Source organism: Mytilus edulis, chromosome 8 (assembly GCF_963676685.1).
Source record: "Mytilus edulis chromosome 8, xbMytEdul2.2, whole genome shotgun sequence".
In the NCBI taxonomy this organism is placed as follows: domain Eukaryota; kingdom Metazoa; phylum Mollusca; class Bivalvia; order Mytilida; family Mytilidae; genus Mytilus; species Mytilus edulis.
Window position 1 is genome coordinate 10,899,119 of NC_092351.1, and position 58,490 is coordinate 10,957,608.

At 33.0% G+C, this 58,490-nt stretch overlaps 3 protein-coding genes across 7 annotated transcripts; 2 read left to right on the forward strand and 1 right to left on the reverse strand.

The window, feature by feature from the left end:
• Positions 1-24,712: 24,712 nt before the first annotated feature.
• Positions 24,713-33,724, forward strand: LOC139484778 (5-hydroxytryptamine receptor 1B-like). 5 transcript variants are annotated; one of them, XM_071268736.1, is made up of 3 exons: positions 27,344-27,472; positions 29,344-29,650; positions 32,036-33,724. In XM_071268736.1, exon 3 carries the CDS (start codon positions 32,222-32,224, stop codon positions 33,497-33,499), a length of 1,278 nt encoding a protein of 425 aa, XP_071124837.1. In that variant the 5' UTR covers positions 27,344-27,472; positions 29,344-29,650; positions 32,036-32,221; the 3' UTR covers positions 33,500-33,724. The 5 variants fall into 5 exon arrangements, with proteins under 5 accessions (XP_071124836.1, XP_071124833.1, XP_071124837.1 ...); XM_071268734.1 differs by having other exon boundaries at positions 29,344-29,478; positions 32,198-33,724; XM_071268733.1 differs by having other exon boundaries at positions 29,344-29,470; positions 32,198-33,724.
• A 2,887-nt stretch (positions 33,725-36,611) lies between these two features.
• On the reverse strand, positions 36,612-37,718 carry LOC139483942 (neuronal acetylcholine receptor subunit alpha-7-like). Its single transcript, XM_071267665.1, has one exon. It carries the CDS (start codon positions 37,716-37,718, stop codon positions 36,612-36,614), a length of 1,107 nt encoding a protein of 368 aa, XP_071123766.1.
• A 12,822-nt stretch (positions 37,719-50,540) lies between these two features.
• Positions 50,541-51,593, forward strand: LOC139486892 (neuronal acetylcholine receptor subunit beta-4-like; the record flags this gene model as incomplete). The annotated part of the gene is given in 1 exon segment (XM_071271950.1): positions 50,541-51,593. A coding segment is annotated over 1 exon segment (1,013 nt), but the record flags the coding sequence as incomplete, so codon positions are not given.
• Between the last annotated feature and the right edge of the window lie 6,897 nt (positions 51,594-58,490).

Sequence of the window (58,490 nt, forward strand, 5' to 3'; positions counted from 1 at the left end):
ACAATCGTAGAAATGGAAGCCATTTTAGGGATGACGCGCTACCAATTTTGCTCTCGGAAACCGATAAATTTATCCACATTGCACCAGTACGATCCTTATATGTCAGTTGTATTTTAAAAGACAAATGTATCAACTATCTAATGAGAATCAGTTAATGATCTTGTCTGCATTGATTCAACTTAAAACTATTGTCTGATTCGGTTGTCAGGTGGAATTTTCGAAAATTCATTAAACATTAATAAAAAATCTAATTAAATATTTCGTGGAAGGGCAGACTAGATTTTTTTAGTGGTTGAAGACTATAAACCCTAGTTTTCACACACAAAAAATTATAATTTTTCGAAGATATGCATTTTCATCATCCAACTTGAAAGACTGTCGTCAGGTACTTTCAGTAAAAAAAATAGCTGTTCGAACACACCTACTCTGTTTTTGTGATTCATTAGGATAGGTATTTCACTTGACCCATATATTTCATCTTTTAGTACTGTGATTTTTTTATGTTATAAAGTCAACCTGTAGCTTTGATATATAATCAAAGCGCTGTAAGCACTGTAGGCAGTTAACCAAAAACCAAGGCAAACATAATTATGAAAACTGTGGCAATGTTGCTTCAACTTTTTTTTTAAAGATTTAAAAGAACAAACATTAAACATTCATATATAATTGTACATTTATGTTCATTTAATGAATTAATCATTAAAGGCAAATAATTCCATATTTCATCAAGGTTTTCAATAGCAATGCACATGACCACGAATGGTCATGAGTCTTTCATGAGTCAGCAGTGGTACAAATTTGCAATGATTGCAGTTCTTCTACTCTAGTTGATCGTAATTGTTCGTATTAGTTGACTGTTAGTAGTTCAAGTTGACTTTAGTACGAGCTTGTAAAAGTATGAATGGACTTGCTTCCTGGAAAGAAAACTGAGTTTGTGTTCTACAGTACAAAAATCAGACAAATGTTTACTACTACAGGGATCTGACCTGACCTGTCCATAGTAAATGTAAATGACTCCCACCTTCACCCCAAGTCCCATGATGTCTAAGTTTGGAATAAAATGACAGGTGTTAGGGTCTAGCAAAGTGATATGCATATGTGTCGCCTATGAGATTGACCTTGTATGTCATTCAATCTTTTTTGAAATGACAAACAGGAATGAATATGGTTTAGGCGTTGGTAACTCAATCTTTTACAAGTTCTCAAAACACACACAAGAGGGTGTGGGGTGACCCTAGGGACTACCCCTATTTTTCATTTGATTTTTTATATTGTCCCATACATGAATATATATGGTTTATGAGTGGGGATCTCGACCGTTATCAAGTTTTCAAACAGGAGGGGGTGGGGGACCCCAGTGACTTCCGTTATATTTCATTTGATATGTTATATTGTCCAATACATGAATATATATGGTTGAGGGGTGGGGATCTCATCTGTTTCTAATTTATCAAACAGGAGTGGGTAGGGTGACCCTAAGGACTCTCCCTATATTTCATTTGATTAGTTCTCATACATGAATATATATGGTTTAATTTAAAGGTGGGGATCTGGACTGTTTCCAATTTCTCAATCAGGAGGGGTGGGGTGACTGCAGGGACCCCCCCCTATATTTCATTTAATTTAGAGTTGGGGATCCCAACTGTTTCCAAGTTCTTAAACATGAGGGGTAGGGTGACCACAGGGACTTCCCCTATATTTCATTTGATTTGTTATATAGTCTTATACATGAGTATATATGGTTAAGGGGTGATGATCTCGACTTTTTCCAAGTTCTTAAACAGGAGGGTGTACAGTGACCATTGGGACCCCCTTATAAGATATGTAATATTGTCCCATACATAAATATATATTATTTAAGATCATTGTGGATCTCGACCGTTATAAATTCTCAAACAGAAAGGGGTAGAGTGGCCCCACGAACTCCACCTATATTTCATATAATTTGTTATATTGTCCCATCCATGAATATATATGGTTTAGGGGTGGGGATCTTGACCGTTACCAAGTTCTCAAACAGGAGGGGTGGAGTGACCCCCAGGGAATCCCCCTATATTTCATTTGATTAGTTATATTGTCCCATACATGAATAAATATGGTTTAGGGTTGAGGATCTCGAATGTTTCCAAGTTCTCAAACAGGAGGGTTTACAGTGACCATAGGGACCCCCTTATTATTCCTTTGATTTGTAATATTGTCCCATACATCATTGTACATGAATATATATGGTTTAAGATGGGGATCTCAACCGTTTTCAAATTCTCAAACCGGAAGGGGAAGAGTGGCCCCACGAACTCCACCTATATTTCATATGATTTGGTTATATTGTCCCATACATGAATATATATGGTTTAGGGGTGGGGATCTCGACCGTTTCCAAGTTCTCAAATATGAGGGGTGTGGTGATCCCCGGGGACTCCCCTACATATTTCATTTGATTTGTTATATTGTCCCCTACATGAAGATATATGGTTAAGGGGTGGGGATCTCGACCGTTACCAAGTTCTCAAACAGGAGGGGTGGGGTGACCCCCAGGGACTCCCCCTATATTTCATTTGATTATATATATATTGTCCTATACATGAATAAATATGGTTTAGGGGTGGGGATCTCAACTGTTTCCAAGTTCTAAAATATGAGGGGGTGGGGTGACCCTAGGGTCTTCCTCTATTTTTCATTTGATTAGTTATTTAGTCTCATACATGAATGTATATGGTTGAGGGGTGGGGATCTCATCTGTTTCAAAGTTATCAAACAGGAGGAGGTAGAGTGGCCCAATGGACTCCACCTATATATTAAATGATTTGGTTACATTCAGGTATCATATAATATAGTTGCACTATTTGTGCCTGTCCCATGTCCGGAGCCTGTTAGTGGTTGTCGTTTGTTTTTGTGTTACATATTTGTTTTTTGTTAATTTTTTTATGTAAATAGGGCAGTTAGTTTTCTCGTTTGACTTGTTTTACATTGTCTTATCGGGGCCTTTTATAGCTGACTATGCGGTATGGGCTTTGCTCATTGTTGAAGGGTGTACGATGACCTATTGTTGTTAATGTCTGTGTCATTTTGGTCTCTTATAGATAGTTGTCTCATTGGCAATCATACCAGATTTTTTTTTTTTTATATGAGACGCTTCCAGCTATTTAACTGACCTATCAAAATTGAGGAAAAAAAAATACCCCTTGAAATTGCAGTAATATGTTTAACTTGAAAAGCATCTAATATGCATGACCAACATTTATCACTGATAAAGAAAACTTATACTGTTACCAGGAACATATATATTGTTAGATAAACTGTTCCCAGATGTCACGTTGTAATGGATTTTGACATTAAAATTGGTGTACAAAATATTTTCTGCTTTTTCTTTCTTTTACATATATCTGTTGGTTTTCAATTCTAGTGTTTATATTTATTTACCATGCATAGATGTATTTTGTCACCTGTCTGGATTTTTTCAGTTGATATCCAAAACCCGGGATTACCCTTATCCGCTTCCGGAATCGGATCCGATATTGTAATTGTCTTCTCGTGGCAGCCATTTTTTTCGATGTTGTTTTTGACAGACAGTGAGATACGATTTTACTCGGATTTACACATTATTTGTTGGCGATTTTCTGTATAAAGCTAGCGATTGAACAAATTGAACATCACTGCCATGAATAGTAATGATGAAAATAAGTTTGAGATCGTTTATTAGGAAACTTTGGTAAAAATGTTTGCAAAGTTATTTTTTATTTTCTTTCAAGGTCCGTCGGGCATGTCGGGCGTAGCTAGTAACCAAGTAGTAAGTCCGACTGCAAAAGTGGAAGGTCGCAGACCTCGGACCACCGCTAATTTGAATCCCTGCGTCCAAATTTAAAAGATACGAAAATATCAACTTCTAATTCAAAATTGCCGCCAACAGCGTGATCAGTTGAAATATATTAATAGACTACTGACGTAGATGACTACGTATTGATGACAAACAATATTCATACGACTTTTGCAATTTGGGAAATCTTAACTACTTGTCTTTAGAGATTTTCGGCGATTAAATATTTCATACATTTGTTCTTTGACATCTTAGCCAAAAGCTCAGGGGAGAATAAACTACATAAGGATTCCTAATGTGCTCTACTTCCTATGTGCAACTTCAAAACTTTTGGGAAAATCGACGATCATTTAAGGTTTTTCTGGTCATATTTTTTGTAATCCAGAATGAAAAGTATGAAAAAACTGTCCAATAAGTTATAAATAATATAGTAGCCAGCTAAATGATAACAATGGCACGTATTTCTGAATTTATTGGGTAGAACACAAATCCAGGGTGCTCGCATAAGGCAGGTTAACTGCCTAAAAATGATAGAATCTGAAGCGAGACGATTGATGAAATATAATTCTTGCTTTGTACGATATCAAGACAAAATATTCAACTCAAACACGCCCGAACACAAAAAGGTACACTCGATTTTCTCTTTTTGATACAATTGTTACCCATTTTGGGGAATTTTTTCTTGAGTCACATAATGGAATCATAATGGAAGGGCAGACACGAAAATAACTGAACTAATAGATTGATATGTTTTCCGTCCGTGGTAAAAAAAAAAATAAAAATCGGAGGTTATGCATTTTCTACATCCAACTTGAAAGATACACATGTCGTCGACTTGATATCTAATTGCTCTGCTTAACTATGTACTAAATGAATTGAAAACTTATGCAAATGGTGTTTTTTAAAATAAAACACTTCGTAATTGAGAAGAAAATTGTAATTTTGTTTGTTTCTATTAACTTTTAAAATTTGTGTCACTATAGTAAACATTACAGTAAGCATTTATCGCCTTCTCTAACAAAGAGCTTCGATTCTTTTGTTCTATTTCAACCGGGTTTCCGATTGTATTGAAGAATCTTAAACTTTAAAACAGACTAAAAAGTTAAAACCCCAATTACAAAAAGGTTCTATTAACCATTATTATCAAACTCTTATTGATGTTAAAATAAATGACTTGGATGAAAATAATAAAATACATCTATATAAATTTCTTAAATCTAATTTAAATGACCAAATGGAATACTATCTATCACAGCCAAATAAAGAAACAGGAAAAATGTTAACCAAATTTAGAATAAGTGATAATATTGCCTTTTAATAAAAACCTGAAAGATATAAAACCTCAATCAACTCTTTGGAAAAAAAGTTTACTGTGTTATAATGTCCACTACGGAACAGTTTTACTGTGTTATAATGTCCACTATAGAACAGTTTTCACGGATACAATAAAGAGGAACACTTTGTCGCATGATTTTCACCGAGTATTCTTTTTTAAAGGCTTTGAATCGTGCTTTTTATTAGCGTTTTGCTACAAAATAGAGAAAATTGTTTTTCTATAGAACATTAAAAAATAAAAAAATAAAGTGACATTCTAAAAACGTAAACGGGTTTTCAATTGTGAATAATTTTGACGAAATGGATAATGTATATTGTCAAGATGATCAAACACCTTGAATTAAAAGGAACTTCATCAACAGCTCATTAGAAAAAAACTTGCATTTTGAGTCATTCAGTGGTAATTTTATACTATGTATATATTGATAATTTTCTTCATGATCATAAATCATAAAATTGGGAAAGGAAACGGGGAATGTGTCAAAGCGACAACAACCCGATCATAGAGCAGACAACAGCCGATGGCCACCTATGGGTCTTCAATGTATAGCGAGAAACTCCCACACCCGGAGGCGTCCTTCAGCTGGCCCCTTAAAAATATGTATACTAGTTCAGTGATAATGGACGTCATACTAAACTCCGAATTATACACAAGAAACTAAAATTACAAATCATACAACAAAGGCCAGAGGCTCATGACTTGGGACTTGTTTTCATTTAATAGAAAAGTACTAAGTATATGGCAAGTATGCAAGTACAAAAATGTTCCTTGTTTAGTACCTTCAATATTTTTATCTACAATAACTTCCATGCATATGTATGTAGCATACTTTTCATATCTGTACCAAGTATTTCTAGTTCTTGGAGTGTTCTGTATTTAAACATAGTTCGTGATTTTCCCATTTCCAAAAGCTTGACCATCCTTCCAATTTTATGATATACTAGCTGTTTTCATTAGAACTATTAATAATATGTGCACAAAAATAAATGTCATAAGATGTTGGAACGTTTTCGTGATTAATTCATCATCCTAATTTCATCATATGCTATCAGATATACGTTTTTAGTGTCAATATCAATAAAACACTATCCAGTTACGATTATCTTCTCATTTTTTAATACCATAATTACGATTATCTTTTTTCCGAGTTACGATTATCATCCCGAATATTTCAACGGCAATTTTCAAAGCGCTTAGACAATTCCAGTGCACCGTTACGATTCAAATATGATGTATTGGTATAGAAAAACTTTACAGCTGAGTAACTATTGACAAACACATGCTACATTTGAGAAAAATGACTGTAAAGATTTTACCTATATCTGCCGTCGCCATATTGGGATAGTCGTAATTCCAGTTACGATTATCTCTTAAATACCAGTGAAAACTATTCGTAAAAGTATTCTAATAAAAACACAATATATCTAGAAAAGAGGTTCATATGGTTAAGACATGATTATGCAGAAAATGAAAATAATCCTTTATTAATCCGGTGTTAGCGTTTTCTAGATTTACTTGACCTTCAGGAATGTTCAAAGCCAAACATTTGTAATTATACATTTACTCAATACAAATTCAAAGCCTAATGAACGTTTCTAACTTTAATTTATGTTGTTTGTATGTTTTGTTCTCATAGTGTTGTCAACATAATGGAATTTTATGCGACTGTCATACAAGTGAGAGGTTTAGCAACCTATATAACCAGGTTTAATCCATCATTTTCTATATAAAAAGAATGCCTGTACGGAGTCAGAAATATGTCAGTTTGATGTGTTATGGCTTTTTGGTTTTGCCGTTTGATAAAGGACTCTCCACTTTGAATTTTTCTTGGAGCTCGTTATTGATGTTATTTGACTTTTTGTACCTGTTTAAATATCAGTTTTGACACATTCATGGTTGCTGTGGCCTAGTAGTATATCAAGGGTAGGTTCAAAGGATTGAGATATTTGTAGTTGATACTTCTTTTTTTCAAAATTTTATTCAGTTTAGATTAAGGCAACAGTAGTTTACCGATGTTCATATCTCAAATCGAACAAAGGAAATAAATTAAGACAACTAACAAAAATGAGGGAATGAAATGAACTCTACAAAACTCTAAAAAGAACGAGTGACCGGGTGCGTCAACAGCTCAATCGTTTCCTGCATTGTATGCTTCACCCGCCATACAAATCGACACTCATTCAAAACGTTACAACCAAGAATAGGACACGATCGGTAAAATTACATATTACTCATTCTACAACTCATCTGGTATCTAAAGATCTGAAACTGTTAACATATGTCGCTAGTAAATATTATATTGATGAAGGCAAAACTTATGTAATGTCAAATTTAGTAGTTCCTAGGAGCACATCCGCAAATAAAGTCCGTATAGTTTGGACAAGTACGTGCTTGCTAATATGCTTAGTCTATATGCCATTTTGTGCTTCTTTGTTACATATTTGTTTTTTTTTAGTGATAAAGATTATATAAACACAATGTTGACTGCTGATTTTGAACATTTTTACCTATTTTTGTTTGTTTTGTAGACGGATCGTTGTCAATATAATGATATTTGGTGCGACTGTCATACAAGTGGGAGATTTAGCTAGCTTTTAAACCAGGTTCAATCCACCATTTTCTACATAAGAAAATGCCAGTTCCAAGTCAGGAATATGAAAGTTGTTATCCATTCGTTTGATGTGTTTAAGCTTTTGATTTTGGAGGGCCCTCATGGGGTTTTTGATTATGTGATTACTTGGCCGTTTTTTTAATGATTATTTGATTATTAAGCCAAATATTTCATGATTATTTGATTACCTAGGACTGTATTTTTAGTTTATGATTATTTGATTACTAAAGATAAGCAAATATTTAATGATTATGTGATTATATTGGCAAAAAAATGGTGATTATGTGATTACTAGGACCCCCCATGAGGGGCCTCATTTTGCCGTTTGACTAGGAACTTTCCGTTTTGATTTTTCCTCGGAGTTCAGTTTTTTTTGTGATTTTACTTTTTAATGTTTTGATAATAACGTGTTCAATAGATTAAACAATTTTGTATATTCATGGATTGCAGCTTTTAGCTTCTCAATCGTGAACTTTTCATTTTTTTACTGAAACGTTTCAGCAGCGCCTGCATATTGAATATAAAAATATCTCAGTTGGAACGATATTCCAAAGCTTGCATGTTTGATCATAATTTCTGTGAAAGAGGATTGCTGCATACAATGAAGCTGTTAAATCAAAGGTTGTAGTGATGTAGTTGAAGTAATCCCTTCAACAGTTTTACAAACGTCATCCTGAGTTGGATAACCGTTATGAAATATCTGTGTAATAATGACCACGAATGTTCTAATTGTTGTAACTCTCTACCGTAATTGTGACATTAACGAATGTGACTTAATACCCTATGTGTACTTGCATGTTTAACGCGACGGGTGCCACATGTGGAAGAGGAATTGCTTATCCTTCCGGAGCACCTGAGTTCTCCCGAGGTTTTTGGTGGGATTCGGGTTGCTCAGTCTTTAGTTTTCTATATATAAATCCGTCTTTTCGTCGTTTTTCATTATTAATTAAGCGTTGTTAGTTTTACTTTAAGTTTTAAATTCCCCTTTGATATCTTCCGCCTCTGTTTCATTGGTCAAACGTTAGTTTGTATTTTCGTGAACTTCTCCTACAGAAGGAAAGCGATAGACTTGCCACATCAGATAAAAAAAACAACTTATCCGGTGTCTAAGTATAAATATATATTGGGTAAATAAAACAATATCTTATAATACTGTTGTTATGATTTGAATAAAGGATAAGTTTTAGGTTAGTAATTTTATCTCTTTTATACAACAACAAATAAGTCTGTAAAACATGTAGATCGGAAAATAGATAATGTCATCCAAACAGCCTTAGACTTAATTGAATATTTACCTCATCCAAAGCTCTGATGCCTTGCCAACTATACTTTTGTCTTATTTGTTTATTTTAATGTGTTTTGTATTTTCAAATATTTAAGACTCGAGCATTACTGAAGAAACATTTATTGTTGATTGTCAAAATGCGCATATGGTACAGAGCAAATATTACTGCTAACTTTTTATTCAAGAGATATGTATGTCGAACAATAACGTAAGACAATCTCGCAGAAAACGCGGCATATGAAAAAGAACAAAACTCTTTACAAATAATATAAATGTTACAGATTGTACTTAGTTTTCGGTAAATCGTTGCAGATGAACATGAACAGTACAAGTGAAATGATGAATTCGTATAGAATGACTTTAAATTTCACGAATAAATCTGAAGAACACTCGAAACAAGGCATGGCTTCACAGTTACTGGGTGACGTTGTGGTTCTTTCTGTATATTTTATAATTGGTGTCATAGGAAATAGCATTGTTCTAGCTGTGTACAGATATCAAATAAAAAGGTAAATCAGAAGAGGGATATTTCATTCCATTTAGAGGTGACGCAACATGGAACAACCATGTTGAAAATATATTAAATAGTGTTAAAAAGCATCGAAGTGAACTGCGAAAACTCAAACATTAACTTTGCCGACCAAATTTCGAAGAATTATATCTAGAAGTTATTAGACCAATTTTTTAATATGCAACTGCAGTATATGGAATAATTGCGGAAAAGGTTATTCAATTAAATTAGAACAGCTACAACTTGAAGCTGCGCGAATTGTAACAGGTTTTAATTACCAGTTTTCACACATAATGAGACTATATTTAAAGAGGTTGGTTGGGAAACTTTAGAGGAACGAAGAAAATAATGAAAACTGCAAATGTTCAGAATAGTTATGTCCCTGAATATTTATGTAGCCTTGTGCCCCCCAAAATTTAAAATACAATACAGTATCCCTTGTGAAATGGACAAGATATTATTTTACCATTTAGCAGGCTGATACTGACTTCCCAATCGTTTATCTTCTCGACAATTAAACTTTAGAATAATCTGAACATGTCAGTTCGAAATGTAAAAGTAGAATTAAAAAATCACGACATTCGAAATGAGAATCAATCAAACATTATATGGTCCTAGAAAATTGAATATAATCGTTAATCCAATTTAGATGTTCGGCATCCTTCTTGAATTGTGACTTGTTTATATCACACAAATGTCAGTATTTACCTCAGAAGCTAACACAACCTTTTAACGGACTTATTAAGAAGGGATATAGTCACGATACTATTGTCAGGTCATTAAAGATTGCATATTTTCGCGTTAATATTGATTCACTTATAGGGTCTTTCCATCGGAATTAAACACAATTATTTAAAAACCAGTTATTTGCATGACACGGGTTATGTTCTTCTCATATATTTTATGATGCTATGCTACTTAACCCCTAACGGGAGGGATTGTGCCTGATATTCATATGATGGAAACATAATCTTTCATTCAGTTTAATTGAGGTCTGGAGCTGGCATGTCAGTAACTGCTAGTAGTCTGTTGTTATTTATGTATTATTGTCATTTTGTTTATTTTCTTTTGTTACCTCTTCTGACATCGGACTCGGACTTCTCTTGAACTGAATATTACTGTGCGTATTTTTATGCGTTTACTTTTCTACATTTGCTAGAGGTATAGGGGAAGAACTGAGCTCTCAAAACATGTTTAACCCCGCCGCAGTTTTGCACGTGTCCCAAGTCAAACTAATTTTAGTTTCTTGTGTATAATTTGGAGTTAAGTATGATGTCCATTATCACTGAACTAGTATATATATTTGTTTAGGGGCCAGCTGAAGGACGCCTCCGGGTGCGGGAGTTTCTCGCTGCATTGAAGATCTATTGGTGACCTTCTGCTGTTGTCTGTTCTATGGTCGGGTTGTTGTCTCTTTAACATATTCCCCATTTCCATTCTCAATTGTATTTGGATATTGAGGAAATGCACCATTTTTTTTATTGTCCTTTCTATCTAAATGAAAGGGATATTATGTTTAATAGTATCAACTGGCTTCCGAAGGCTGCGATTTGGACATAAAGCCATTGGTTTTTGGAAAAGACACTCTTTCCTATGATCAAAATATGCAATATATACATAGGTAAACGCACATCATCATCATTATCATCATCCCCCTAATCTCTGTCGTTCTTTCTTTATTCCCTTTCCTTTTTCAGTATAGTTTAGTAATATTTATGTTGTTTATATAATATAATACATGTAAACAGCAATAATGTTAAGCAAAGTAAGATCTACAAATAATTCAACATGACCAAAATGGTCAGTTGACCCCTTAAGGACATACGATACAGATACAGGGGAGATTGCTAACGTAAATTGTTATTTTCGCGATGTCAAACCATGACTTATCGTGAAAAGATTCAGTTTTCGACTGATTTTTATCATTCAAACTTATTTAACTTGAAAGGAGATCATGGACCCATGTTTTAAAAATGCCGTTTGGTTTGATTACGTTAGTAGATTATGTGTGCCAATTTTAATAAAAATGTCAATAGTGCAATTTTATTAAATTTGATAAATATACAGCAAAAATGATGTTTTTTTCTAAATTTGTGAACATTTGATAAATATGAGTTATTTGAAAAAAACAAATTGCACAAATTTAAAGGACGTTGATATAAAACAGAATTTACAAATAATTATCTTTTAAAACAATAAAGTTATGTACTTCCGTCGAAAGGAAAAATACGTCAACAAATCCAAATTTTGAGTAAATAAATAAAATTTCGACCTCATTTTACTTAAAAAAAAGTAGGATGTAGGTATATTTTTTATTTCGTATTTGATTTAATCAGGGGGGGAAAATTAGCCTATATCCGAATTTTCAGTAAAATTTCAATATGGGATCAAAACTGTATCGTATGCCCTTAAGAAGTAATTGCCCTTTATAGTCAATTTTTAACAATTTTTCGTAAATTTTTGTTATCTTTAACACAATTTTTTTTCTCTGAAACTACTAAGACAAATCTAACCAAACTTGTCCACAATTATTATAAAGGAATCATAAATAGTTTTAAAATTGTGTCCGATGACCCTGCTCGCGAACCAACTGAAGGTGGCCAACATGGCTAAAAATAGTTCATAGGGTAAAATGCAGTCTTTTGCTTATATCTCTGAGACCAAAGCGTTTAGAGCAAATATGACAGGATAACATTGTTCATTAGGTCAAGATCTATCTTTCCTAAAATTTCAGATCATTTAGGCAACCCGTTGTTGGGTTGCTGCCCTTGAATTGGTAATTTTAAGAACATTTTGCAGCTTTTGGATATTATCTTGAATATTATTATAGATAGAGATAGTAAACTGTAAACATCAATAATGTACAGCAAAGTAAGACCTAAAAATAAGTCAACATGACCAAAATGATCAATTGACCCCTTAAGGAGTTATTGCCCTTGATAGTCAATTTTAAACAATTTTCATAAATTTTGTAAATTTTTACAAAATATTTTCCACTGTTTCTACTTGGCAAAGTTCATTATAGATAGAGATAATTGTAAGCAGCAAGAATGTTCAGTAAAGTAAAAATCTACAATCACATCATCATCACCAAAACACAATTTTGTCATGAATCCATCTGTGTCCTTTCTTTAAAAGAGAGACGAAAGACAATAGAGGGACAGTCAAACTCATCAAACGAAAATAAACTGACAACGCCATGGCTACAAATGAAAAGGCCAAACAGACAAACAATAGTGCACACGACACAACCAAGAAAATTAAAGAATAAACAACACGAACCCCACCAAAACTAGGGGTGATCTCAGGTGCTCCGGAAGGGTAATTAGCTCCTGCTCCAAATATGGCACCCGTCATGTTGCTTATGAGATAGAAAATCCGGTAAATAGTCTAATTCGGTAGGTCACATTTATGAAAGGGAAGGAGATTGTAGTTACGACGTAAAGAACATATCCGATATCATTTGCGAAACGGTTATAACATAACGGTCAACCAACTCGTGATGGCGTCCGTAAAATTTATTATATTTAATAGCTTCCTTGTGAGCAACAACCCTCTATCAAGAAAATCATGATAGGAAATGCAAGCACGGGAATATCGTATCAATTGGGAGATATATACACCGTATGCAGGTGCTGCTGGAATGTTGCTACTTTGAAAGGGAAAGTTCACAATTGGAAAGCTGAAAGCATCTCTTTTGTGGTAAAGTTTTGTTTTCAAACGACCCTCATTGTCAGTTTCTAGATGTAAGTCAAGATATTAGGCCGACTTAACTGTATCTGTTGTATCCTTTATCTCTAGTTCAATGGGATAGATACGTTCGACATAGTCACCAAATTTTGAACTATTTAGTGAAAGAACATCCTCTATGTAGCGGAAAGTAGAATTAAAGGATATTGCTAACTTCTTATCTTTCTTCCCAAGAAGTTCCTGTATGAAGTCAGCCTCATAATAATAAAGAAACAAGTCGGCAAGAAGAGGGGCAAAATTCGTTCCCATTGGAATGCCGATAGTCTGTTGAAAGACACGTCCTCCGAACGTAATAAATATGTTGTCAATCAAGAAATCAAGCATCAGTTTCAGAGAATTTTTTGTTTGAATCAGAGTGGTCCTTTAAAAAGTAGGATTTATCCCTTCCTAAGACAAGATACTTGTATCTTCGTTAGCCATTGTTTTTTTTATGAAACAAAGCAATACCAACTCTTTCAATTTGTCTTTTAGTTTGGAATGTGGAATTCTTGTATAAAGTGTAGAAATGTCAAATTTTTAAATACTATTACAAGATGAAAGATTGTATGTACTCTAAAAGATCTTTGGAATTTTTAAGTATCTACATCTGATTCACGCCACCTCTAAACTAGACAGTTTCACAATAACTTTGAATCCCGACTTTGATTGCTGATAAAATAGATGTTAATAATTTAGAAAGAGGTTTCGTGGAGCACTTGGAAGACCCAGCAATATACCGTTGTTTGTAAGGACACTTATGCAGTTTAGGTATCCAATACAGTGATGGAAGATCCAGTTCATCATCTTTGGTTGAAATTCCAGAGGAACATAGAACAGACCTATGATTATCCAGGATTTCCTCTTTGGTAAGTGTCGTGAGGATATATGTTGGGTTTCCAAGTGAATTTTCAATAACTTATTCGTTTATCAATAACTCATCCGGTTTCTTAGTATATCGAATACAATAACTCATCCGGTTTCTTAGTATATATATATATATATATATATATATATATATATATATATAAGTACGTCTGAGTCAGTATATATATATATATATATATATATATATACTACGAAACCGGATGAGTTATTGTATTCGATGTGACAAGTATTTCTCTCCTTGTTTGGGAAAAGTTCGTGGAAATAACGTTCGACCAATGAAAAAGACTCAAAGCAAAATTATCAACGCCATGACAATAATCGAACAACGACGAGAAGACGAACAAATATATATATATATATATATATATATATTCGGTGAATAATTTCAATTTGAATAAAGAATAAGTTTAGGTAAGTAATTTTTTCTTTTTGTGTACAACAACAAAAATAGTCCGTAACAGATGTAGACAGGAAAACTAGACAATTTCAACATAATATATTTTATCTGAACGCAGTAAACAATAATAATTGTATTGAACAAAAATATGGGAGAGAAAAAGTGCACTTCATTGGTATTGGCACTTGTTGTATGTTATTTCTGGTGTTCTGCAAGTAAACATTTGAGGCTGAAATCACATAAATAGCATATACTAGTACTTTATATTTTCTGGAAATTAGTTTAAATCAAGGATTATATCTCCCTCCTTAATTGCACCGGCTTTGGTTATACCTTTTTTCCTTTTTGGTTTATCAGCTTCATTGTTTTTAATAAGTTTTGGATTTTCAAATATTTTAGACTCGAGTAAGTAAGTAAATTTAATTTATAGTCGGCATATATATACATAATAACAGACAAAACATGAGCTCTGATGAGCTCTTTAGCCGAGCATCACCGAGGAAATATTTGTAGTCAAAATGCGCACCTGGAGCAGAAAAGTTGGTACCGTTAATGTTTTTACAGAGAAATGAAAATCAAACAATAACGAAAGACAATCACGCAGAAAAACGCATATGAAAGAGAACGAAACTCTTTAATGTACAATGATATACATTTTCATGACTGTAACAAAACATGAGGTTCTAATTTCATATATTTATTTTCCAGATCGTAATCTTTTTCGGTAAGTGAATGCAGATGAACACGACAAGTACAAGTGAAATGATGAATTCGTATAGAATGGCAATAAATTTCACGAACACATCTGAAGAATACTTGGAACAAGGCATGGCTAAACACTTAATGGCTGACGTTGTGGTTCTTTCTGTTTATTTGATTATTGGTATCATAGGAAATAGTATTGTTCTAGCTGTGTACAGATTTCAGATGAAAGGTAAATCAGAAGAGAGATATTTCATTCCTTTTTTGGCAGTGGCAGATACGTTGACATGTTCTGTGTGCACCATTAATAATATAATTCTGGATGTGATAAAAACAACTTTTACTAACAGTACTATATGTAAAATAATGTTTTACTCCTTTGCTTTAACATCAGGCATTTCTATCTTTCTTTTACTTTCAATTGCGATACAACGGTATCTTATAATATGTAGACGTCAGAAGCTTAGTTTGAACACTCGTAAAATAATGGTTGCCGTAACGGTGTGTTTGTCAGTTGCCTGCTCCGTACCGTATGCAGTGAACTATGGCGTAAATGAACACTTCAGTGAGGGTCAATTTGTTGGATACCGATGTGGTAGACTTAAACATGGTTTCTACATCTCTGGATTAGTGTATGCCATTTTTTTCATAACTCTAATGGTGTGTACTGTTCTTACACTTGTTTTTCTTTATGGCAGAATCGAATGGGTTATTTTCAAACATTTTAATGCTCAGAAACGTAAGCAAACAAATGTATCAAAAGAGTCTAGTGCATCAGACAAATTACAAAAGGATTTGGTTGCAGAAAACATTCATAGCAAAACACAAGAACTGAAACATATCGGCGGTTTAGACACCAAATCAGCAGTTCATTCAGAATCGAAGAATGATTCAAGTATTGAGATTACTCAATCCTCTGACGTCTACACAGAAAGCACTGCACCCGAATGCTCATCTTCTGTCGCTCAAAAAGAACATTCTACAAAACCGAAAGACTTGCCAAAAGCAAATCGACTTACGAAAAGAAAAAGGCGTTTAAAAAACAAGTTTACTTTAATGTTTATTATAATAACTGCTGTAGCAGTCGTGTGTTACATTCCAGTGGGAATGGTTGTTTTGTTAGAAGGTATATTTCCAGATTTTTGGGAAAGACTGTCTGAAACAGAAGCTGTCATTGTCTTACTGCTTTACCACACATACATCATTAACAGTATTCTCAATCCTATACTATATACTTTTATGGATGCAGAATTTTCAAAAGCACTGAAACAGTTTTTTGAAAAATGTAAATGTTCTGGTAAAAAATCCAAATAAAATCTTACTGATAATGATATTGCTAATTGTTTTTTTTTTTTTAAATTGAACCTCTTCTAGCCAATCTTGTCTGTCGCGTGAGTTATTGGTTTGTTTATTGAGAAGAATATGTATAGGCAAAACAAAATAAGGCAAGTCGATCGAAAAAGAGTGGTGGAATCGAGGCAAGTGTTGAAACAAAGAGTTTTTAAATTTCGTGGGCAGTTCGCGACTGAGCATGCGCGAAAGGCGCATAAAACACGGATCGATAACGGTCTCTGAATTAGGTTATTTTCTAAAAAAAAATGGCGTTTTCTGTGGAAAAAAGATTGTTTCCAAAGACACATTTAGGAAGTACAAAACACTACATTTATACGTCATTTCACAAATTCTTCCGACTTTGTATGGATTCAGAGGAGATGCGGGTAATGAAATTGGTTTCTTCCTTCAGTAGTATAGATAATATATGCCACATGCCATGAAAGTACTTTTATTCATCGTTATCAATTTTCGTGGTTTTAGAAAGAGTTACATGTGCATGGGTTCTTAAATTGGACTTTAACTTTTCTGAAGAAACGAATATTTGTGATATTATGTTGTTTTATAATGATTTGTGAGACAATATAAAATTAGGTGTTCATTTTCTCTAACTTGTTCGTCTTAACAATAACATAACTGAAAATGTTTCTACTAAAATAATTGATTTTGGAAACAAGCCGATTCATTTATGCTTACAAATTGTCTCGATTGAAGAAAAACGCAGAGTAAACATCTAAGTACTTACACACACAAGTAATTAGAAGTTCTGAAATTATAAACTCGAGGTCGAATGATTACTGACAGATTATATTTCTGGGCCATACGCATGTCACTTTAAAAAAAAAAAGTGCTACAAATGTACTTTGAATTGTAGATACAACTATTATGAAATAAATAAAAGAAAGCCCAAAATGAAAGCACTCTTTTTTTCGTATGAGAATTATGAAAAAATTGAACACTCCATTATCATCACTGGAAATCTGACTTTCATCGATCAAAACTTATTTCGCATGAGAATTAAAAGGCTAACAGTCGTACATTTTAGACGGACTGAAGTTGTACAAACAATGTATATTTAGTCCATAGTGCGTTGGCTTAAATGATCATTCCCATGTAGTCAAAACCTACATGGGCTCTTTCAATGTCTGGAGTTGTTATATTTGTTTGCCTTGGTCACTTACATTCGTGGATAAAGCCATCCACAAAAAGCACGAATAATTGGTTTCCCAACGATTAAAAGTACTTTCACAATATTATATGATCAACATTAGGAGTTGGTACAAGTGCCACATAATATAATTATTTCATATTAACACTTTGACTTTCCTTCTACGTTCAAAACTAAAAATCAAAATGATCCTGCTTTATTTCATAAAAAGAATGGCCAAGGTAGATACAATCATCTTGTCTTAGTCTTTATACTTAGAAATTTTACGGACGTCATTACGAGTTGGTTGACTGTTATGGAATATAAGTTTCACAGATGATAGCGAATATGTTTTAATTGTTGTACCCCTAATCCCTTCATCTTTACCTTGATCGTGACCTACTGAATAAGATTTAGAACCGGGTTTGTACTTACATGAACAACACGACAGGTATCAAATGTAAAGCAGAATCTTGTTTCCCTTCCAAAGCACATGAGATCAACCCTAGATTTTGGTGGGTTTCGTGTTGCTCAGTCTTTAGTTTTCTATGTCATGTTATGTATACTGTTGTTTGTCTTTTGGTCTTTTTGTGTTTTGCAATGGCGTTGTCAGTTTGTTTTTCGACTCATTAGTTTGAATGTCCATTTGGTATACTTCGCCTTTCTTTTCAACTTTGACGCTCTCTCTCGGAACCCGTTTCGCTTGATGAAGATATCATGGGGCAATTTTATGTATTTTAAATTCAAGTAAAAAGAAGTAACAAATGAATTTTAGGAGCCATAAAAAGCTTTTGAAGTTTTGCGGCCGTCCATCAAAGGTTTTACTATCGCAAATTGTCGCGAAGCGGAAATAGGTACGCGGATAATTGCAACATTTAAACTATAAATGGTCGTCTACAAAGCTTCAAATACAATACATTTATCCGTATGCTATGCCAAAATAAACAAAATCATTCAATATAAGTAATAAGTTCGCATGATGCAAGATTTTCATATAAGGAACATTCCGCGAAATGATATCATCTTATTTGGCACCTACACTAGGTGCCACCGTTGTGAAAACGTGAATACTGGGCGTTTTCTGCGTTCTTGTCCACCCCAAGTTATATAACAAGAAGTTTCTTGGTGTAAACTGTGAGTGTTTTGCTAATTATTGGAGAAACTACATGTCAATCATTCCGGAATTCAAAATGTCAAAACCATACAAAATAGAGAAAATAATTGCATTAAAATAATATTTGGTATGCACATGTTTTCATAAATAACTTTTGCCTACTATATTTGGTTAAACCTTTCAAAATTTTTTGAAATAGGAATTCGGAGTCCTCAATGCTCTTCAACTTTGTTCTTCATTTTTGGCCTTTTAAACTGTTTTGATTCGAGCGTCACTGATTAGACTTTTGTAGACGAAACGCGACTTGCGTGTCACATTTTAATCTATGATGAGTTTGTTTAGCTTAGATATCAAAATTTTATGATAAGGTAAGTCTTTATTTACTGGTAACATTCCCAAGTTCTGTCTCTGCGATATGGAACACAGAGAGCATAACTGGGAACCAGTATGTAAACAAAATTAATTTTCTATGAATATTCAATTACTCCCCAAAAGAGGAGTGTTTTGAGAAACAGCTGTATTTGCAAAGTGCAACCTATAGGATCACTCCCATTTAGTCAAAACCTACACGAGGATCTTTCACAACAGTATATGATGAACATGTGGTGTTGGTATAAGTGCCTTTTAATATCTGATCAACATTTGAACACTGAAGATTCTTTTATATTAACATATTCGACTCTTTTTTTTTTTTTAATTGTAACAAAGTTATATAGCAAGAAGATTTCATTTGGCCTTTTATAATGTTTTGATCCGAGAGTCACTGATGAGTCTTTTGTAAATGAAACGTGCGTCTTGCGTACAAAGCATTTCAATCGTGGTGGTATCTATAATGAGTTTATTTAAAGGTTAACATTTTGTAATTTATGTCAGTCTTAGTAGAACCATTAATTAATTAAACTATCAAAATTACACACGTAGACGAGATATCTCTCATTGTCAACAGTTTATTGTGTTTAATATCATGCTTTCATACTTATTCATGGAAAACATTTATTTCAATTCGATGGCTGGTGCATTGTATTCCAATTAATCAAAGTTGAAATTGCTTAAATATTAAAATGGTTTAAACGGAAATTACTTGATTACTTTTGTGTTCAAAATTTCATCATGGTTAATAAGGCATAGATTACCTTAGCCGCATTTTGCACAACTTTTTTGAAATTTTGGGTCCTCAATGCTCTTCAACTTTGTACTTGTTTGGCTTTATAAATATTTTGATATGAGCGTCACTGAAGAGTCTTATGTAGACAAAACGCGCGTCTGGCGTATTAAATTATAATCCTGGTACCTTTGATAACAATTTACACCACTGGGTCGATGCCACTGCTGGTGGACGTTTCGTCCCCGAGGGTTTCACCAGCCCAGTAGTCAACATTTCGGTGTTGACATGAATATCAACAATGTGGTCATTTTTATAAATTTCCTGTTTACAAAAATTTGAATTTTCGAAAAACTAAGGATTTTCTTATCCCAGGCATAGTTTTGCATAAATATTTTGATATGAGCGTCACTGAAGAGTCGTATGTAGACGAAACGCGCGTCTGGCGTAATAAATTATAATCCTGGTACCTTTGATAACTATTATAAGGTAATAGTGGTGGGAATAGATGATTTTGGGTAAAAATCGTCGTTTTTATTATAAAAGAAATGAAAATTTGAAAATTTGAATATTTATGATATTAATGAAGTTGCATCTTTTATTACAATTAAACCTTTTTGAAACATCATAAACATAATAGAATGAGAAATGTGACAAAATTGCATGACCAGGAATTAATATTTAGAGGCAAACACTTCAGATTTTGTTAAAAATCTCACAATAATCATAAAATTATCATAAAATCTCAGAAATATGAAACTGAAAAATTTGTCAAATGTAACTCCTTTTATAGAGTTCAGAAATTATTGTGTACGGAAACTGAGAACATATCTTCCTCAGCATCTATCGTTTCGAGTTAAAAATTAAGATTTTTATGATGAAATTTTTGAAAGCGGGAAACTGGAAAATTACCAACATTCAAAACTTATTTCATGTATGACAATCTTTGTCAAAAGCTTCCTTTCTTAACATGAATCATTCAAAAATTTGAAAAGTAAACACAATTTGTATAATGATTTGTCGAAATCTCTGTTAAAATTACTAAAACCTTTATCAAATACTTCCATAAGTATAAAGATTTGGATTGAAGTGAAGTTTGGTTGTACCTGTAGAAAAATATTTCAAACGGGATAGCACATCCTCATGGGGAGCTGATTATACCCTCGTGGACTAATATTCCACCATCAGAGGTGTCAACCCAGTGCTATAAAGGCATTTTTTTCTGACTGTCAATGACGTCTTTACAGTCAATCCATTGGATGTTGGATGTGTACTGATTGGTATTTTAGTGCAAGATGCTTGTTTATTTTAAAAATTGTTATTAATTTTGAACTAGCCGTTAGGAACTGCGAGTACGGTGACCAATAGTCATTATTTTCTGCGTCATTTGGTCTCTTGTGAAGAGTTATCTCATTGGCATATACTAGTATACAACATATTCTTATTTTTATACAACTATGATCTCGGACATTTCTAGACACATACTCAACAGTCCGCTTTGCATTGGAAAATATGGGAAAGTGAAAAGATTCTTTCTTCAACTTTTCTTTGCAAACAAAGGTCTCCATGCAATCCATTTTCTTTCACAGCTATCATCGCGGATATAATTACCAGTCATTGACTTTTCAAACCGGTTTGCATTGGAAATATGAGAAAGAAAAGCGATTTTTTCTACAACTTTTCTTTGCAAACAAAATTAACTTTTCCTCAATCGTTCATCAGAAATCAGTATACCTAAAAAGAGCTCCCTACTTTTAAGATAAATCTGTACCTCTTATACATATACCAAACCTATCATAACTAAAATATATACAAGTACAAACACGTTTTGCAGGATCTCAATATTGACAAATTCCAGTCTAAACCTCCGATATTTTCTAGCTCTAAATTCATATATAAACGGACTGGCCACGTTATTAATAGTGACCTAGAAGTTATGAATCGCACTTCTCTGTGAACTTTGTTATCAAAAGGCCCGAAATAATGCGCCATACTAAACTCCAAATTGTACACAAGAAACTAAAATTAAAATAATACAAGACTAACAAAGGCCAGAGGCTCCTGACTTGGGACAGGTGCAAAAATGCGGCGGGGTTAACCATGTTTATGAGATCTCAACCCTCACCCTATACCTCTAGCCAATGTAAAAAATAAACGCATAACAATACGCACATTAAAATTCAGTTCAAGAGAAGTCCTAGTCTGATGTCAGAAGATGTAACTAAAGAAAAAAAAAATGACAATAATACATAAATAACAACAGAAATACTAGCAGTTAACTGACATGCCAGCTCATATTAACGAATTTGAAATAAAGAGTTCAGCATATGCATTTAAGTCTACCTCATACACAATTGACTAACATATACAATTTGACAATGCATGATAGTCTGTTGAGAACAAACATACAATAAAGATGGCATTGTGAATTTTCCATTTCTTTGTTGCAACACTCCAGGAACGCCTGCGTAAGAAGTATGTATATTTCAGTTTCAACAATATTCCAAAGTGTACATTGCCTATCATGATTTCTTGGCCGGATGTTTTCCAACACATGCATTTATTGCAATCAATGAGACATAATGGAAACGTTTCATAAAATGTTGCAAGCATTATTTTTTAGTGAACAACTTTTAGAGTCAGGATGATTTTTTGGTAGTATTGATTGTTTATTTGTACGACATATTAATTTTCTCTTGATCAATTGATACATGGTGCCTACCAAAACTAAATAGTAAATCGCGCACATTTAAAACCCAGTTTCACTTACCATTTGAGTATTCAATGCGTAGGGGGTTGTATATACCATATTCAATATTAGGTTTATCATATATTATATGCAACCAAAACTTTATAATTCTATGTAAACAACATTCCTTAAATGAACAAAGGTAAATGATCAAGTTAACCACACAAAAAGGCGATTGGTTCATTTTTACAAAGCTTAAATATAAAACGACAGAAACGATTATAAACTAGTTCTATGTCATTGGCTCGATAAAATCCCCAGACCGTGCATAGTTAACTATAGAGGCCACCATACTGTTAAACAAACAAGCAAGATTAACTATGTTCAATATTAACTCGCTTGAAAGTGCCGAATAAGTACAATAAAGTGCTCTTGTTCCTTGTTAAGAAATCTTCTTCTGTGAGTGCAAGAATTTGCCATTGAAATGTAGTAACATGCCTAAGTATACATATAAGTTTACAATTTCTAGCTACTGGTTGTCAAAGAAAAAGCCAACCATTTCTGAAAAACGACTACTTTTGTTCGTAAGTATTAACAGTTTAATTCCACTTTTTATAATAAAATGAAGTTTGTCTAATAAGACTTATAATGTTTAGGCAGATTTTCCGAACATATCGGTTCTTCAAACAATATTAAACAGATATTCATTTATATTAAAAACATTGTAATCACTGTCCATTTAAATAACTTGAACAATGTCATTCACGAAAAAAAATTACAGAGGTGATAACAGTTCGCCTTGTTTCGCTCCCAAGAAAGGAGTAGGTCCAGTAAGGCCCCTTTTTTCCCCAAAATATAGCAGTTTTACAAAATGTTCAAATGTTAACTTTTTGTTAATTTTTGAAAAGTAGAATGCTTCTGCTACATAAATATGGGCTGTTTTTGACAATATAATGCACATATATCGGGTACTAGCACCATTAAGTCATGCTAAATTACTGAAATCTTCACAATTTTAGCATTTTAGTTAAATTTTAGACGGATTCCGTCTTAAATGAATGTGGCCGCATTTGTGTTCATTCTTAATATTGAAATATAAGTTGCATTTGATGATGATATATAACATATATAAAGTTTGAGGATGGACACGGATGCAGCCACTTTTTTTTCTTGACAAAAAACATCTGAAAAGTGACATTTTTGACATATTTGATGGATTTTTCATATTTAAGCTTGAATCAGAGCGCTTTTAAATGAGTAAATCAGTTAAATCTTTATCATTTACTAATTGAATCACCACCTGAAATAGACGCTTAAGTGTTTAGAAAGTGACAAAAATCTTTCGTCAGACGAACCTGACATTTGTGGCATAAATCGGCCCTTACCGGACCTACTCCTTTTCAAAAGCCTCTAAAAATCAGCCCTCAGTATGAATTCGAACACGAAATGTTCCATCAGGGACAGTCTAAATTAGTATATTGTAGTATTGTCCCTGGTTTCATAGACTGCCTTTATAAATGAACACATGTTATGATAAAACCATTTTAAAAAAAACGAAAAAACGAGCGACATTCAAAATGTTCAATATTTTTTATTTGTATCGTGTTACCTATATGCAATAATAAGTCTCGAATTTTGCCTAGTTGATCTGCACATATTTTTGTATGAGGAGGGAGCGTGGCAGGTTCCATCGGGTTTAACATCTCTATTCCGATTTAACGTTGTTATGTACTTATCCACCCTGCAAAATCAAATGAATACTCTTCTCAGCACTGGTCTATCTTCTAGACGGTGACCATACATATAGTTATAAACTTGTGTTATAATTATTTGTAATGTTTGTTTATTTGTAAGCTGTCATTTCGGTGTAGCGTCAATGAAACTTGCTTCTTGTCAAAATTAATTGACATATCTCTAGGAATCGGCACCGAGTTAAACACAATGAGGAAGGAAATAATAGATTCACTTGCATGCACGAAGAATAGACCATCCTTAAACAAATTTGTATCACTCTTCGGATTTCAATAAGTATGAATTACACAATCAAACAGGAAAACCACGCTTTTTTATGATACAGCGTAAGGAAATGTCCTCTTCATTTATTTTCTTAACGAAATTTGTGAATTAAAAAATGAAACCACACACTTATGTGGTTTTTGGCTGGATTTTTTTAATGTGGAAATAAGGTCAGTCGAATTTTTCTGAATTTTAACTTCTTATTGAGAAAAAAAACCCATATAAGTCATTGTAGTTGGTATATTTTTAAAAATAAAAAAACCCACACCAAATAATATCGTCTGGCAGTATAGTCATACGAACACAAGGACGTCCATAGTAAGTCCTGATCTTAATGGTGTTGGTGATGTTGCTCATGCAGCAGTTCTGTGTTGGAAATCATAGTTGGTCAAAATATCTTGAAGATTATACGCAAGTTCCTGGTTTAAAGATGTTAAGTCTTTATCCATCTCTCTTGCTTATCTTCCAACATTCTGCCCCATATAACAACACTGATATTACATTGCTTTTGTAAATTTTTATTTTTATGCTTTCCACTTTATTGATTTGATGTCTGTATATTTTCTAACTTATAGTATGCTGCTTTTGCTTTTTTAATTCTATTCCTTATGTCGGCTGTTGCATTGTCGGTGGTATCTACGACCGCTCCAAGGTATGTAAAGATGTCTACCATCTCAACATTGATTAAACATAGTATTACGGTTTTTTTTGATATGACAAACTTGTAGAAATGGACCTCCATATCGTAAATATCTATAATGTGGGTGGGATGATTTAAGGAAAAACAGCAAGGCAAGAAATAAACTTCCGCGGATTCTATCAATTTTGCTAGCTTGGAATTAGTTTTATTGGCTGGCACTCTCTTCACACTGTATTACATGCCTCTGATTCTAACTAAACACCCCATTTTTCCGTTTGCCATCTTTTAAACAATGCTTCTGAAGGGTTAACAAGTCCCATGAAACGTCTTCTCGGAAAGCTGTTTGATTGTGAAAACATTCACTAGAGATATTTTATATTCATTTATTCATTTCCAACCCCCCTTCTAATGACTCGATAATAATGTATAAATTTCCTGATGTGAAAGGTGATATCAATTTTCTCATGATTTTGATTGTGATGCTGTCAGTCAACATGTCCGTTGAACGTCCGCGGTAGGCTTCCGTTTTTACGATACATGACCTTTTTGTTTCCGTTGTGTATCCGTTACTGGTCAGTGATACATCCGTTATATGGTTCGTCCATTTTATACAGCACGCTTCTGTATGCCTGTTTTTAATATTTTTTGGTACTGGTCATGTGTGTTACCTTTAGGCATTCGTTACGCGTCCGTCATTACACAAACGAATTCCCCACGGATAAAATTATTTTCAACGGATTTTTTTTTTCATCTGTTCGGCGTCCATTCGAGGTACATAGTACAGTGTTACCAGCGCACGACCAAACGATCTCTATAGGTTTTGGTAAAATTTCGATCGTTCATTCCAGAACTATGGGATTTTATTTCATTAGTTAAAAAGGGGGGTACGAGTCCGTTAAAATGATGATTGATTGATTAATAGTAAAGAACTGGTTGATTTAACTTTAAAGGGTTTCTCGCTGTTTTTTAACAAGATACATTCGGAAAGGGGGACAGGGGAGAGGGGGTTATTATCATTTAATGGACATATTTTGAAGGAGTAGTTAGAACAAAGGGAATAAAAACAGCGTCGGGTGTATGTTCAGTTGGGAAGGTGGTAACGGAGACAGTTGGAATCACAGACTTACAGGGGTTGATTCCGAACCAGCTAATTCACAAAAACCAGACGAAAAGCAAACTCTCCTCAATTGATTATGGACAAATCATAAATTTACACTATTTATATAAGGTTGAGCAGTTTACATGAAGACAGGCAATTAATCTTCATATCACAATAACAACAAATAGTGATTATTACAATAATAACTAAAAGTTTATAACAGTAAAAACAAAAAGGTGTCCATAGTACACGGATGCACAGACCAGAAAGCATAATGCCCATAAATGGGACATAAAAATGATTTCCGAATTCTGAATGCCGAAGTTGAGCCTTCTTGGCTTTCGTAGCCCTTGGGGAATCTACCCAGCTAATATATTTTATTTTTTGCTTCATGAATAAATCAAGAGCCTAGCTAAGTGCACAAAGAAAAGTAGCAAAGTATAGACCCCTGCCTTGACATCACACCAATCCAATTGGAACGATGGTTAAAAAAGATAATGCGTGAGGCTATCAGGAAGCCTATGAGGCTATCATACCTAGAGGCTACCATGCCTATGAGGCTATTAGGAAGTCTAATAATGAGACAACAAGGAAGCCTATAAGGAGGCTATGAGGAAGCCTAGAAGGGTTGATGTTGAATTGGTGTAGTTATGAATAACCATGCACTCTTTCGACAAATTTATGGGTTTTACGGGAAAGTACTCTGCCATGAAGGTTAGCTTCAGACGCTCGTATACTTTCAGTTGAAACGTCTGTTCCGAGGGTCAGTTGTAAGTCTGACATAAATTAAACTAATTCTTGTCCTTTTGCATACAATCATTACGCATTTTTATTTTAAATATATTCCCCTTTTAGTTTCAATCTTCAGTTTTCTAATGGTTAGTCATGCGTAAGTGTTGATTTCCGATAACCGCTCCTACATAATGAGATACTTGTCACATCAGATACAAGCTATATCGTATATGTATCCGGTATATCTTCTACAGTATATATATATTAAGTAAACAAAAATAAACACTTACATCTATTTGAGTTTCATAACGGATAATATACAAAATTTTGGGTAAGCAATTTTATTAATTTGTATAAAAAAGAATATTGCCTTATTATTCAGTAGGAAGAATCGCATTGGAAATGGCAGAAAATATTGAACGCAAATGACAATTTCAAATTTTTAGACATATGAACACAAAACAAAATATAAAAACACTGCATCTGTTATATCTGTTTTTCAACAAGTTCAGGGTTGAAGTTATGAATACAATTTTCGAACACTAACGGATGGGAGACTCGAAGAAAAAACACACTAAGCACACGAAAAAAGCTCCAAAATTAAGATAATTAATAATCTATAATTCAGAAATTTATCTATTACGTTATAATGACAAGCTGATTTATATATAAAAAAGGAGAGTTTTCATCCAAGGAATGTTTACACTTAGTCTAGTGTTTTTGTACCGGAATGATTACACAAGTGATTTCGTACCGGAATAATTGTTCTAGATAGTCATTTTATAACTGGATTAATTACACTAGTGCTTTATATCCGTACATTGATGAAGTGATCAGTATTCATTTGTAACACACGATAGCACAATAATGATAATTAACGAATACATTTAAATACTTTTCTATGCAAATTTATAAAATCATATGATTTCAAATCGTCACTAATTGTAATAATTATATTCACTGGATTGCCGAAGTTTTTCCTTATAATTGCTCTTCGGAAGACTTGGATATAAAATCACATATCTTCTTTGTCAATATCAAAGGATGCTTATATAAATTTGGGTTATATCAAGTTCAATGTCCTGATCATTGATAAAGTATTCTTAGTTATAAAAATACCCTCTTCGTCTTCATCAATATTATTAAATAGATTGACTCAGGTTCTTGAAAATTATTTTAATTCTAACCAATTTATTTATGTAAACAATAAACCGGTCTAATATAAACAAAAACAAATAAATATCAAGATCGACGCCTTTACACTACTCACATCCAATATTCTCTAGTAAAAAACAGTTACCCGGTACGCAGCCACGTTGATTTTTTTTTTTTTTTGGGATGTGTAAATACTCTGTTGTCATTATTTTACATTTATCAAATTTAAAAGTTTTGAAATTTTAGTATTATACTAGCTCAAATCGGTCAGCGCTGTTCATTGGCAAAAATTCAAACAACAAAAATATCGAACTCCGAGGAAAATACAGAACAGAAAGTCCCTAAACAAATTGCAAAATCAAAAGCTCAAACAAATCCAACGAACTGATAACAACGCTCTTTTCCTGACTGGATACAGGCACATACGAGAGTCGCTTAAAATTTTATTATAGTGACAACAATGTGTGAGACATAATAGGTAAACATGACATATATAGGGGTATAGTAGTCAACATTGTGTTATAATCTTTATTTCCATAAAAACAAACAAATATGTCAACAAAGAAATACAAAAAGCATATAGTCAAAGCAGATAAGTAAAAACGAAAGACCAGAATACAAAATTACCATAGGAATGTATTTTTACATAGATTTTGTTGTTATGACTTAACTTTCGTCCCGTGTGAATATTAAGAAATGTACCAGTTTATTTCGCATATTACTATTGTTGCATCTACGTAAATATGTTTAGGTAATATGTTTACAAAGTTGAATACATGATACATTTTACATTTGGACATTTTTTATGCTAGCCAAACTATGAAACCTAAATTTGTTAAGACTAAACACGCGGATACATTTAATAGATTTGATATATTTTCTATTGTTTACACTTGGAAGAATGTAACTATTAAAATACTTCTCTTGAAGTTGTAAAGAAATTTTTCGTCAATCAATGTTACATCTTCTCATTTAATTTAACCTTTGTTAATATGTTATTCCGGGGTTTTATTTTAATGTTATTAAATGATTGTTACATTGATTAAGTACAATAGATCAATGAGCTGAGGAAGTTATACATACTAAAAATACTTGTGACTAAAGGATCACGTGAAAAAAACACTTAAAACTGACAAGTACTAGTTAATAGATTAGAAAGAAGACCAGTCTCAAAGTAAGTAAGTAAGTAACTAAGTAAATTTTATTGAGCGTCGGGCATGATATGTACAATTCAACAAGGTAAACATCAGCTCTGTAGAGCTCAAAACCTACTTGATATTTAAAACAAATAACAAATTATACGCACATTTGACAAACTACACATACATATAAAAACACATTCATAGTATAATAGGTAACATGCATAAAAAGTATTAGTCTTATTCGATTTGATATAGTAATATGAACAATTGTAAATTATCAACTGTTAATTTTTAAAAGTCCCAATTTTCGTGTCATAAGCAGATAGATTTCTTGCGTTTTTGTTTCCCATGAAGTCTTATAACACGTTCTTTCACATAATTAAGATTGAAATTAAAATGTGTTAAGGATGTTGGCTCCTCCATTTTTGATTTTTTGCCAGATTTTCAGAATCCTCTGGTTTTATCCATGTACTGTCATTATAAAATTTTGCCCACTAACCCCTACTTTTCTTTTCATAATTTTTTTACATAAAGTTTAAAAAGCCATATTTCAAAATTTTATAAAATTCTTGTTATTTTTTCATAGTTTTTGAAACAAATAAAGTGCCAATGTTAAGATGTTAAATATATGAAAAATCTAGAGAGAATTATTTCCCGCCAAATTTTCAAAGGCTTATATCTCGAAAATGAGCACACGGACCCTCCATTTTTTTCTTCTTTTTAAGTTTCTTTATTAATATATTATCAATTCATAATAGTCTTTTAAAAAGCTGGTTATTTTTAACAGAGTAGCGAACATCCTTAAGTTGTATCCTTATTCATTTCTGTAGAAAAGAAAAAAAATGTCGGTCAAGATCTACAAATTAGTCAAATAGACGAAACCGTCAATTTACTCCACGATAGCGTTTGACCTTGAACGGTGACTACCTTTTCGTAGAATTTTTAATGGCTGAAACTAAATAAGTCAGAAAGAAACTGTGTGAAACAATATTTTCTGCAAACTAAAGTCTTCTGGAGGCACTTTTTTTTTATCTAGAAATTTTCGTTAGCCATCTCTGTGCTTGTGTATTGTAAGGAGACTTCCATAAACATCGTCATTATGCGGCTTCAAAAACTCACTTTCTAACATCTGTCTTATTTGGACAAACAAATGATTTTCAAAAACAATTCGAAGAAAAACCGCGTATTATTATTTCGAAAAAAAACCCCTTAACAGTGATGTAAGCGTACTTTCATTCCGCCCTGTTTTTATTCCGAGTAACTGTTTTTCCCTAGATAATATTGGTTGTAAATAGTGTGAAAGCGTCCATCTTTATATCGTTGTTTTTGTTTATATTAGACCGGTGTATTGTTTCCATAAAAGGACTAAAATGACATTTCTAAAAAACCAGTTGAATTAATCTGAGTCAATTTAACGAATAATCATGATTGATGAAGATAAGGAGGATATTTTTATAACTTAAAATCCTTTCAACAAGGATCGAGACAAAAAACTTGATATAAACTAAAGAGCAGATTGGTTCTTACAGAAAGTTTCAATTATAGATATTTTGATATAGAAGATATGATTAAAGGATTATGCACCCTTGAGTTGATTCAATGCCAAACGTATGGAAATTTTATAGGAAATCCACAGCATTTCCCCTAGTACTCTCATATTTGGCATTTTTATGCTTTATAGATAGAGGTTTATTGCATGCAGTGCTACCCTTGATTTCCTTAAAACTAGGTTATAAATGTAGACATTGGTTATAACAAATACAAATATGGACCAATTCATGTACACATTAAAGGTGCGCTCAACTTAGTGACTCAGCACGAGTTTAGAATTTAAGGTTGTTTAGGACTTTTTGTTACAAATAAACTCTAGCACATCATAGAAAAACAAGTGAGTAATCTATGTTTGAAATTTCATTACACAAATCTCTGTATTAAATTCTGTGGATTTTCTACAAAATCTTGGTTTTATTTTTACCAAATTCTTTTTTTTCTACTAAATGCAATTAAACTATAAATAACAATGCTTTACATTGTATTCTTGGTATCTATGATAAGTTTATTTGCCGATTTTATAGATTTACATAAAAAAAAAATTAAATCTTCTTTGTTAATAAAAATTATCATTGTGTTATCATGTGGTCAAACTGAGAACTAAAACACTTCATCAATGTATGGATCTAAAGCACTAGAGTTATCGATCCCGGTATAAAATAACTAGTGCAATCATTCCGGTACGAAATCACTAGTGTTATTATTCCTGGTTCAAAGACACCAGTATGAACATTCATTGGACGAACACTCTCCATTTATTACATAAATCAGCTATGCCAGTTTCAAATACATCAAAATATATCAATAAGCCCAATTTTATATATACTTCCCCTTCAAAAATGCTTTTTAGAACCTTATAATGACTGGTGGATGTTTTACTGGACCCGGATAAAAAAAAACCTAGGGAATTTTTGTTGGTGGATAAAAATCACTAGGTATTTTATTCCTCCGGATAAAGTGCACTGGCGGAATCAAACCATTCTTACAGTTCCAACCCAACCTTTTTATTGTCAACATTCATTTATTTTTTGTTAAATTGTATTTAGATTAAAACGATGGATTTTTTTCTGACTCTGAAACATACCCACGTATTGCATAATTTGTCAATAAGTTATATTAAATTTTCACAAAATAATTTATTGATTTACAGATATATATTACCATGATATGATCTTTACACATAATCTGATGCATTTTAAATATTCCAGATTGCTGCGTTTTTCGGTGAATGAATGCTGTTGAAAATGAACAGTACAAGTGAACTGCTGAATTTGTATACAATGGATTTAAATTTCACGAACAAATCTGAAGGATACCGAACACAAGATATGGCAAAGCACTTAATAGCCAATGTGGTGGTTCTTTCATTATATCTGATTATTGGTGTGATAGGAAATATGATTGTTCTAGCTGTATACAGATTTCAAATGAAGGGTAAAGAAGAGAGATATTTCATTCCATATTTAGCAGTGTCGGACATGCTAACATCGGTGGTGGGTTCCGTAAATTGTATAATGTTAGATGTGATGCAAACGACATTCACCAACAATATTCTATGTAAAATAGTATTTTACACCATTGCTTTAACAGCAGGTATTTCTTTATTCCTGTTACTTTCTATTGCGATACAACGGTATTTGATAATATGTAAACGTCATAGACTTAATTTGAAAACTCGAAAAATAATGGTTACCGTATCCGTATGTTTGTCAGTTGCTTGCTCCGTACCTTTTGCAGTAAACTATGGCGTAAATGAACACTTTAGTGATGGTCGATTGGTTGGATACCGATGTGGAAGACTTAAACATGGCTTCTACCTATCTGGATTAGTTTATTCAATATTTTTTATAACTCTCATGTTGTTTACTGTTCTTGCACTTGTTTTTCTATATGGAAGAGTCGGATGGGTTATTTTTAAACATTTCAATGCACAAAAATTTAAGCAAACAAATGTATCAAAAGAGACCAGTACAGCAGACAAATTAACAAACGATTCGATTACCACCAATCTTCAAAGTAAAACACAAGAACTGAAAAATCCTAACGGTTCCTATTCCAAACTTACAGTTAATTCCGAATGCAAGAATGATTCAAACATTGAAGCAACTCAGTCATCTGACGTCTACACAGAGATCACAGCACCCGAATGTTCATCTTCTGTCGCTCAAAACGGAAATTCTACACAGCCTAAACGCTTGAAAAAAACAAACCGGTCAAAGAAAAGAAAGCGTTTCAAAAACAAGTTTACTTTCATGTTTATTCTAATAACTGCTGTGTCAATCGTGTGTTATATGCCGGTCGGAATGGTGGTTTTGTTAGAAGGCATATTGCCAGATTTTTGGGAAAGGTTGTCCGAAACGGTAGCTGCCACTGTTTTGTGGCTTTATCATACATACATTATTAACAGTATTGTCAATCCTATAATATATGCTTTTATGGATGCAGAATTTTCTACAGCACTTAAAGCACTTTTTGAAAAATTTAAATGTTCTAAAAAATATTCAAAATAAGGCTCAATAATATTAATATCAAATGTTTTTGTTTTCTTTTAAAACGGTAAGCATTTTAATACAAAATCTTGGTTTGATCATGCGTTGTTATTAACTTTTGAAATATACAAAATCTTGGTAAATAATTGATAAATGTCTGATGGAATAGATTTTTATTGTTTGTATTATTATAAGCATATAGATAATAAATGTATTTCTTAGTGATTAAATGTTACCCCATTGAAACTATATGCAGTATGACGTAAAGCCAGAGCCGAATAATTCAGAATAAAAAATGTGTGTTTATCTTCAATTTTTTCCATGGTCACTAGTAAAAGTCTACATTTAGTACACTTGACTTATAATTATACATGATCAACATGTGGACATTTATAATGGTTTACTTTTACAAATTTTGACTTTTATAATAAAATAAATAAAATGAAAGATAACATACTAGTACTCAGAACTTGATTAATACGAGGACAAAATACCTTAAACCCGACAATACATTCGGTATTCTTCAGTACATCTGAAATATGTAAAACACTCTCATGCAACATTTTCTCTTCCACCAAAAATGTTAATGCAGAAGAAAGTATATACAAATCCATATGATAAAATCATAACGATCAAACAAATCACATCTATTTTTGCGGCCTTTTGTTTCCTTTTTCTTTCTATTTGATCTCTTCCTTTAGTTTGATCTTTATCCTCTCCTTTTTCTTCTTCTATATCATCTAAAATATATCATTTGACTCTCACTTAGTATAGACAGTTGACAAATGATTGTATCAAATAACTACTTTTCGAAACAATTTTTTCTTCGCTCAATCCGAAACATGTATAACCCCGACACATAATAAATGAGCCAATCCCTTGTTACGAGTCATATATTCAGACGAGTGATATGCTGTCTATAGAATTTGTTTTGCGGTTTTTTCGGAATGAATCAATCCGTTGTTGTTGTTTTTTTTTTGGTTTGAAATGTTTTACATTTTGTCATGATGGGGCCTTTTACCGCCGACTTTATTTACGATATTAGATTTGCTAAGTGAAATTCCGTACGGTGACTTGTAGTTGCTTATATTCTCAAACTCACTGGCAATCATACCACATCTACCTATTTTATATAGTATTACAATCAAAAACCATTCATAATCATAAATAAACCATCAAACAGTCTTTCTGGTCAAATAATTAATTTTAAGGCAACAGAAATAAACATAATAAATATATAATTTTGACCCTATTGTGTCTCCATAAACCTTACAGATCACCAATAGTAGAAATGCCTCCGTTTTTAAGTTTCAGCTTATTAACCACATAGTTGTATCATCGGGTAAAGATGCAATGTTGTTAAAATTGTTTTAGCCGTACGTAGTGTACTAGTAATGTGTAGAATTAGGAAGTAGTTTAACTATTTGCTGTGATTGTCAGTTTTCCTATCGAAGGTCGGTGGTTTTGTCCAGGGACTCCAGTTTCTCCACCAATAAAAACTGGCCACCACGAAATAGCCCAAAGCGGTGCTTAAAAGTGGCGTTAAAACATAGAAAATCATATCAAACCAAATTAACTATTCGCGGTCTTACCTTATCCACGAATTTACGGAAATACGTCACCTGGAAATATACCAACTGACATTGTGTGGAAGGTTAGAATAGTACGCTGTTACGTGAGGTCGATATATTTACGTTAAATCCGATTCCTTACGTCCGCAAAGTACATATGCAATATATCCATGGGTTATAGAACACTTGCAACAGCTCTTTAATGACATATGTTGCTAAGCTAAATTTCTATCCTTTTCCTATATATCATATAAGACCAATACCACTTTGAACCCCGGAAACCACCTTTGCAGAAAATGCATACCTTATTTATTGTAATTTGGTTGTTGTTCTGATTCGGTCATTTGACGTAAATCAAGCAACAAGCAATCAATCGTTCAAGAAAAACATGTATTATTATAATGATTGTATATGCAGGTTACTAGTATAATATTCTGACAATATAGAAATAGGGAAATATGGTAGGATTGTCAAAGAAACAACTATCCACAATAGTCGATGTAACCAACTATGGGTAATCGAACGGCATTCAATAGTTATCAAAGGTTATTAAAGGATTATAATTTAATACGCCAGACGCGCGTTTCGTCTACACAAAACTCTTCAGTGACGTTCAGATCAAAATAGTTATAAAGTCAAACTAGAATAAAGTTGAAGAGCATTGAGAACCCAAAATTCCAAAATGTTGTGCCAAATACGGCTAAGGTAATCTATGCCTGGGATAAGAAAGTCTTTAGTTTTTCGAAAAATTTAAAGATTTGTAAACAGGAAATTTGTAAAAATGACCATATATTTGATATTCATGTCAACACCGAAGTGCTGACTACTGGACTGGTGATAGACTCGGGGACGAAACATCCACCAGCAGTAACATTGTCCCAGTGGTGTAAATAGTTATCAAAGATACCAGGATTATAATTTAATACGGCAAACTCGCATTTTGTCTAAATACGACTGTTGAGCAAAAAGCACTACAAGTATCTTTATTGCATTTGAATATTATCTAGGTTCAATTTATGTTTAATATATAGTCAAATCAAATTTTGTGGAAATGAAAGTTTCTTTCGTACCATCGTGACTTTCTAAGACATTTGTCGTGGGTAACTCGACAACTGTGAGGTTAGGACAGGCGTAAATTGCCTTTGTTAATTTAATGTTAAAGTATTCTTACTGTTTCTCCTTTCGCAGTTTTTATGTTGTTTAGAACGGTTTATAAGGTTTGAGTCATATCTCTGTTGATCTCAATACAATACACTGTTATATCAATTTTTTATACTTTTTTTAATTCCAGACCTAAAATGTGTTTCAAAAAGAGCTCTTAATCTTTAAGAAGAAAACTTTTCTCCTGTTACAAATTAAACATAAAGGATAGCATTTCAGATGCAAAATGATCCCTCTTCAGACAAAAGCCATCATACCAAAACAAAGACATCACCATACTTGATACCCTTGCTTATAAAAAGAAATTCTGTAGTGATACACCAATACAGATGTAACTACTGAAGCAGTTCATCCACAGTTTATGTTAGGGTATTTCTGGTCGTGATTTGTTTATGTTGTTTTCATTTAGCATTGGTGTTGTCTGTTTCACTTAACTTGATGATAGTTGATTGTCCGTTGATACAGACTCTGTTTTGAGGGGTTATGAAAAGACATTTGGTCATCGTAGCGCTAAAACGTGTGAACAATGTAAACAAAATTGTAATTTTAGCTACTCGGAACTGAGCATTTAAAGTAAACATACTTTTATTTTCCATGCTGGCACCCTGTTGAGCAGTTTTCTTTTCTTGTGGGCCTATATACTTTAGTTCTATTATCTGTTCGTCCTCTTTACTTTTACAGCAGCACGTTGTATTTCTAGGTTTATCTTGCAGTTTCTTTGTCAGTTTCGCACAGTTGCATACTGAACAATTTATTTTACATATAGTACATTTGCGATAGAAAATTGCAGTAATAACTACATTAAATATTAGACTTAATCCACTCATACCAAGTAAACACCACAGTAATCTTCCAAATTGAGAAATTTTGTCAGAACTGCTAGGTAAAGATTGATTAAATAATTGAATCATTACAGTAAAACTCAATACAACAAATGTTGACAGCGTAACTTTGGCGCCACTTTTCACTGGGAGCAAAAATGTTACCATATTGATACATGTAATCGCAACAGTTGGAACAAGAAATTTCCACACGTAATAGGTTTGTCGTCGTTCCATTTCTATTTTCAATACCACACCAGCGAATCTTTTACTATTGCTATTTCGTATTTCTGTATAAGTCCTGATTTTGTTAGGTTTAGATATATGCCATTCTCCGTTTGATTGAAATCGATTAAAATAATCATCTTGCAGCTGGATCTTTAATAGTTGTTCTTTGTCGTCAAGATTTTGGGCCGAAAATTGTAATTTACAGATCTCAGTTTCAAATGGATATTGTGTCGTATCTACGAAACAATAAGTTTTAAGTTCAATAAAATTATACCATTCCACCAGTCCAGTACTATAGACATTAACAAGTGTATCTTTATCTTCAAAGATATTTGACTTGTCTGCATAGTTTATCAAATGAACATCCGGATTCCATATCTCAGATAAGGGTGCGGTTATTTTTTTGGTTTCGCCATAAAAACTGCTATTCCACGTTAAAAATTCATCTGTCCATGACATCCTTATACCAACCGATGTAGTCAAGATTTGTTCCTTCATGTCTAATGAATTAATTGAGTTTAACACAATTTCAAACTCGACCTCTATGGGTTTGCTATTATTCAAAGTAGGCCGCCTTACGTATTTGTTATAATCTTTGTGGACCATAATGTATTTCCATAAAACAGTCTCATTATTAGTACAAAAAACATTAAGTACGACATAATTCAAAAAGACACAACAATGCATTAATTTCTTTTCAATTCTTTTCATAATTGTTTTGAAAATACACTCAAGGTTAAGAAAAAAATGTAAGCACAATGCTGAACATATCCAAAGAATACAACTGTACATGATTTGAGTCACTACATTTTTACAAACAAAATTGAAAATATGCCATAAATGGATAATGGGTATACTCATGTTCCATATAATGATTTTAGAACAAAGAAACTATCAGGTCTTTCAATACTTTGTTGCAAAACTATTATGAAAGGACTAGTTTTTAAGATATCGATTTGTATAAAAATACACTTTGAATTTGGTTAAATCACTTGGAAAAATGTAAACAAAGTTACTTTAACCTACTTGTTATATATACTAGTACTTTCTAAACAAAATTATTTCTCATAAACATATACAAAAACCCGAAATTGCTGAGATAGCGTTACTTTCACTTTGATTTTTATATCATTCATTGTGCAATTTGATTATAATGTCCTCTAACTAAATAATTAAAAAATGTGGCGACTATGATGAACACATATATCCCATCGAATTTGAAATGAAGGAAATAACACTTGTCTACGAAACGAGTTATCGAAAGGTCCGAAATATCGTGAGCCTAAATCCATCAATTGGAAATTCAACTTTAAAATTTTGATGGATTCAGTTGAGGATTATGCCAGGCAATGGGCTAAGCGCGAGAAGGAAGACGTAGATACTCTTTCCAAATGGATTAAGGCAGTGAGGTCGTTGATACAAATCAGAATTAAGAAACTGAATGGGTCTATTAATGCCCATGCTACGTCAATCTTTAAAGACCCAAATGTTGCAAAACACCTATCCTACCTCCATGACAAATATGTTGTTGTCCCCGAAGATAAAGCCCCAAACAACATCGTTTTTGTATGCAAAACTCATTACATTAACTGCTTGATAAACGAATTAGGTATTGACAATTCACTTGGAAACTCAACATATACCCTCACGACACTTACCAAAGAGGAAATCCTGGTTAATCATAGGTCTGTTCTGTGTTCCTTTGGAATTTCAACCAAAGATGAAGAACTGGATCTGCCATCACTGTATTGGATACCTAAACTACATAAGTGTCCTTACAAACAACGGTATATTGCTGGGTCTTCCAAGTGCTCCACGAAACCTCTTTCTAAATTATTAGCATCTATTTTATCAGCGATCAAAGACGGGCTTCAAAGTTATTGTGAAACTGCCTATTCCAGAGGGGGCGTGAATTAGATGTGGATACTTAAAAATTCCAAAGATCTTTTAGAGTACATACAATCTAACTCTCTTTCATCTTGTAACAGTATTAAAACATTTGACTTTTCTACTCTGTACACTAGTATTCCACATTTTAAACTAAAAGACAAATTGAAAGAGTTGGTATTGCTTTGCTTCGTAAAAAAGAATGGCCAACGTAGATACAAGTATCTTGTCTTAGGGAGGGATAAATCCTACTTTGTAAAGGATCACTCTGATTCGAACAAAAAATTCTCTGAAACTGATATTATCAAGATGCTTGATTTCTTGATTGGTAACATAATTGTTACGTTCGGAGGACGTGTTTTTCAACAGACTGTCGGCATTCCAATGGGAACAAACTGTGCCCCTCTACTTGCCGACTTGTTTCTTTATTATTATGAGGCTGACTTCATGAAGGAACTTCTTAGGAAGAAAGATAAGAAGTTAGCACTATCCTTTAACTCTACTTTTCGCTATTAATGATGGTCTTTCACTAAATAATTCAAACTTTGGTGACTATGTGGAACGTATCTATCCAATCGAGCTAGAGATAAAGGATACTAAAGATACAGTTAAGTCGGCCTCATATCTTGACTTACATCTAGAAATTGACAATGAGGGTCGGTTGAAAACAAAACTTTACGACAAAAGAGATGATTTCAGTTTTCCAATTGTGAACTTTCCATTTCTAAGTAACAACATTCCAGCAGCACCTGCATACGGGGTATATATCTCCCAATTGATACGATATTCCCGTGCTTGCATTTCCTATCATGATTTTCTTGATAGAGGGTTGCTGCTCACAAGGAAGCTATTAAACCAAGAGTTCCAAATGGTGAAGTTGAAATCATCCCTTCGTAAATTTTACGGACGCCATCACGAGTTGGTTGACCGTTATGGAATAACCGTATCACAAATGATATCGGATATGTTCCTTACGTCGTAACTACAATCCCCTTCCCTTTCATGAATGTGACCTACCGAATTAGACTATTTACCGGATTTGTTATCACATAAGCAACACGACGGGTGCCGCATGTGGAGCAGGATCTGCTTACCCTTCCGGAGCACCTGAGATCACCCCTAGTTTTTTAGTGGGGTTCGTGTTGTTTATTCTTTAGTTTTCTATGTTGTGTCGTGTGCGCTGTTGTTTGTTTGTCTTTTCCATTTTTAGCCATGGCGTTGTCAGTTTGTTTTAGATTTATGAGTTTGACTGTCCCTTTGGTATCTTTCGTCCCTCTTTTATACAACAGATACAGTTGAGTATGTCTCATATCATAACTGATATTTAGAAATTGACAATGATCATCGATTGAGAACAAAACCTTATGACAAAAGGGGAGATTTCAATTTCCTAATTTTGAACTTTACATTTCTGTTTAGCAATATTCCAGTAAAGCCTGCATATGGTGTATATATATCTCAATTACTACGACAATCGCGTTTCCTATCACGATCTTCTTAATATAGCTGCGAACAAGAAATCTATTTAAACATGATGAATGATATTCTTTATTATCCTTGTAGAGAAAATCTAATTGTGTTTACTTGGCTTTTCAATAATATTTTATAGGGTTTTATAGATTTGTCTTGCTATATAGTTTTGCACGAAGACAAATTTTGAGAACTATCCGTCTCTTTAGGGATAGTATTTCTTACATGTGTACACCAGGAATATACACTTGTGCATCTAACATCGTTCATATTTTAAAATGTTTCATTTGATAGGTGATTGGAATCTTATGTATGTTGTCCAGTCAAATATAATAAAGACTGGAGTCTTATGTAGTTTATTTATTCGTAACAATTGTTATTTTGTTTTTAGCATTTTCTAACAACTTATATGTATTAAGTAAAAGAAAAATGAACTTTTCTAAAATGTGATTTATCGGTAAGACAACATGAATCAATAATTTTGTATTACCGTTTGCACAAGCGTTTGCTTTTAAAAATAGGTAGAGACGAGTCCATCATGCAAACATTATAATTTAAAGCATGTCTAATAAATGAATCAGATAAACATAATGCCACTTTGATTATCGAGAAAACATGATGTAAGCATAACCTTCCTAGGTTTTGTTGTCTAGATCATTAATGCTTGAATTAAGATTAACATTTTACTACTAACAGACCAAAGAAATTTATATTCTTTCTTGACTGGCTTTCCCTCTCGCTAACTCGAGCTGCAAGTAACAACTCTGTATATCTAGTATAGTGAATTTTAAGAAGATCTTGAAGAAGGCAAGTATGTAATTGAAAAAAAAAGAGTTAAGTTGGATTATATTATTGAGTTGTTTGTACATGTAATCTATACAGATTCTTTAAAAGTCAATAAATAAGTTTGTTAACCACTACTAAATGGAATGATCAATGGGGTAACTTTCAAATGAAGCAGATCTAGGAGATAGGGGTTACGGGATACGGCCTTTAACATGGAGCCTGGGCTCACCAAGCAGCGACCTATAAAAGGCCCCAAAATTACTAGTGTAAATATATTAAAACAGGAAAACCAACGGTCTAATTTATATAAAAACAAGAAACACTTATGAACTACATCAACGAACGACATCCACTGAATAACAGGTTCCTGACTTAGAACAGGTGTAAACAAATCAGCGGGTTTAAACGTTTTAACAGGCGCAATAAAGTAAAAGTGAAACATCACAATATACGAAGACACACTATTTAAAACCAATTCAAATGACTTGACTCAATCAAAAGACATATTATCAAAAACAGTCAAACATACACTGAACGAATAAATGATCTATGACACAATGTAAGAACATGTATGTCATGTTTGCTACTTCATGAATATATTTAGTTTTGTACATGAGAATTTGCTTCGCCCTAAATATTAGATGGTGTGTTTTTCAGTGAGAAATATAATTTTACAGATTGTCCATTTGTAAACGGGTTTTTGCATGTTTCTTAATGTATATGAGAATAAACTCGCTATACGTACTGATTTCGTTAAGACATCCTTCCACAAAACAGGCATGGTCTTTAAAGGAAACTAACGTAATGCGGAGTTCAAACATTGCCGATTATTGCTCCCGTTTGAGATCAGACAGCGATGCGACACGAAAAGTGAAAAAGTCGGATTAGTATCCTCAATTATCTGAAATGTCCTATTATTGTCTGAACGCAGTCGTTTTAGTTCGTAACAGATTCCTACTGGTTGGGAAGGGTCCGAATAGTTCGGCAAAGCACCCCGACAGTTAGGTGTGTCCCGTAACATGCGGGGAAACTCAGCCGATTTTGTCTAGTCGGATTACGATCGTGTCTATGTCGTGACAGATTCTGCTGTATCGGATCGAATTCCTAACAATGTTCTGTGTATTCGGGACGGTGTCCTGTGGAACGGGAATGATCTGGAGAAGTCCCGACAATAACAGAATACAATACGACTGAGAACAGACAAAGCCGTTTGCAATGCGATAGAGCGGACCGTGATAGGATTACGTTCCGACAGTACCTGATCATCCCGAGTATGCCGACAGTTTTCGAACGGATAACTTCCGTCAGCGTCGGTTCACTGTCTTGTCACTATCTGATCTCTGTCGGATTACATTCGGTAGAATCGGGACGCAGTCGTGACAGACTCGGTCGAATTTTACCTGGCGAAAGATACAAATCGGATTTCCATCCACGATTCACAGGATCTTGATCAGACTTTTGACAAATTTTAATCGGGAATGGTCCTGTCAAGGACGGCAGTAAAAATCGTTAATGTGTGACCCCAGCTTAAACGACGGATGCAATTTATCATCAATTGATAATTGCCATCTGAATGTTTTCTTTATCTGTTGCATAGTTCTGGATCATTTGAATATCAGAAAGAATATGTTATGCTTTGAATCATGACAATGAATCTTTGAAAAACATAACGCAGACGTATCCTGCTCCACATGTGACACCCGTCGTGTTGAACATCTTAGTACATCCCGGAAATTAGTAGAATGTTAACCTGTTAATTCCTATAACATTCGTCATAAAATTACAATACAAACCAGTAGTACTAAATATTCTTTTAGGTCAAATCAGAAGTGTTTGGAACGAGTATAAGGAAACAAACAGTGGTCAATTTTACGGTGATCTATACAATAGTTGCTAACATATAAGTCAGTTGGTAACTGGTGGTTTTGTTTGTAACTAGTTATTAAACGTATCGAATGTAGAACTATAAACTGAATCATATAGTTGCTAAAAGAGGGATCAAAGATACCAAAGGAACAGTCAAACTCATAAATCGAAAATAAACCGACAACGCCTGGCTAAAATGAAAAAGACAAACAGACAAACATTAAAACACATGCCACAACATAGAAAACTATAGAATAAGCAACACTGACCCCACCAAAAGCTAGGGGTGATCTCAGGTGCTCTGGAGGGTAAGCAGATCCTGCTTCACATGTGGCACCCGTCGTGTTGCTTATGTGATAACAATTCCGGTAAAAAGTCTAATTCGGTAGGTCACATTCATGAAAGGGAAGGGGATTGTAGTTACGAAGTAAGTAACATATCCGATATCATTTGTGAAACGGTTAGTCCAAAACATATAAGTCATTTGGAAACTGGTTGTTTTGTATGTTACTAGTTATTAAGTGGATTGAATGTAGAACTATAAACTGAAGCATACATTATAAACGATACCGACATACCCTAGTTTTAAGACATAACCCCTATTCTGAAACTTTTCCCTAAATTTGAGATGTATCCTTATTCTGAGACTTTACCTTAAATCTGAGACGTTACCTTATATCACAGATCTTTATCCAGTCACTATAAAGTTATCGTCTAACCGGATATCACACTATTTTAGTCCAGTCTTCCGACGCTAAACAATATCAGCCCTCGTACCAGGCCAATACTATTTAACTAGAACAAGTACCAACAAATTCGGTTTTTACCTAGCTCACATTTTTGGTGGCCATTCAAATGTTATTCTATCCTTACGGCAATTATTAAATTAGATAAAATTGAGAATGGAAATGGGGAATGTGTCAAAGAGACAACAACCCGACCATAGAACAGACAACAGCAGAAGGTCATCATCATGTCTTCAATGCAGTGAGAAATTCCCGCACCCAGAGGCGTCCTTCAGCTGGCCCCTAAACAATTATATATGCTAGTTCAGTGATAATGAACGCCCTGCTAAACTCCAAATTGTTAACAAGAAACTAAAATTAAACATAATAAAAGACTAACAAAGGCTAGAAGCTCCTGACTTGGGACAGGCGCATAAATGCGGCGGGTTAAACATGTTTATGAGATATCAACCCTCACCCTATACCTCTAGCCAATGTAGAAAAGTAAACACATAACAATACGCACATTAAAATTCAGTTCAAAAGAATTCCGAGTCTGATATCAGAAGATGTAACCAAAGAAAATAACTCAGTACTTCTTGATTTAAGCACAGCATCTGCTATGTAATCAAACGACACAAAAGAAATGCTGTTTCCATCCAAATAATATTGAAAATGTTTTCCTGGTATCTACTATGGGTATCATTTACACCACTGGCTGGTTTTGATTCATCCTCATACCTTTAATACCACACTAAAGAATTTCTGGAAAAAGTGACGCTCTTTACCCTTACTTTCTCTTCATCTTATTCGCGAAATGTCTGCATATAAAAATAATAATGTATTTTTCAGAGCGGAATTACCAAAGAACAGTTGATAGTAGTAGATGACTCAAATGCTATACTTGCGTATTTTCAAAAAGTCCAATCCTTTTGTAGAGAAACCCTGCCGCAAAATGTAGACGACAAGAACTATCTTCTCATAGACCTTAGTGGTAATGTTGACTTTTCTTTGCTATTTCATCCTCAATTTTCTTTGGTCGATGCATAACAATTACAAGTGATGATGTGATGATGTATGAAAACATAACAATGTTGAATTGTAACAAGGCTATTTTTAATTAAACCTTTGATGAGTATCAAATTTTCGATTTCTGTGAGAACGATTAATCGGCGTTATAGTTTTGTCTAGTTGGTATGAATGCGTTTATGCTTCTGTGTTTAAATGCCCCACCTACGATATAGACAATAACATAATGACGGGGTGTACAAGTACAACAACTATCTTAATCATAATAATAACAAACAAATATTTAATAAAGAAGCATAAAAAGGCATATGTTAAATTAAACAACCTCATTCATTGCTTTCTTATTTTTGAATGTTATCGATGTATGTTAAATCCACCCAACTAAACCTTTTATCATTCCACTAGTAATCAGCGGAATAACACGTAGGATTTATTGTTGTTTGCTCTAACGTCCACTAGAAAGATTTGATGAATGTTCAGGACGAATTATTTCAATCTTCGACAAGGATGAAGGGCTGCAAAGTTTGAATCCGAATTGAAAATGAGGGTATATTTGAAAGGGAAAAAACTTTAGCCTTGCATAAAACTCATGAATAAACTGATCATAGATACCAGGACTAAATTTTGTATATACGCCAGACGCGCGTTTCGTCTACAAAAGATTCATCAGTGACGTTCGAATCCAAAAAAGTTAAAATGGCCAAATAAAGTACGAAGTTGAAGAGCATTGAGGACCAAATTTCCTAAAAGTTTTGCCAAATCCAGCTAAGGTATTCTATGCCTGAGGTAGAAAAGCCTTAGTATTTCAAAAATTCTAAATTTTGTAAACAGTTAATTTATAAATATAACCATATCAATGATAATTCATGTCAGCACAAAAAGGCTGGTGATACCCTCGGGGAAATAAATCTCCACCAGCAGTGGCATCGACCCAGTGGTTGTAAATATCTTTAAACTATCTACCGGTCTGACGAGGAGACGACTATATTTATATTCCCTACTCAGCCCTTAGGGTTGTAGTACAATACTAAACACACAAAAGCAAGTAAAACATAATTCTTCGAAAAAACGCTTACATATACTACAAGCAGGTTTAATGTACTTAACCTGTTGAAATAACATCATGCACTCCTTATGATAAAATTCAATTATTACCTGATAACTGAAGACTTATGTCAATTGATGTAAGTTATATTTTTCAGGCGGAACATGTGACATAACTGGGTATCATACACCCGCCGATTGTGACGTAGGTGTTCCAATTAGACCATCCCATAAATTATGTGGTGTCGATATAGTTTGTAACGTTATTCTTGATCGTCTGTCATCTATAATAGGGGAAAATGCTATGGATTGTCTGAAGAAAGAAGAAACATCGAGCTATTTACAACTGAAAGAAGCATGTATACAATTATGCTTGACATCAGACAATTCATTAAATGTTCCGATACAAACTTTTGACAACCTGTGTACTCGTTTTCGTGAAATGTCATTTAAGGAGGCTGTCGATGGTTACGGAAAGACTGTATCTGGAAGTGACTCGGAACAAGTTGATATTGATTTTACTTTGTTTAGGAACAAGTTGATTGTACGGAAAGGACTCGTAGATAATTCGCTTAAGAAAATAATAGGAACTGCTATAAATGAAATCGAAAATATCCTAAAAACACAAAAGGCGCAAAACATTCAGCAGTTTTTCATTGTTGGAGGATTCTCATCACTGTCAATAGTTCAGAATGAAATTCAGGATGCTTTCAAAGATAAATCTGTCATTTTTGCAAATGACAAAGTCTTCTCATCTGTTAAAGGTGCACTCGTATATGGATATGAGAAGACAAATATATGATATTAATTAAATGTGGTCATAAAGAAAATGAATTGATATAGTTATTTATTGATGTGTTGAATAAAGTAACAATGATATGTCTGGAGAACACGACTTATTTATTAGTTGTTATTAGCTTTTGAACAAATTTCAGAAATTGCTAATATTCTTGGATCGGTCATGTTTGTGTTTTGTGCTTCAAATCAATACTTGTTTTAACGATGTGCTATCACAGCACTCTTGGGTTAGACGATGATTGGGGCGAACACTAATATATCTTTCATCCGGCATTATTTATGTATCAGTCCAAAGTTAGGAAGCCTTAAATCAGTTTTTTACGTTGGCTGCCGATTGTCATTTTATTTTATACTTTTATTGGGTTTTCTTATCTATAAGGACGTAGGTTTTTTTCAATTGTTGATGCCTTTTAAAGCTTTCCGTTTTTAAATGTTTTTTTCCCCTCCTTGGTGAAGGCTGTACGGTGACATGTAGTTTCTTTATAGCTTAATTTGGACATTGTTGCATACATAACTCGTTTTTAATTTGTAAGCATTGAAAAATATCAAAAATAAGTCAAACAGATTAAACAAAATGTATGAGTGAAATGGACTAATTTGTTTTTGGTGGGTTTTTTTTTGCATTAGACTAGAGATAACCGTATTGTTATTGACTTTTGGCCTGCATATAACTTGGTTCTGCGGTCGCAGAACTACTTTATGTTACAGAAATGTCTTTTTTGACGTCTGTATGATTTCATACACATGATGAAATTGACGTATGGAGCAAATTATATTATTGATTAATGCCCTGGCTCTGATACATGTTTAATAAAAATGTCATGATCTCTAAGTGGAAGGTACTCAGGTCCTGGAACAATTTCTATTAGACAAAAAAAAAGTAAATATAAATACTGATATCAAAAATTACTTCTGAAGATTTTTATTTGATATATTTTTAGTTAAGTAATTTTCGATATCAGTATTTGTATTTACTTTTTTTTTTGTCTAATAGAAATTGTAAAAATGTAATATAAAGGCAAACAAAACAAGTTTGTTTTTTCTACATTTAGTGACAACTTTTTCAACGACAAATGTTATTACACTATATTCGTTCTCCGCTTTAGACATTCATCACTGCTTTCCTAAATCTATTAAAGGAAATAACCAAATGTCAGAACATCAAAGTCACTTTGAGAGCTTGATCTAGGGCATTTTATACATGATATACATTATACAAAATAAATTCTGAAGCTTCAATAAAAGATTAAATATACTTGATTTAGAAGAAAGACGAAAGATGACAAATGGATATTGTTACTCTGACGTCGAAGACAAGCTCACATTGCCTTGACAAAAACGAAAAAGAGAAACAATAGTCTACAGCCAATAAAGATAACAGAGCATTTACCATCACTATTACACCAAAACTGCGAGTGATCTCAATTGCTATGGGAAGGTTTAGCGAAAATGCTCAACATGTGGCACATGTCGCACTGTTTATATATACATATTCACTTCACACTGTTTTTAAAACTATATTTAATAAAAGGCAATACAAATTGGAAGATCTATTGTTCCTTGGGCTCTGAACAAAAAAGTTAATTACGATGTTTCTTCATTTTATTAAGTGCATTCATCAAAACAGTGCGATCTTTAAAACATACGATGATAACTCGTATATGCATTCTGCAAAGTTGCCTTACTCGAAGTTTTGCATTGAATACAATAAAAACAGACTACAAATATTTATTCCAGTAATTGGATTTTTATCAACTATCTGCAAGTAATCTGAAAAAAGTATATAAGTTGCACAAGTTTATCAAATTTAATTATAAAAAATCGATAAATTACGTTGAAGGATATTGATAATTGAGTATTAAGATTATATCTCTTGCGTTCAGTTTCCTTAAACTTCAGTTTTGAAGGTTCCAAATGGAAGTCATATTGAGTCTACAAAATAGAAAAACAAAAATGCAGCAGTAATCCTTAATTAAACAGGGTGCACTTTTCTGTATTTTTTTCAAATATGGTATAGTTTTTTTTCATTGCAAAAATGCCACATCAAAAGGCAATAATTGAAAGACATACTCAATGAGTAATTTATTATTAGCGCACCACTTCTATTAACAATATCAAATATCTATTATTCTAAAGACATTACATTTGCTTGAAGCTTTTATATATATTATTTGAAATAATAAAGTAGACGTTTAAGATAGATATATACGCAAGGTTTGGTTTTGTTTTACTTTTCAATTTGACCATAGTCCAAGATCATTTTTGGAGACTTAAAAATATTCTGAAATACTGTATTTCTATAAATTGTTTTTTGCTCAGAATGTATAAACTCTTGCCAAAAATTTCAACTCATGCTACAATTTCATATTGTCTTATTTCAGTGTTGATAAAACTTTTATAAGTCTGTGGAACTGAATAGGCTAAAGAGTCTAAATTCTTTAAAATTAGTTAAATTTTGCCTTAATTTGAGCAGCTCAAGTTACAAAAAGTCCCCGCCGCCCATATCAAAGTCGGTGTTATGGCACGTAGGATCTTACAATAAAAAACAAAATCGTTTCGGTTTATTCTGTTCCTTGTTGTTTTTGTTGTTTTTATCTTGGTTAGTGCGATCTGAAGATTCTGTTAAATATAAATGGATCATCAAGCAATTAAAAAAACCTGAAAAGTGGGGAAAGTTATTTTATTCATGTTTCCGAAAATGTAATAACGAAAAGTATACCATTTGATTATTATCCAGAATTTACAGCTTCACCGGAATAGGGTTTGATCTTATATAAAAAATAGTTATATTAAATTGATCACCGGGATATATGAATTAGAACCATTGAAGGTTTCATAACGTCTGTTCCTTTATCAAACCTCGAAATCAAAGGTAACGTTGTTTCTTAATGTTTTGAACATTTACTACCTAAGAATCAATAAATGCTTCAGGTTGTCATCTTTCGCCTAATTTCAAAGAAATTACAAAACGTCATAGACTACAGTGCATCAAATACAACTGTACAATCTGGTTCATGTGGCCCACTTAATTCAGAGGAAAATATTAGATTGAAATCCTCCCTCAAAACAGACGGCAAACCAACTACGGGCGCCAATATTATGACAATAACTAACACAGGGGTAAGTAAACTAGAATTTATTTTGAAGTTTTATCCCTAATTTTTTTCAATTGGAGAAAATAGTTCCATATGTATTAGGTATACACTATTGGATTGTTCCAATGATAATTATTATAGAGGTTGTTCGCACGTCGTCAACATAAACTGCACGTCATTAAATACCAAAATGAACGTTATTAAAATAAAACTTCTCAAACTTAAACCTAGATGATTCCTATCAAGAAATCTAAATAGTATTTAAAAGTAGGTTTTATTTGTTTGTATTTTGCCAAATGACTTCAAAATTTCAAAGCGTCATTTTGTCTTTAAATCAATATCAAATTTTGTTTCGATTAAACATTCTGTCATAACTGGTATCAACAAAATCTAATGACCTAATCGGTGTTTTTTTTATAATTATATACTATGGAACAATTAATAAAACCTACCGAGATTCGAAGTATGGCACTTTTCCAAATGTTTTGTAAAGTAAAACCACAGTGTATATTATCATGAACAATTTAATTCTGTTTGTGTGTAGATCTTCCATATTAAGTATTTAGATAATAGTCTTTGTACCCTGCGTGCATTTGCAAAATATCAAAGAACATAATTGAAATGAAATTAATTCATTCTTATTTTGTCTTTCTCACTTATAATACGCTTATTGTTAATTGTCTTAATAATGAGACAATTTTATGGAAAGACATCTTGGAGAACGGAAATTATAACCGATATGTTAGACGACCAAATTTGAATAAAAGTAAACCAATAGAGGTGAAGTTTGAAATTGTGTTAAACACCATTCATGAATTAAACATGAAGGATCAAATCCTTACCACATCAGTTGGTATGAAAATTTCATGGTCTGATGAATTTTTGACGTGGAATAGCAGTTTGTATGAGGGAATAAACAGAATATCAGTCCCATTATCAAAGATATGGAATCCAGATGTGAACCTGATTAATTATACAGACAATCCAAATATTTTTGTAGACGAGAAAAAACGTGTTAATATCGACAGTGATGGACTAGTGGAATGGCAGAATGATTTGATATTAAAAACCTATTGTCTGGTAGATACACAAAGGTATCCATTTGAGACAGAAACCTGCAAATTAAATTTTGCTGCTCAACATCTTCAAAACGAAGAACAGGTATTTAGCATTAAAATGAAAAATAATTTTTTTAAACAATATCATTCAAATGGTGAATGGCATATCTCAAAGCCTGAACACATCAAGTGTTATAAATCAAACAGACATTGGGATGACAAAACCTTCGCTGGTGTGGTATTGGAAATAGAGATGAATCGAAGACAAACGTATTACGTGTGGAGGTTTTTTACTCCAACCATTGCAATAACATGCATAAATCTTGTAACGTTTTGGCTCTCCGTTAAAAGCGGCGCCAAAATAACATTGTCAATCTTTGCAATATTGAGTTTTACAGTGATGATAGATTTATACAATGAATCATTGCCAAGCACATCAGATAAAATTGCTTACTTTGGAATGTTTTTGTGGGTTTTACTTAGCATAAGTGGAGCAACACTTATATCAAATGTCGTTATAACTGTAAGATACTACCGAAAGTTGAATTGGATTAAAAGATGCTGTAACAAAGACAAAGACAAAGACAAGTACGTTGTTAAACAACTTTCGAATACTCTGCAGAAGAATGAAGGTATTTTAATTTGTTCTTTAAAATTATATATTCTATATCAATTTTTTTCTAAATCGTTTGATTTTTTTGGTTTTACTCAACAGTTGTTTTACATGTTTTTCTTTCTTCATTAGTTTAGCTGAACTATTTTTATACCATATACTTCTGTTTGTACTATATTTTATGAAAATATAGTATTGAAAAGCGAATATTTCAGAAAAACGCATGACCCAAATCGAAAGAGCTTATATTTAGATTTATGTTTTGTTTACGAATTAAGAATACTCGCCAAACAGACACTTACATTATCTTTGCGTATTTAAAAAAAAACATTTTGAAAGCCAAATTCAACAATGAAATTTAACTTTTGTGACTCCAAACATATTCATACAAGATACTTTAAAGACATGTCATACTGAGGTTGAAAACTACGAGATTTTAAAGGAAACAAATATTTCAATATTGTAAAAATCGTTCTTAGCCAAATTGTGCATGTGTTCGAAATGAAAATCATCCCCAAAAGATGCAGTCATGCAATCTGTATGACTCCTGAACGTCTTGTTACTTGCAGCCTGGTCACTTAGAACACAGTCACGTCACATGAAGATAAGTAAAGTAGAGTTTCTTAAGTGTATGAGAATTTCGGTCGTGCTAAATATTTCCAAACAGAGAGGCTTCCTAATGAACATCTTCACCATAAGCCAAAATTGAAATGATATCTTTAACGATTCTGAAATCAAAGATGGTTGGGTGGTTAAAATTATCCTATACAATGAGTGGGTTCTCAAATTAGTTTCTTTTTCATTCATTCATTTATTGTTCTAAATATGGAAGTAGCATATCGATAATTACTTCACTCATCATTTCACTTGAATCTTTTTATAAACGATAAGTAGTGATTTAGTTATATAACCTCTACTGAATACACTGGTACAATTTATAAAATGCTGATATGACTTATGTTCCAGTTGTCTAAAACAAAATCCCGTCCTTTTTACCTTGAATGTGACCAACTAGATTTGACTTATATCTACATTAGTATTTACATGAGCACTCGTATAAGTGCCATATTTTGAGCAGGATATTCTGACTCTTCCAAAACACATGATAATACTCGCAGCTGTGGTGGGTCTATATTGCTAAGTAATTATATTTCTACTCTTTTTTTCATTCTGGTGTTTTATCATTTGGTCATTTTTTCGTATTTTTCCACGGCATTGTCAATTTGTTTTTGAATTTTGAGTCTAAATATTCATGCGGTTTTTGTGTACATTGCTCTTTGCTGAGGAACATTGAAATATCAATGAGATTGACAGGAATTCATAGAAATATATATATTTACTGATTGCAAATACGAAATCTTAAATCCAGTGTCTTATAGCTAGGTAACAACACAGATTCGATGACTTATCCCGATTGTTGCAGCACATATCTCTAGAGACATTACAATTCCGTAAACTTGTGAGACAGTAAAATGTTAAAACGTGTATATTCCGCGATCAAATAAACTATAAGATTTGGACAAGCAGAATGTTTGTAGAATGTACACATTAGATAGATGAACAATTAATTATATTGTGCACAGTCCCTTCGAAGAAACATGTCATTAAAAATGTGTACAATATTTAAAGTCATGTCGACATCTTAAATTGTATATAACTTGTACCAGTGTATTCAGTAGACGTTGAATAAATATGCACTATTTAAAGGAATTTATGTGAATATTTCAACTTAACAACCCTCACATTTACAAATTAATTTCACTTTAAAATTTTAACACTCAAGTCTCATTAGTTCATGTATCGTTCCCAGTTTCGGTTTCGGTTTTGATACGGTTTCGGTTTCGAATAAATAAATGACTTATAGTCGAATGTGTTGAACCTTCCATTTTTCATTTCTCAGAATGAAAATTCACAAATATATTTTTTTTTTGAAAATATGGTATATTACACATCAAATAACTCTTCATAAGAGACCAAATTACATACAATAAAATTGAGAATGGAAATGGGGAATGTGCCAAAGAGACAACAACCCGACCATAGAAAAAAAACAACAGCAGAAGGTCACCAACAGGTCTTCAATGTAGCAAGAAATTCCCGCACCCGGAGGCATCCTTCAACTGGCCCCTAAACAAATATATACTAGTTCAGTGATAATGAACGCCATACTAATTTCCAAATTTATCACTATATCGAGGATTTTTTTTCGCGTGGGTTTATTCTTCACTTTGTTCGCGGGAAGCATTTCATGCATTAATTATACTGTTAGCTATCGAGTATACACCAAAGAAATTTGTAAGCCCATTTTCATCCTTAAATTTAATTATATTAAATACTGTTACCTATCGAGTATACACAAAAGTAATTCGTAAGCCAATTTCATCCTAAAATTTAATTATATATCATATATAAAATCATTCTAATGTATTGATTGACAGCTATCAGGATGTGCATATTTAATTAAAATATCTGTTTTCATATTTTTTTTTAATGTGCTGGTCACGCATGTCATATCTTTTGACAGCACATCATTCAGTGACATGATTATAAATATTGATAAATGACATCTAGTAATTGTTCTCATGACTCGAACTCCGAAATCTGTGTTTTTAAGTTTGTAGTACAAGTATTTATTTTCAAAAAGTAAAATAAGACAAATACCGAATTCCAAGGAAAGTCGAAAACGGAAAGTCCGTAATCAAATGGCAAATCTAAAGCTCAAACACATCGAACAAATGGTTAACGACAGATAAATACTTGACGTAGTACAGACATTTTCTTATGTAGAAAATGGTGAAATAAACTTGATTTTATAGCTAGCTAAACCTCTCACAGTATTGCAGTCGCTTAAAAAGCCATTCTATTGACAACGATGTGTGTAACCGATAATAGAATCCTTTTTATAACAGCTTGGACCACCAGTCCACACTACTTATGTCGGTAATAGTACTGAATCATTTACCGTTAACGTTAACAGTGATTTAAGTCTCTTACTAAGTCTGTAAGAGCCTTCCGATGGGGATCGTCATATAATGAGTAAAGACATGCAGGTTGCACGAGAAGAAAAAGAAAGTTAAAGTATTCAACAGTTAAATAAACACACAAGGTTTAGAAGCTTTGGCGATACAACATTTTAAATGTCTTTAACACGTACGATGTGACAAGTGATCGTTACAGACGAACATTCCCCTAATCTGACCTAGTCCATTGATAACCTGAGCGCGTCAAGGAATGGTCTTGTCCACCGTGTTATAAAAAATGATTCTATGTCAATGAATCAGTTTTATGCCGTTTCCAACTTTAACAATAAAATACAGTGGGGTTTTTTCGCGTATGTTTTTTTTCTTTCATTTAACGAAAAATATACACAGTGAAAATTAATCTGCCCATTTTGTAATCAAATCGCGAAAAAAACGACGATCAACGGTTGTATAAAACATACATACAGCATCAAACAACAACCAATAAAATATAGGCTACTAAATAGGGAAAGACAACATGTTCTTGGGTTACACGTGTTTTTGCGTCACTTCCAACCTTACTATAACTGGAACAGTGTTGTCACAGCATTACATATTAACAAACTGTAAAAATCAGTTTAAAAGAGTTTGACTCATCTGAAAGATACAAAGCAGAAATAAAAGTAAAATAAAGTTCTGACCGGACGTGGCAGGGTATTCAACAAAAAAGACACTTGTAATTACAGATCTGAGCGAACTCGTCGTTACTGACCGCTAGTTCTAGGTCAATAAAAAGTTATAAAAATAACATGCATCTCAGCCTCAAACTTCAATCAGTACTCATCCAATTTCCAGTGGATTTATTGTAAATACGTTTTTCCCTTTCAGAGAAAATACGACCTTGTGCAAGGCCAAAATAAATTTATCGACAGATATATGAGTATAAATAAATCAGTATGTGAAACAATATTAACAATAGATATTACCGTTTATATTTTATTTTTCTAATGTAAATCTCCTTGGGTACATTTCGGTAGCATATTGAAAAAAATTTGGAATGAATATCGAATGATTACCATCAAGATATTAAACAATGAATTTGTAATGTGTACGGAATAAAAGGTGGTTATGTGGATATCAATAAGGGAGATATAAAGTTTTGACTGGTAAATTCATGTCATAAAATTAATGATCTTCAGGTTTATCAACACGCAGGACCAGCACATAGTGATAAAAGCTGTATTGTTTCGGGTACTTTCATAAAATAGGATGAAAAACAAAATTGTGTCACACTCCCTTATATATCATGTAATGTGCTTCGTCCTGAATATGCATGAAATATTTGCCACTGGACGTTAAGTAACCAACAATCAATCAATGTAATGTGCTAATTGGTTAATGATAAAGTTTCGTAGTAGTTGATGTCTACCATTGTGTTAAAACAAAGATAAAAAATCGTCAATTGTATAAAATAAAGAGGGGGAAATTAACAATAGGAAAAACAAATCGTCTCTTTTGTCGTAAATATTTGTTTTTAGTTTCCTCGTTACATAACGGACATACTAGTTATACTCTCGAATAATTTAAACTAGAAATGAACAGTTAATGCAGTTTATATTTGATTAATCTTAAGTAAGTACCTTTCGGTCAGTTGCGGCAGTATATGTGTAGGACTCCGCACTGCGATTGTCACTCTGATGTGTGATGGTCCATGCTGAAGTGCGTTTGTTAACAAGCTGAGGTGCGATGGTAACATTGTGACGCAAACTTGTTATTGGCTACGCTGAAGAAGGTTGGTTGGTACGCTGAAGTGCAATAGTAGGTAGGCTGAAGAACGATTGTATAACTGTGTCGTTGGTTTACTAGCTTAATGCGATTTGTCTGAAGAAAAGTTCCCGACATGTGGCTGTGTAGTCGTTAGCAGGACCAGCCTCGCGTTTGAAAGATCGTTTTCATCGGTCAGGTCAAAACAAAGTCTTTAATTTTTTAATTTATTAATTATCCGATTAAAAACACATCAGTATAAATAAAGGTAGAAAATAGATTGAATGCTCATACAAATTATAATTGATTTGAATTAGAGGACATGTATTTATATAGAGTATTCATGAGCGCTTGAAAAATAAAACGGATTCGGAGGTCTGTAGTATTAACTAAGAAGGGGTCCACATATCTTTATCAAATATACTAGTTAAAGAGAGGCGAAAGATACTAGAGGTTCATTCAAAGTCATGAGACGAAAACAACCTGGCAAAGCCAAGGCTGAAAAAGGAAACGAAAATAGTCCAACAGACAATCAATAATACACAAAACACAACATAGAAAACTAAAGACCGAGCAACCCGAACCTTGTTCTTTTTCTTGGCTTGTCATGTCTTTTTAATTGCTCACAACACTCATTCATTTATTTATCTGATATCATAACAGTTTTTTAAGAAATAAAAATCAACAAGTAAACCTACGATTGTATTATAGTGAGACGTACCGCAAGTTTTGTCAAAAGCTTGAAATTCAGCTTCTTCTTCGCTGAGCAGCAGAAATCGAGAAGAGCTCCAAATCGATAATTCGGGTCGCAGAATATTAATACTGTAAACACAATAAAATAAGACTTAGAATGCGTGTTTTCTTACAATGAAGGATTCATCTCAAAGGATATTTTTTTTTTATCTCTACTAGATTATAAGGAAAAATTTGCTTACAATTAATTTTATTAATCATTAAATTGATCAGCCAAATCATGTCTAGTATATACTTCAAGCTATCAACATTGATATTAAGATCAAGAACATTTTATTCGACGTACAAAACGTAAGCGGCATACATTTTGTACATAATACTGAATAGTTAATCTGCATAACATGATCATATGTTAACTGCCTTGTTCCCCAATAATTTGCTGACTTGCTAAGTTAACATATTTTTTATATCCTCAACCTTCAATGCTCAAAACTGTTCGGGACTTGAATCGGTCTTTTGTGTCTTTCTGTTTTCTTCCATTTTCAAGCACGAGAACTTTATTCTACTAAATATTATTCTCCTGCCTGCGAATTCTTTTTGTGGTGTATTACATATTAAACGTCATGCCAAACCATCATACTTCAGCGGAAGAACCATCGCACTCCGGCGTAGACCATCACATTTCAGCGTGACTATCGCAATTCAGCATGCCAATCGCAACTCTGAATCCAACATATTTAGAAAATTTTGGATTATTAACCAACATATATCCTAAAGATACCGATAAGAGTTGTTGAATTTATCAGTTTAAAATTGCAATTATAAGGTTCTTCTGTGAGTATGGTATAACATATGATTTATAGTAGAACAATAACGAGTATGTTATTAAAAGGAACTCAATGTGTGCCTATAGGAATAAAACACCCAGTCGATACACTTTATTGTCGATAATTGTTGTGTAGAAGACTAGAAATCGCATCACAAGCTCAATAGTCAGCACTTTAATGTTTACATGAATTGTCTTTATTATGGTCATAATTTAACATTAACTGATTATAAAACTTCAAAACATTTTAACATACTAAGGATTTTCTTCCTCCGGAGTATATTAGCTTAGATTATTTTGCAAAACTTTTATGAATTTTTTGTCCTCAATGCTCTTCAACTTCTTATTATTTGGACTTTATTTACTCGAGCGTCACTGATGAGTATTTTAATACACGAAACGCGCGCCTGGCGCAAATATGAGTTTATATTCAATTATCTCACCATACCTCCATCGAAATTTTCTAGAATACAAGTATTTACTTTTTTCATCACTAGATGCAACTAATCATTTGCAAATCAGATTTGATTAGTTTTACGTCGTACCACCATTTATATCATTGACTTTTTGTTCATCCTGTTCAAACACAATCCGTTTTGAGAGAACTTTAAGTTTGT

Bases quoted from the DNA above. Each gene is read 5' to 3' on its own strand.
- LOC139484778 (XM_071268735.1), top strand. From the start codon at position 32,222: ATGCTGTTGAAAATGAACAGTACAAGTGAACTGCTGAATTTGTATACA.
- LOC139483942 (XM_071267665.1), bottom strand. From the start codon at position 37,718: ATGTCATGGACAGATGAATTTTTAACGTGGAATAGCAGTTTTTATGGC.